Source organism: Somniosus microcephalus, chromosome 1, assembly GCF_052327205.1.
Source record: "Somniosus microcephalus isolate GS21.2 chromosome 1, FLI_Smic_1.0, whole genome shotgun sequence".
Classification (NCBI taxonomy): Eukaryota; Metazoa; Chordata; class Chondrichthyes; order Squaliformes; family Somniosidae; genus Somniosus; species Somniosus microcephalus.
In genome coordinates this window covers 316,395,978-316,452,191 of record NC_140987.1, presented here as the reverse complement: position 1 = coordinate 316,452,191, position 56,214 = coordinate 316,395,978, and the positions used below count along the sequence as shown (strand labels likewise).

General features: G+C 50.5%; 1 protein-coding gene across 1 annotated transcript; it reads right to left on the bottom strand.

Annotated features, from left to right (window-relative positions):
• Nucleotides 1-10,080: 10,080 nt before the first annotated feature.
• LOC147124866 (uncharacterized) lies at nucleotides 10,081-45,194 on the bottom strand. Its single transcript, XM_085994095.1, has 3 exons — nucleotides 42,441-45,194; nucleotides 37,952-38,018; nucleotides 10,081-11,723 (listed from the first exon to the last, which is right to left on the bottom strand). The coding sequence occupies exons 1-3, from the start codon at nucleotides 42,525-42,527 to the stop codon at nucleotides 11,560-11,562; spliced, it is 318 nt and encodes a 105-aa protein (XP_085850221.1). The 5' UTR covers nucleotides 42,528-45,194; the 3' UTR covers nucleotides 10,081-11,559.
• Nucleotides 45,195-56,214: the final 11,020 nt, after the last annotated feature.

The following is a 56,214-nucleotide window of genomic DNA, read 5'->3' as shown; positions in this document are numbered from 1 at the left end:
TCTCTCACTCTCCTTCCCTCTCCCTCTCTCTCTCTCTCTCCCTCTCTCTCTCCTCCCCCTCTCTCCTTCCCTCTCTCTCTCTCTCCTTCCTCTCTCTCTTCCTTCCCTCTCTCTCTCTCTCCTTCCTCTCTCTCTCTTCCCTTCCCTCTCTCTCTCTCTCACTCCTCTCTCTCTCTTCCTCTCACTCTCCATCCTCTCTCTCTCTCTCCAACCCTCTCACAACCATCCCTCACACACCTCCAACCCTCTCAATCTCCTTCACCACACTCTCCTCCTCCTCTCTCTCTCCCTTCCCTCTCTCCTCACCACTCCCACCTCACCTCTCTCCTCTCCCTCTCTCTCTCTCCCTCACACACACTTCCCTCACTCACTCCAACCAACACACAACAAACCCAACAACACAACCCCAACACACAACCCACACAACCCACACCAACAACAACCCACACACCAACCCACACACCACACCAACCAACAACCCACACAACACCACACACACAACCAAACACACAACTCAACAACACACACACCACACACCAAACCAACCCCACAACACAACCCACACACACACACCAACCACACAACACCAACCACACAACCCAACACACCACACACCACAACCCACACAACACAACCCACCACCCACACCAAAACAACACACACCACACACCACCAACCACACACAACACCAACCCACACACACAACCACACACACACACACCAACCACACAACCACACAACCACACACACACAACAACCCACACAACACAACACACTACACACACCAACACACACACCAACCCACAACACACACACAACCAACCCACACACACACCAACCCAACCACACACCAACCCACACAACACCAACCCAACACACACACACACCACCCACACACACACAACACCACACACACACACACCAACCACACACACACCAACCCCAACACCAACCAACCCACACACAACCACCCACCCACAACACAACCCACCACACACACACCACAACCCACACACACACCAACCCACACACACACCAACCACACACTCAACCAACACACTCACCAACCACACACACTCAACCACCAACCCCACACACCAACCCCACACCCACACACACACCACACACACACAACCCACACACACACACCAACCCACACACACACACCTTCCCCCACTACACCAACCCACACTCCAACCACACACACAACCCACACACACCAACCAACCCACACACACTCCAACCCACACACACCAACCACACACACACACACCTCTCTCACTCACTCTCTCCTCCTCACCCTCCTCCTCTCCTTCCCTCCCTCTCCTTCCCCCTCTCTCTCTCTCTCCTTCCCCCTCTCTCCTTCCCTCTCTCTCTCCTTCCCTCGCTCTCTCTCTCCTTCCCTCTCTCTCTCTCCTTCCCTCTCTCTCTCTCCTTCCCTCTCTCTCTCCTTCCCTCTCTCTCTCGCTCCTTCCCTCTCTCTCGCTCTCCTTCCCTCTCTCTCTCTCTCTCCTTCCCTTTCTCTCTCTCTCTCCTTCCCCCTCTCTCTTTCCCTCTCTCTCTCACCTTCCCCCTCTCACTCTCTCCTTCCCCCTCTCTCTCTCCTTCCCTCTCTCTCCTTCCCTCTCTCTCCTTCCTTCCTCTCTCTCTCTCCTTCCCTCCCTCTCTCTCTCTCATTCCCTCTCTCTCACTCTCTCTCTCCTTCCCTCTCTCTCTCTCCTTCCCTCTCTCTCTCTCCCTCTCCTTCCCTCTCTCTCTCTCTCTCTCTCCGTCTCTCTCTCTCCTTCCCTCTCTCTCTCCTTCCTTCCCTCTCTCTTTCCCTCTCTCTCTCCTTCCCCCTCTCACTCTCTCCTTCCCTCTCTCTCTACTTCTCTCTCCCTCTCTCCTTCCCTCTCTCTCCTTCCCTCTCTCTCCTTCCCTCTCTCTCCTTCCTTCCCTCTCTCTCTCCTTCCCTCTCTCTCTCTCCTTCCCGGCCTCTCTCTCTCTCTCCTTCCCTCTCTCTCTCCTACCCTCTCTCTCTCTCCCCCCCTCTCTCTCTCTCTCCTTCCCTCTCTCTCCTTCCTTCCCCCCTCTCTCTCCTTCCCTCTCTCTCTCCTTCCATCTCTCTCTCCTTCCCTCTCTCTCTCCTTCCCTCCCTCTCTCTCCTTTCCTCTCTCTCTCTCCTTCCCTCTCTCTCTCCTTCCCTCTCTCTCTCTCTCTCCTTCCCTCTCTCTCTCTCTCCTTCCCTCTCTCTCCCTCTCTCCTTCCCTCTCTCTTTCCCTCTCTCTCTCTTTCCCTCTCTCTCCTTCCTTCCCTCTCTCTTTCCCTCTCTCTCCTTCTCTCTCTCTCTCCCTCTCCTTCCCTCTCTCTCTTTCCCTCTCTCTCCTTCCTTCTCACTCCCTCCTTCCCTCTCTCTCTCCTTCCCTCTCTCTCTCCTTCCCTCTCTCTCTCCTTCCCCCTCTCTCTCTCTCCTTCCCCCTCTCTCTCTCTCTCCTTCCCCCTCTCCTTCCCTCTCTATCGTTCCCTCGCTCTCTCTCCTTCCCTCTCTCTCTCTCTCCTTCCCTCTCTCTCTTTCCCCCTCTCTCTCTCTCCTTCCCCCTCTCGCTCTCCTTCCCTCTCTCTCTCTCCTTCCCTCTCTCTCTCTCTCCTTCCCTGTCTCTCTCTTTCCCTCTCTCTCTCTCCTTCCCTCTCTCTCTCTCTCCTTCCCTCTCTCTCTCAATTCAATTCAGTTCAAATCGCTTTATTGGCATGATGACAAGTTAAATCTTATGTTGCCAAAGCATCGAAAAACATTCATGTTTGTACACAAAAATACAGATCTATCCATACAGTGTACAAACAGATATATCCCTGAGTGTATAAATATACTTTCATATAATTTATATGTACTCTTTTCTTATATTTAGTGGTTGTCCCTCTGTTTATGGCAAGCTGTAACATAGTGTGCCGCTAGTGTTACACAATTTCTCTCTTCCCCTAGTAGGTATGGGAGTTTTTGGTCGTCCTTCAAATTTATGAATTCCGGGCATATTTTCGTGAATTTTGGGTAGAAATTCTCCCTTATGCCCTGATATTTTCTACAAGCTGTGAGGAAGTGCATCTCTGCCTCCACCACTCCCTGACTGCAGTGAGAGCATATCCTGTCCTCTCTTGGTAGCCGGGTCTGCCTGTGTCTACCTTTTTCGATCGCCAGGCTATGTTCACTAAGTCTGTACATTGTCAAGGTTTTTCTCAGTTTGCTATCCTTTACCATGGTCAGGTAATCAGCCATGTTGTGTTGTCTGTTTAGGGCCAAGTAGCAATTGAGTTTGCTTTGGGTTTTTGTTGTTTCTGCCCAATAGGACAGATATTTTTCCTTTTGCTTAGCGATGATTGTGTTGGGTCGAATTCTTTGTGTTACGCTGTCACTGTCCTGGGGCTGGTTATTGTTAGTAGTATTAGTAGTGACTTCACTGAGTCCCAGGACTAGTTGACTGAGGGTATTCTTCTTTATGGTCCTCTCTTGGCATTTCAGGGCTTCGTAATGATAGCATTGGGGGTTGCTCATTTCTAGGTGTTTCCAAAATTTGGTGGCTCTTTTTTGGATAGTGATTATTAATGGATATTGGCCTAGTTCTGCCCTGCATGCATTGTTTACGGTTTTCCTTTGAGTCCGGAGGATACTTTTACAGAATTCTGCATGTAGGATCTCAATTGGGTGTTTGTCCCATTTTGCAAATGCTTGTTGTGTTAGCGCTCCCCACACCTCACTGCCATAGAGCGCAATTGGTTCAATTACTGATTTGAAAATTTTGAGCCAAATGCTAATTGGGATTTCTATTTGGATTGATTTTTTAATGGCATTGAAAGCCCTTCTTGCTTTCTCTTTCAGTTCATTCACAGCCAGTTTGAAATTTCCCGCAGAACTGATTTTTAAGCCCAAGTATGTGTAGTTAGTGGTTTGTTCAATTTTGGTTGTTCCTAGTGTGAAATTTATTTTGGGCTCTCCTTCCCCCTCTCTCTCTCCTTCCCCCTCTCACTCTCTCTCTTTCCCTCTACCTCTCTCCTTCCCTCTCTCTCTCTCCTTCCCTCTCTCTCCTTCCTTCCCTCTCTCCTTCCTTCCCTCTCTCTCCTTCCCCCTCTCTCTCTCCTTCCCTCTCTCTCTCTCCTTCCCTCTCTCTCTCTCTCCTTCCCTCTCTCCATCTCCTTCCCTCTCTCTCTCCTTCCCTCTCTCTCTCCTTCTCTCTCTCTCTCCTTCCCACTCTCTCTCTCTCTCCTTCCCTCTCTCTCTCTCCATCCCTCGCTCTCTCTCTCTCCTTCCCTCTCTCTCTCCTTCCCTCTCTCTCTCCTTCCCTCTCTCTCTCCTTCCCTCTCTCTCTCTCTCTCCTTCCCTCTCTCTTTCCCTCCCTCTCTTTCCCTCTCTCTCTCTCTCTCCTTCCTTCCCTCTCTCTCTCTTTCCCTCTCTCTCTCCTTCCCTCTCTCTGTCTCTCCTTCCTTCTCTCTCCTTCCTCTCTCTTCCTCTCTCTCTCCTTCCCTCTCTCTCTCTCCTTCCCTCTCTCTCTCCTTCCCTCTCTCTCTCCTTCCCTCTCTCCTCCTTCTCTCTCTCTCCTTCCCTCTCTCTCTCTCTCCTTCTCTCTCTCCTTCCTTCCCCCCTCTCTCTCTCTCCTTCCCTCTCCCTCTCCTTCCCTCTCTCCCTCTCCTTCCTTCCTTCCCGCTCTCTCCTTCCCTCTCTCTCTCCTTCTCTCTGTCTCTCTCTCCTTCCCTCTCTCTCCCTCTCTCCTTCCCTCTCTCTCTCTCTCCTTCCTTCCGTCTCTCTCTCTCCCTCCTTCCCTCTCTCCCTCCTTCCCTCTCTCCCTCCTTCCCTCTCTCTCCCCCTCCTTCCCTCTCTCTCTCCTTCCCTCTTTCTCCTTCCCTCTCTCTCTTTCCTTCTCTCTCTCTCCCTCCTTCCCTCTCTCTCTCCTTCCTTCCTCTCTCTCTCTCTCCTTCCTTCCCTCTCTCTCCTTCTTTCCCTCTCTCTCTCCTTCCTTCTCTCTCTCTCTCCTTCCTTCCCTCTCTCTCTCCTTCCCTCTCTCTCTCTCCTTCTCTCTCTCTCTCCTTCCCACTCTCTCTCTCTCTCCTTCCCTCTCTCTCTCTCCATCCCTCGCTCTCTCTCTCTCCTTCCCTCTCTCTCTCCTTCCCTCTCTCTCTCTCCTTCCCTCTCTCTCTCCTTCCCTCTCTCTTTCCCTCCCTCTCTTTCCCTCTCTCTCTCTTTCTCTCTCTCTCCTTCCTTCCCTCTCTCTCTCTTTCCCTCTCTCTCCTTCCCTCTCTCTGTCTCTCCTTCCTTCTCTCTCCTTCCCTCTCTCTCCTTCCTTCTCTCTCTCTCCTTCCCTCTCTCTCTCCTTCCCTCTCTCTCTCCTTCCCTCTCTCTCTCCTTCTCTCTCTCCTTCCTTCTCTCTCTCTCCTTCCCTCTCTCTCTCTCTCCTTCTCTCTCTCCTTCCTTCCCCCCTCTCTCTCTCTCCTTCCCTCTCCCTCTCCCTCCCTCTCTCCCTCTCCTTCCTTCCTTCCCGCTCTCTCCTTCCCTCTCTCTCCTTCCCTCTCTCTCTCCTTCTCTCTGTCTCTCTCTCCTTCCCTCTCTCTCCCTCTCTCCTTCCCTCTCTCTCTCTCTCCTTCCTTCCGTCTCTCTCTCTCCCTCCTTCCCTCTCTCCCTCCTTCCCTCTCTCCCTCCTTCCCTCTCTCTCCCCCTCCTTCCCTCTCTCCTTCCCTCTTTCTCCTTCCCTCTCTTTCCTTCTCTCTCTCTCCCTCCTTCCCTCTCTCCTTCCTTCCCTTTCTCTCTCCCTCCTTCCCTCTCTCTCTCCTTCCTTCCCTCTCTCTCTCTCTCCTTCCTTCCCTCTCCTTCCTTCCCTCTCTCTCCTTCCTTCCCTCTCTCTCTCCTTCCTTCTCTCTCTCTCCTTCCTTCCCTCTCTCTCTCCTTCCTTCCCTCTCTCTCTCCTTCCTTCTCTCTCTCTCTCCTTCCTTCCCTCTCTCTCTCCTTCCTTCTCTCTCTCCCTCCCCCTCTCTCTTTCCCTCTCTCTCTCTCTCTCCTTCCCACACAGACAGACTTATTTATATATATATATAATAAAAATTATTTTTTCTTTTTTCATAACAGCATGCCCTCAAGAAAACGTTGCAGACTTGGACGCACCACTTCTGACTGGCGATCTCCATTAACAAAAAACGAAGTTAAAGAACCACCTCCTGGGTGCTTAGGAAGAATTCTTCAATCCCAACAGTCTCATAAACAGTTTTATAAAAATGGCACAGGGTTCTTGAGTTCCCTCGGCACCGCCGGGCACTCCAGCTAGTACATTCATATAGGTGTAAGTGTCTACTCATAACATGTGTGCACAGAAATGTTCACCTGTTATACACAGATGTGTAGATTGCCACATGTAATGTAGGCTTCTTCAGCAGCACGTCCCAAACCCGCAACCTCTTCCACCTAGAAGGACAAGGGCAGCAGGCGCATGGGAACACCACCACCTCCAAGTTCCCCTCTAAGTCACACACCATCCTTACTTGGAAATATATCGCCGATCCTGCAACGTCGCTGGGTCAAAATCCTGGAACTCCCTCCCTAACAGCACTGTGGAAGTGCCTTCACCACACGGACTGCAGTGGTTCAAGAAGGCGGCTCACCAGTACCTTCTCAAGGGCAATTAGGGATGGGCAATAAATGTTGGCTTTGTCAGCGACGCCCACATCCCATGAACGAATAATTAAAAAAAAGATATCCACCTGTGACACTCATCCTCTGTTTGATATTGACCATTGAAAAATGGCATTGTGTCAGGAAAGCACAGGGGTAATAGTTTCTCTGTGATGTCACAGTAACTGCTCTGATGTCACACCAACTTCCTCATTAATATAATAAAACTTTGCACCAGTGAAATAAAAAATCAGACAAAGCAAATCTTGACTAGTTCTACTTTTTAGAGTCATAGACTCGCACCACTCACTGGAAGGTAAGAACTTTCTTAGAACCATGGATTAATGCAGTTCAGTGTTTACTATTCAAGTCGACTTTATGTTATGAAACCACTTCTGTACTGTGCTGGGGCGATGGAACCTGACTGAAAGTCCAGGACCCATAGTGCAGGTGGAAACAAGGGAGAAGACAAGGTAAATCAGCCAGTAGGGATTAGGTGCTACCATGCATATCTTTAAATGCCGGATATTGAAGTTGTATCTGGTCTTGTTGCAAAGGATACTGTGCTATGTTTTGGACTCAATATTACAGGAAAGATGTAGAATTTTGGAAGGAGCCCAGAGGTGGGCTATGAGGCTGATTCCTGAACTTTGTGGCCTCAACAAGGCCAGACCCAATTCCAACATCTTTCCTTCCCTCTTCCTGAAGACGCTGACTTAAGTTGAGTATGGGTTCCACACACATTCACAATTCTCCATGTGAGAGTGGCAGCAACCTACCCAGCCACGTGTCAAGTCACATCTAAGCCCAATAGTGATCAGAAGTGGGAATGTTGGCTGATCTGTTCTCGCTCTGGCCAACTGTGCTGCCCTCACCACTCTAGCTGAGATCAGCTAACTCAGCACAGGGCCTGCCAGGTTCTTGTTGGAAATCAAGGACAGAGAGGCAGTCAGTGCCCGCTGGAAGGAGCACTTCGAAGATCTCCTTAACCAAGACGCTGTCTTTGATGCGAGTGTCCTCAACTCCATCCCGCAGTATGCTACCCGCCACCATCTCAGCACAACCCCAGCCCGGCATGAGGCCATCTGACAACTGAAGAACAAGGCTTCAGGAGCAGCTGGAATCCCTGCCGAGACACTAAAGCATAGCGGAGAAGCACTACCGGCGCAAATTCATGAACTCATTTCTCTTATCTGGAAGGAGGAGAGCATGCCAGGGGATCTCAGAGATGCCGTAATTGTGACCATCTTCAAGAAAGGTGATAAGTCCAAATGTGGTAATTACAGAGGAGTTTCCCTGTTGTCTGCCACAGGGAAAGTCATCACAAGGATCCTCCTCAATTGCCTTCTCCCAGTGGCTGAAGAGCTCCTCCCAGAGTCGCAATGCAGATTCCGCCCACTAAGGGGCACAATGGATATGATCTTCACCGCGCGTCAATTACAAGAGAAATGCAGGGAACAGCACCAACTGCTGTAAATGGCCTTCTTTGATCTCACAAAGGCCTTCGACACTGTCAACCATGAGGGATTATGGACAACATGGACCACTTTCCATACCTCGGAAGCCTACTGTCAACAAGGACAGGTATCGATGATGAAGTCTAACACTGCCTTCAGTGTGCCAGTGCAGCCTTCGATCGCCTGAGGAAGAGAGTGTTTGAAGACCAGGACCTCAAACCCGGCACTAAGCTTATGGTCTACAGAGCAGCAGTGATACCCGCTCTGCTGTATGCCTTGGAAACATGGACCATGTACAGCAGGCACCTCAAAGCACGGCAGAGGTACCTCCGCAAGATCCTGCAAATCCATTGGCGGGATAGGTGCACCAACGTCAGTGTTCTCGCTCAGGCCAACATCCCTAGCATCGAAGCTTTGACCACGCTTGATCAGCTCCGATGGATGGGTCACATCGTCCGCATGCCCGATACAAGACTCCCAAAACAAGCGCTCTACTCGGACTCAGACACGACAAGAGAGCCTCAGGTGGGCAGATGAAACACTTCAAGGACACCCTCAAAGCCTCCTTGAAAAAGTGCAACATCCCCACCGACACCTGGGAATCCCTGGCCCAAGACCGCACAAAGTGGAGAAGCATCCAGGAAGGCGCCGAACACCTCGAGTCTCTTCGCCGGGAGCAAGCGGAACTCAAGCGCAAGCAGCGCACGTCAAACCAAGCACCCCACCCACCCGCCCCTTCAACCACTGTCTGCCCCACCTGTGACAGAGACTGTAGGTCCCGCATTGGACTCATCAGTCACCTGCGAACTCATTTTTAATGTGGAAGCAAGTCATCCTCGGTTCCGAGGGACTGCCTAAAAGAGTTGGTCCACACTACTACCAGCTCGAACTAGAACGTTATAGCTACAAGAATAAGAGCGCAGTGTAAAAAAGTGGTTCTGTGTTTAAAGGTAAAGCTGCAATACCTCAGCATATAGGGGGTGTGATTAGTCTTGGGTAATAGTGCAGTGGAAGTCAATGGGAAAGTAATTCGGGTGGCAGATTTATTATGGCTCAAGATCACTTTCACCCCCATAGTCTCCTCAATCTGTTTAGCACTTCACGCCCCGATGTATAATTAGTATTACTGATCCAGAAATAAAATATCATCAGATTTGATTAGTCAAGTAGAATATTTTTTCCAAAATTTGGTAGGATTTTCTAAAATAAAAATATATAAATTATGCGGGTCGCTGCACTCTATACATGTTCCTCTGCTGTCATGTGTACAACAGGACCAGCTATCTTGTGACTCGGAACAACACGAGTTTGGGTTGGGCTCCATTTGTAATCCATCAGATTGAAAATTGTGAAAAAGAACAAATTATGCACATTCCAGACTTTCTTCATCCTTCTCAACAAACGCGAGTTAAAAGGAGTGTCCTGCACTATAGCAAATGTCTCTTCGCGTCGTGCCTTTCTATTTTTGGTTGGTAAATATCAAATGTTCTTGTTATTAACAATAACCCATTATTATGTGCTATGTTGTTTCAAGATGGTGGCGGCAGTGAAAAGGATGAGAAAGAAATTGGGGAGGATGGTGACGTTTGTTAACAAAATAAAACAGACAGTGCCTCTGGGCAAGGAAACAGGCAATCTGCTGATCTGCATGCTCAAGAAAAGACCGAGGCGGATGGCACTATTTGTCGGCATAAGGGGATCCCGAGGCATGGCGGTGTTTGTGGGTACGAGGAGGCTGAGGAGGACAAAAAAGTTTATGGACAAGAGGAGGCAGTGGAGGATAGCAACAATTGTGGGCACGAAGAGGCAGCGGAGGACAGCTTTTATGGTGAAGAACAAAAATGCAATTGCAGCTTGTATGTGGAAGTGTGGATCAGGTAGGACATAGGCAGAATAAACAGCAGACATGGACTGTGTCTTTTTAGATTTGAAAGATATCACAAACTCTTAGACGAGTTCAATATATTTACAGCAAATATCAGACTTGGCAGTCACTAAAATAATGTACTGTAGGAGTACTCAACTCCTAACGAAAGTACTGAGATTGAAACTAGCAGTTAACCAAACGTGGTTTAATGCAGTAGTAAAAGTTACAAACAAAAATGCAGGAGAAACTAAACAGGTCTGTACAATACTTGGTTCCACGAGGACTGAAAGGACACGCCTCTCCCCTCTGATGTCATCACGTTTCCCGCCGTTGGGTACGTCACATGACCTGCTTGATGACGTCATCGCGCTGGATCGACATTTTACCGAACCCGCGCTATTTGTACAGAACAAACATTTAAAGGTAACAAACCCCTGTTAAAGGCAATTATATACATTACTGCAAGAGTCTCTTGGTGGCTTTGCCACATACGCCCCCCCAGAATTGTCTTTAATAAGAAAAGTCAATCGCCGAGGAGGTCGGACGAGCCTGTTGGAACGACTCCTAAATTCCCGGAGAGGAAAACGCTGAGCAGGTGGTGAGCTGGCGGGTGGAGCGGCTCGGTCAGGAGCGGCAACAGCCGGTGGTCGGCCCCGGCGCGGCGGTTGAGCAGGCTCGACTGGCTGTTCTAGGTCCAGGTGCGCGGGCTTGAGGCGATCGACGGAGATGTGGTCCGGCCGGCCCCCCGAGGTCGACCAAAAAACTCTTAGCCCCCGTCTGTAAAACCCGGAAGGGACCCGTATACGGAGGCCTGAGCGGGCTGCAGTGGGCGTCGTGACGAACAAACACGAATTTGGCCTTCATCAACTCCACTGGAATGTGGGAGGCAGGAAAACCGTGCTGCGACGTCGGAACCGGCCTGAAGCACTGGGCCGCTTCCCGGTGGGCTTCCCGCTGACTGGCCGCAGACCACGGCTGTGTAGGGGAGGGCAGGAATTCGCCTGGAACCCGGAGTGGCTGGCCGTAAACCATCTCCGCGGCAGATGACTGCAGGTCCTCCTTCGGCGCCGTGCGCAACCCCAGCATAACCCAAGGTAGTTTATCGACCCATGCCGCGTCCAGGAGGCTGGCTCTGAGCGACGCCTTCAACGAACGGTGAAAACGCTCACACAACCCATTCGCCTGCGGGTGGTAGGCCGTGGTGCGATGGAGTGTGGTGCCTAAGGCCGAGGCCACCGCATTCCAAAGCTCAGATGAGAATTGCGGACCGCGGTCGGATGAAATATCCGTCGGAACTCCAAAGCGTGCTACCCATGACGAGATAAAGGCTCGAGCGACATCCGTCAGGGGAACCGCCTCGGGCCATCTCGTGGTGCGATCGACCATCGTCAGAAGGTGCGTGAAACCCTGCGATGGCGGGAGTGGCCCCACAAGGTCGACGTGGACGTGGTTGAAGCGGCGTTCTGGCACCTCGAAGGTGGCCAAGGGGGCCCTGACGTGTCCTTGGACTTTGGCTCATTGACAAACCACACAAGTGTTCGCCCAGTCGCGGACGTCATTGCGCATCCCTCTCCATACGAATTTAGATGCCATCAACTTCTGCGACGCCCTCACACCAGGATGCGAAAGCCCGTGTATGACGTCGAAAACCGCCAGGCAGACGAAACAATCGGACGGGGGTCCCCCAAGGAGACGTCGCAGAGTAAAGCGGTGCCAGCCGAATGGAATGGCACATCACTCGGCTGAAGGCTGGCGGAGTCGGAACGAAAGGTTCCTAGAGAGCAAATAATAGAAATGACAACAGAGAAGGTCATAGACTTAGGTAGCAGTGGGGAAATTAAAAACCAGAGCGTGTCAGGAAGGGGCAGAAGGTGTGGAGTAAAAGGTAAAGTAATAAAAAGGGCAAAAGCAGGAACTAAGTGTCACAAAACACATTTGAAAGTTCTCTATCTGAATGCACGTCGTAACAAAATAGACGAGTTAATGGCACAAATAGCTACATATGGGTATGATCTTGTGGCCATTACAGAAACATGGCTGCAGGGTGACAATGCCTGGGAATTAAACAAACCAGGTTATTTAACGATCAGGAAGGACAGGCAGGAAGGAAGGGGAGGTGGGGTGGCTATGTTAATAAAGGAAGGAATCACTGTAATACAGAGAAATGATATTGGGTCAAAAGATCAGGATAATTAAACAGTTTGGGTGGAGGTAAGGAATAATAAGGGGAAAAAAACTAGTGGGCGTAGTCTATAGGCCTCCGAACAGTTGCAACTCTGTTGGACGGAGTATCAATCAGGAAATAGTTGAGGCTTGTAATAAGGGAACATCTATAATTATGGGGGATTTTAACTATCATATTAATTGGACAAATCAAATTGGGCAGGGCTGCCTTGAGGATGAGTTCATTGAGTGTATTAGGGATGGGTTTCTTGAGCAGTATGTAACTGAACCGACCAGGGGGCAAGCAACCTTAGATCTGGTCCTGTGTAACGAGACAGGATTAATTAAAAATGTCCTAGTAAAGGATCCCCTTGGAATGAGTGACCATAACATGGTTGAATTCCATATTCAATTCGAGGGTGAGGAGGTTGGATCTCAAACAAGCGTGCTAAGCTTGAATAAAGGAGACTATGAAGGTATGAGAGCGGAATTGAGTAAAGTGGATTGGGAAAATAGATTAAAGGGTAAGACGATACATGATCAGTGGTGTACATTTAAGGAGTTATTTTACAACTTCCAAAAAATATATATTCCACTGAGAAGAAAAGGGTGTAAAAGAAAAGACAGTCATCCGTGGCTAAGTAAAGAAATTAAGGACAGTATTCGACTAAAAACAAGGGGATATAAGGTAGCCAAATCTAGTGGGAGGATAGAGGATTGGGAAAACTTAAAAAGACAGCAAAAAATAACAAAAAGATTGATTAAGAAAGGGAAGATAGATTATGAAAGTAAATTAGCAAAAAATATAAAAACAGATAGTAAGAGTTTTTATAGTTCTATAAAAAGAAAAAGGGTGGCTAAAGTAAATGTTGGTCCCTTAGAGGATGAGACCGGGAAATTAATGGTGGGAAATATGGAGATGGCAAAAACACTGAATGAATATTTTGTATCTGTCTTTACAGTAGAGGACACTAAGAATATCCCAACACTGGACAAGCAGGTGGCTAAAGGGGGGGAGGAGATAAACACGATCAAAATCAATAAGGAAGTGGTACTCGGTAAAATAATGGGACTCAAGGCGGATAAATCACCTGGACCTGATGGCTTACATCCTAGGGTCTTGAGGGAAGTGGCGGTAGGGGTTGTGGATGCATTGGTAATAATCTTCCAAAACTCCCTGGACTCAGCAAAGATCCCGGCAGACTGGAAAACTGCTAATGTAACACCCTTATTTAAAAAGGGCAGCAGACAGAAGGCTGGAAACTATAGACCGGTTAGCCTAACATCTGTGGTAGGTAAAATTTTGGAGTCCATTATTAAGGAGACAGTAACAGGACATTTGGATAATCACAATTTAATAAGACAAAGTCAGCATGGTTTTATGAAGGGGAAGTCATGTTTGACAAATTTGCTGGAGTTCTTTGAGGAAAGATGTGCGGGTTAGGTTGATTGGCTATGATAAATTGACCCTTAGTGTTAGGGGGATTAAATACGTGGGGTTACGGGGATAGGGTGGGATATGTGTTGGTGTAGGGGTTACGGGGATCGGGTGGGATATGTGTCGGTGCAGGCTCGATGGGCTGAAATGGCCTCTATCTGCATTGTGGGGTTTCTGTGATTCTGTGAAGTAACATATAGGGTGGATAAAGGTGAACCAGTGGACGTAGTGTAGTTAGACTTCCAAAAGGCATTTGACAAGGTGCCACACAAAAGATTATTGCTTAAGATAAAAAATCACGGGATTGGGGGTAATATTCTGGCATGGATAGAGGATTGGCTATCTAACAGAAGGCAGAGAGTTGGGATAAATGGTTCATTCTCAGACTTGCAATCAGTAACCAGTGGTGTTCCGCAGGGGTCAGTGCTGGGTCCCCAACTCTTTACAATCTATATTAACTATTTGGAGGAGGGGACCGAGTGTAACATATCAAAGTTTGCAGATGATACTAAGATGGGAGGGAAAGTAGTGAGTGAGGAGGACATAAAAAACCTGCAAAGGGACATAGACAGGCTAAGTAAGTGGGCAGAGATTTGGCAGATGGAATACAATACTGGAAAGTGTGAGGTTATGCACTTTGGCAGGAAAAATCGTAGAGCAAGTTATTATCTTAATGGCAAGAAACTGGAAAGTACTGAAGTACAAAGGGATCTGGGGGTCCTGGTGCACGAAACTCAAAAGGTTAGTATGCAGGTGCAACAAGTGATTAAGAAGGCCAATGGAATGTTGGCTTTCATTGCTAGGGGGATAGAAAATAAAAATAGGGAGGTATTGCTTCAGTTGTACAAGGTATTGGTGAGACAGCACCTGGGATACTGCATACAGTTTTGGTGTCCATACTTAAAAGACATACTTGCTCTCGAGTCAGTACAAAGAAGGTTCACTCGGTTAATCCCGGGATGAGGGGATGGACATATGAGGAGAGGTTGAGTAGATTGGGACTCTACTCATTAGAGTTCAGAAGAATGAGAGGCGATCTTATTGAAACATATAAGATTGTGAAGGGGTTGGATCGGGTGGATGCGGGGAGGATGTTCCCGATGATGGGTGAAACTAGAACTAGGGGGCATAGTCTTAGAATAAGGGGCTGCTCTTTCAAAACTGAGATGAGGAGGAACTACTTCACTCAGAGGGTGGTAGGTCCATGGAATATGCTGCCCCAAAAAGCTGTCGAAGCTACATCATTACATAAATTTAAAACAGAAATAGACAGTTTCCTAGAAGAAAAGGGAATTAAAGGTTACGGGGAGCGGGCAGGAATTTGTACATGAGTCTAGGTTCGGATTGGTCATGGCCCTGTGGGTAGCGGAGCGGGCCCAGGGGCCGTGTAGCCTGATCCTGCTCCTGTTTCGTGTGTCTAATTCTGTCAGATTCAGGAGATAGTCCTGTGATAGTGGATTGGCGGTTAGGATCAGATCAGCCATGATCTTATTGAATGGCGGAGCAGGCTCGAGGGGCCGATTGGCCTACTCCTGCTCCTATTTCTTATGTTCTTATGTTCTTATGTTCTCCGGGTCGGCAGATTGGTCGGCCGCCATGCGCGCATAATCAATTCCCAATTGAACGGCCTGGATGGTGGCACGGGACAGGCAATCCGCTACCACGTTGTCCTTCCCGGCCACGTGCCGGATGTCGATGGTAAATTCGGAAATATATGTAAGCTGTCGTTGCCGACGAGCCGAACACGGTTCAGCAGTCTTGGCCATCGCGAACGTGAGCGGTTTGTGGTCGACAAACGCAGTAAAGTGGCGGCCCTCGAGCAGAAAACGAAAATGGCGAATGGCCAAAAACAACGCCAACAGCTCCCTGTCAAATGTACTGTACTGGCGTTCGTGCCGTCGCAGCTGTCGGCTAAAAAACGCCAGTGGTTGCCACGTGCCGTCGACCCATTGCTCTTGGACGGCTCCAACGGCGTAGTCCAACGCGTCAGTTGTGAGGGCGATGGTGGCTCCTGGCAGGGGGTGTGCCAACATCGTCGCGTTCGCAAGGGCGGTCTTCGTGTCTCCGAAGGCGCGGTCCATCTCCGGCATCGAAACCACGGGCTCCTTACCCGGCTTCCCTCTGAGGACCTCGTAGAGCGGCCGCATTAGTTGCGTGGCCCTGGGAACAAAACGATGGTAAAAATTTACCATACCCAGGAAGTCCTGGAGCGCCCTCACGGACCGCGGCCGCAGGAAAGCCGCGATCACCTCCACCTTGGCCCGAAGCGGCATAGCCCCCTCTGAAGTGATGCGGTGGCCTAGGAAGTCGAGCTGCTGCAGGCCGAATTGGCATTTGGCCGGGTTGACAATGAGGCCGTGCTGTTGAAGGCGATGAAAGAGGATGCGCAGGTGCTGGAGATGTTCCTCCTTTGTGGCGCTGGCGATCAGTATGTCATCCAGATAGACGAACAAAATGTTGAGATCCCGTAGCACTGAATCCATCAGGCGCTGGAACGCCTGCGCCGCGTTTTTAAGTCCAAACGGCATGCGGAGGAACTCAAACAGGCCAAAAGGAGTGATGACCGCTGTCTTTTGGACGTCCTGGGGATGCACCGGTACCTGATGGTACCCACGGACGAGGTCGACCTTGGAGAAAACCGAAGTCCCCGCCAGATGTGCGGAGAAATCTTGTATGTGCGGTATGGGATACCGGTCGGGAGTCGTGACATCATTGAGGTGACGGTAGTCACCGCAGGGCCGCCATCCACCCCTGGGCTTGGGGACGATGTGGAGAGGTGAAGACCAGGGACTATTCGACCGGCGGATAATCCCCAACCTCTCCATCGTGGCGAACTCTGCCTTAGCAGCCGCGAGCTTACCGGGCTCGAGCAGCCGTGCCCTGGCGTAGACGGGAGAGCCGGTCATCGTTATATGGTGCTCCACCCCATGTTTGGTGGTCGAAGCCGAGAAGGTGGGCTTGGTCAGCTCGGGAAAGTCCCCGAGGAGGCGGGAGAATTCGTCGGGAGGTGGCCGAGCGCAGGAGACCGAGTGCGGCGCGACCGTGCCGCGTACACATGGAATACAGTCGAACATGGCGGCGTGAACGAGCCGACGATTTTTAAAATCAACTAGCAGGCCGTTGGCGCATAAAAAATCGGCTCCTAGGAGTGCCTGTGAGATGCTGGCGGTGACAAAATCCCATATAAAACGTTGGCCACCGAAGCAGACCTGGACCCGGCGGGTCCCGAAAGTACGAATCGCACCCCCGTTGGCAGCTTGGAGGGGAGAACCCCGCCTGCCGGACCGAAGGTCGAGGACCGACGCGGGAAGGATGCTGCATTGCGCCCGTGTCGCATAAAAAACGACGGCCCGAGATGGAGTCGGTTAAATAAAGTAATTTCCCGGAATCGCCGATCGCCATCGTGGCTGCGGGGCACGCCCCGGATCCGGTGCTCTTGACGCGCAGGGGTCTGTTCGTTGCTTTGGGCGCAAAACTGCAAGGCGGACGGCAGCATCTGGCCTTCACGCCAAACCGAGCGTGGCAATAGCAGAAACCGGTTGGAGGAGGCGTCGAGGCAGGGCCCTTTGGGACGGGGCGTCCCGCGATGGTGTCGGACCGCATATATTTTATCCGCCTGTTCAGCGAGCGCTATACAATCCCCGGCGTCTGATCTGGCGAGGGCCGCCTGCACCTGTTCGGGCAGTTGAATGAGGAACAGTTCGCGGAACAGGAAACATTGCGGCTCCGACCCCAAGAGAGTGAGCATCTGGCTCATCAACTCCGAAGGTTTGGAGTCACCCAACCCGGGCAGCGTGAGTAGGCAGCGTGCACGCTCTGCCTTCGTAAAGCCGAATACCTGCATGATCCGAGCCTTAATGGCGACGTACTTGTCGGTAGCCGGGTTTTTTTTCCAGTAGGCTGGTGATCCTCGACGCCGTCGAGCTGTCGAGTGCGGAGACCACGTAAAGATAACGGGTCTGATCCTGCACGACGTTGCGGAGCTCGAACTGCCCTTCCGCTTGCACGAACCAGGAGGCCGCCTGTTGTTCCCAAAATTGGGGGAGCTTCAAAACTACTGCGTTGGCTTCCATCATGGCTTGCGTTCCGTTTCCGCCGCGAAAAACGTCCACGAGGATTCGGGGTCACCAATGTAGGAGTTCTCAACTCCTAACGAAAGTACTGAGATTGAAACTAGCAGTTAACCAAATGTGGTTTAATGCACTGGTAAAAGTTACAAACAAAAACGCAGGAGAAACTCTAAACAGGTCTGTATAATACTTGGTTCCACGAGGACTGAAAGGACACGCCTCTCCCCTCTGACTTCATCACGTCACCCGCTGTTGGGTACGTCACGTGACCTGCGTGATGACATCATCGCGCTGGATCGACATTTTACCGAACCCGCGCTATTTATACAGAGCAAACATTTAAAGGTAACAAACCCGTTAAAGGCAATTATATACATTACGGGCAGCACGGTGGCATAGTGGTTAGCACTGTTGCTTCACAGCGCCAGGGACCCGGGTTCGAATCCGGCCTCGGGTGACTGTGTGGAGTTTGCACATTCTCCCCGTGTTTGCGTGGGTTTTCTCCGGGTGCTCCGGTTTCCTCCCACAGTCCAAAGATGTGCGGGTTAGGTTGATTGGCTATGATAAATTGACCCTTAGTGTTAGGGGGATTAAATACGTGGGGTTACGGGGATAGGGTGGGATATGTGTTGGTGTAGGGGTTACAGGGATCAGGTGGGATATGTGTCGGTGCAGGCTCGATGGGCCGAAATGGCCTCTATCTGCACTGTGGGGTTTCTGTGATTCTGTGATTACTGCAAGAGTCTCTTGGTGGCTTTGCCACAGTACAACAGATCTCACTCTATATAACCTCCATCTGTGCTATACTATTCTACTAAAGGCTGTTCAAGCCCTTCTGCAGGACTTGCGCATGGAATCTATGCTGACACTTCTTTTATAGTACAAAAGCTAAATACTGCAGATGATGGAAGTCTGAAATAAAAACCGAAAATGCTGGAAATACTCAGCAGGTCAGGCAGCATCTGTGGAGTGGGATACAGAGTTAACATTTCAGCTCAATGACCTCTTTTATAGTCCTCCTCTGACTATTGTGCCATCAGGAAATTTTAGCATTGTGCTCCTTTGCCTAACTTCAAATCATCTGTTGTCGGGAAATTACTAGAGTTTATAATTAAGGAGAGTTATTTTTAAATTAATTCACATGATGTGGGCGTCACCGGCAAGGCCAGCATTCATTACCCATCCCTAATTTCCCTCAAAGGTGGTGAGCCTCCTTCTTGAATAAGTGGCTTGCTAGGCCATTTCAGAGGGCAGTTAAGAGTCATCACTCCACATTGCTGTGGAGTCACATATAGGCCAGGCCAGATAAGGACAGCAGATTTCCTACCCTAAAGGACATTAAAAAAGACTTGCATTTATACAGCGCCTTCCACGACCACCGGACATCTCAAAGCGCTTTACAGCCAATGAAGTACTTTTGGAGTGTAGCCACTGTTGTAATGTGGGAAACGCGACAGCCAATTTGCGAACCAGATGGGTTTTTAATGACAGTTTCATGGTTACCATTACTGATACTAGCTTTTTATTCCAGATTTATTTAATTAACTGAATTTAAATTCAGTTTTAGTCCAGGCCTCTGGATTAGTAGTCCAGTAACATAACCACTGTGCTACCGTACCCCAAGGAAACTTGAAAATGTTCAGCTGATCAGAGAGAGCCAGCATGGATTTGTGAAAGGTAGGTCGTGCCTGACGAACCTGATTGAATTTTTTGAAGAGGTGACAAAAGTAGTGGACAGGGGAATGTCTATGGATGTTATTTATATGGACTTCCAAAAGGCATTTGATAAAGTCCCTTAGCTGTATACTACTGTACCGCCCCCTCTGGTGGGTCTGTCCTGCTGGTGGGATAGGACATACCCAGGGATAGTGATGGAGAAGTCTGGGACGTTAGCTGAAAGTTATGATTCTGAGAGCATGTCAGGCTGTTGCTTGACTAGTCTGTGGGACAACTCTCCCAATTTTGGCACAAGTCCCCAGATGTTAGTGAGGAGGACTTTACAGGGTCAACTGGGCTGGGTGTGCCTTTGTCGTGTCCAAATCTGGTGCCCAGGTCTCCGCTGAGTGGTCCGTCCAGTTTTATTCTCATTATAGTTTTCATAGCGGTTTGATACAACAGAGTGGCTTGCTAGGCCATTTCAGAGGGCAGTTAAAAGTCAACCACATTGCTGTGGAGTCACATATAGCCCAGAGACTGGGCAAGGATGGCAGATTTCCTTCCCTAAAGAACATTAGTAAACCAGATGGGTTTTTACGGCAATCCTGTAGTTTCATTACTGATTCTAGCTTCTTATTCCATATTTATTTAATTAACTAATTAACTGCCGTGGTGGGATTTGAACTCATGTCTCCGGATTATTAGTCCAGGTCTCTGGATTACTAGTCCAGTAATTTAACCACTTTGCTACCGTACCTAGCTTCCACGCTCTTTCAGGGGGCATTCTATATCTCAACAACTCGCTGTGTAAAAAAAAGGTCTCCTTATCTCGCCTCTAGTTCTTTTTCCAATCACCTTAAATCTGTGTCATAGATACATAGATACATAGAAGATAGGAGCAGGAGTAGGCCATTCGGCCCTTCGTGCCTGCTCCGCCATTCAATGAGATCATGGCTGATCCTTTAATTCAGTATCCCGTCCCCGCCTTCTCTCCGTAACCCTTAACCCCTTTTGCCCGTAGAAATATATCTAATTCCCTCTTAAATATATTTAATGAGCTGGCGTACACTGCCCTCTGTGGCAATGAGTTCCACAGGTTCACCACTCTCTGAGTGAAGAAATTCCCCCTCATCTCTGTCCTAAATGGTCTAGCCCTTATCCTTAAATTATGTCCTCTAGTTCTGTTCTCACCCGCCAAGGGAAACATTCCTTCTGCATCCAGTCTGTCTAGACCTGTCAGAATTTTATACACTTCTATGAGGTCCCCTCTCAATCTTCTAAACTCCAGTGTGTACATCCCTAAACTACATAGTCTCTCCTCATAGGTCTCCTCTGGTTACCGGTCCTACTGTCACTGGAAACAATTTCTCCTTATTTACTCTATCAAAATTATTCACGATTTTGAACACCTCTATAAAATCTCCTCTTAAGCTTCTCTGTTATAAGAACAACCCCAGCTCCTCCAGTCTCTCCACATAACTGAAGTCCCTCATCCCTGGTACTATTCTAGTAAATCTCCTCTGCATCCTCTCCAAGGCCTCGACATCATTCCTAAAGTGCAGCGCCCACAATTGAACACAATACTCCAGCTGAGGCTGAACTAGTGTTTTATAAAGGTTTAGCATAACTCTCTTGTTTTTGTACACTATACCTCTGTTATTAAAGCCAAGGGTCTCGTATGTTTTTTAACAGCCTTCTGAACTTGTCCTGCTACCTTCAATGATTTGTGTACACACTTTTAAAATGGCACCATTCAGTTAATATTGCCTCTCATTTTTCCGACCAAAATGTATCACTTTGTGGCTGATGGGCCTTCAATAACCACAAAACTAGAAGTTATAGACTTAAACAAGTTGGCTTTTAATCCCTAAGATCAGAGCTAACATCTCAACACGCCGACTGGTTCACAGGAATGAGTCATACAGATCCTGGGATCTTTATGTAAGAGAAGTCAGGGGCGGAGCCAAGAGCCAAGACCTGGAACCTTCCAGGTTAGTCGGGAAAGAGGAAGTGAAACTATACACAGTGGGGGAGGGTAATATACATGAGTGTAAAACGAATACAGGATCAAGACAAACAGATTTCATTACATTCACCCCTTCGATAGATTTAGTCCATCGGGGTGATGTTTCTTAAAAGTTGGTATAAGTGAGTCTGTCAGGAGGTTTTGCAGTTCTCAGTGATCGGCGCAAAGCCGGTTGGGGTGCCTCCAGGGGAGTGGATTCTGGTTCCTCCGCTGTCCGGGCCTCCGCAGTGTCTTCCAGGTTATCTGCAGTGTCCTCCAGGTTAAAGTTGGGTATTGATACCTCTGGGCGTCCTGTCTCTTTGTAGTGTAGGTCTTCATCGGGTAGTCTCCCATCGTTCTCTCCGCTCCCCGAGGGAGCGAGGTCTTTTATGGAAACAGTGTCCTCTCGCCCGTCAGAGTATTCGATATAGGCGCACTGAGGGTTTGCATGGAGGAGCTGTACCTTTTCCACAAGGGGGTCCGTTTTATGGCTTCTCACGTGCTTCCGCAATAGTACTGTCCCCGGAGACGTCAGCCACATGGGTAGAGATATGCCCGAGGTGGATTTCCGGGGGAAAACAAACATCTTTTCGTGAGGGGTAGCGTTAGTGGCAGTACATAACAGAGACCTTATGGAGTGGAGCACGTCTGGGAGGACTTCCTGCCAGCGGGAGGTCGGAAGGCCTTTTGAATTTAAGGCTAACGTGACAGCCTTCCAAACAGTAGCATTCTCCCTTTCCACTTGCCCATTACCCCGGGGGTTGTAGCTAGTGGTTCTGCTAGTGGCTATCCCCTTCGAGAGCAAGAACTGGCGCAGCTCGTCACTCATGAATGACGTCCCCCTATCGCTGTGTACGTAGTTCGGCATGCCAAACAGGCAGAATAGATTACAGAGACACTTGATGACCGTGGCACTGGTCATGTCTGGGCAGGGAATGGCGAAGGGGAAGCGGGAATATTCATCAATGATATTGAGGAAGTATACGTTACGGTCGGCAGAGGGAAGGGGTCCCTTGAAGTCCAGACTTAGGCGCTCGAATGGCCGTGTGGCTTTGATAAGGTGTGCACGGTCAGGCCTGTAGAAACGAGGCTTGCATTCCGCACAGATGCGGCAGGCTCTGGTCATTGCCCTGACCTCCTCGATGGAGTGGGGCAGATTGCGGGACTTTATAAAATGGTATAGTCAGGTGACCCCTAGGTGACAGAGGTCGTTGTGGAGACCCTGTAATTTGTCCGTATGAATGCTGGCACACATTCCCCGCGATAGGGCATCTGGGGGTTCATTAAGGGCTCCCGGCCTGTACATAATATCATAGTCGAACGTGGATAGTTCGATCCTCCACCTGAGTATTTTGTCATTCTTGATTTTCCCCCTTTGTTTGTTATTAAACATGAAAGCCACCGACCGCTGGTCGGTGAGCAGGGTGAAACGTTTGCCGGCTAGGTAGTGTCTCCAGTGCCGCACTGCCTCCACTATAGCCTGTGCCTCCTTCTCGACAGAAGAGTGCCTGATTTCAGGTCCCTGAAGGGTTCGGGAGAAGAAGGCCACAGGTCTCCCAGCCTGATTGAGGGTCGCAGCTAAGGCAAAGTCTGACGCATCGCTTTCGACTTGAAAGGGAATGCATTCGTCCACTGCACACACTGCAGCCCTTTCAATGTCCTGTTTAATACTGGTGAAAGCCTCCCGAGCTTCAGCTGATAGTGGGAAGGACGTCGATTTAATGAGGGGTCGGGCCTTATCAGAGTAATTGGGCATAATACGAAAAAAATCCCAGGCACCTTTTTAAAGCTTTGGGATTGTGTGGCAGGGGCAGTTCCTTTAGGGGGCGTAATCGGTCAGGGTCCGGTCCAATTACCCCATCTTCCACCACACAGCCGAGGATACAGAGACGGGTTGTGTTGAAGACACATTTGTCTTCATTGTAGGTTAGATTCAGCTTTAGGGCAGTTTTTAAAAATCTCGCAAGATTTAGATCGTGGTCTTGCTGGTTGTGCCCGCAGATAGTGACATTGTCCAGATAGGGGTAGGTAGCTTGTAGTTTATTCTCGTCAACCATGCGGTCCATCTCACGTTGGAAGACCGAGACCCCATTTGTTACCCCGAAGGGCACTCTGAGAAAATGGTAGCGGCGCCCGTTCGCCTCGAAGGCGGTGTATGGGCGGTCCTCCGTTCTAATGGGGAGCTGGTGATACGCGGATTTGAGGTCGATAGTCGAGAAGACTCGGTATTGCGCAATCTGGTTGACCATTTCTGATATGCGGGGTAAAGGGTAGGCGTCCAGCTGGGTATAAATATTAACAGTCTGGCTGTAGTCAATTACCATCCGTTTCTTTTTGCTATTTTTAACTATGACTACTTGGGCACGCCACGGGCTGGTACTGCATTCAATAATGCCTTCCCGCAGGAGTCTGTCCACTTCCACCTTGATAAAGTGTCTGTCTTCCAGACTGTACCGTCTACCTTTGGTCGCTATGGGCCTACAGTTCGGAGCGAGATTAGCGAATAAAGAGGGCGGGCTGATTTTTAAGGTTGATAGGCCACAGACTGTGAGTGGCGGCTGGGACCCGCCATATGCTAGCGTGACACTTTCGTGGTGGCACTGGAAGTCCAGGCCCAAGATTACATTAACACAGAGTTCTGGCATCACGAGGAGTTTAAAATCCTTGTAGTCCGTACCTTTTACAGTCAGTGTTACCACACAGTAGCCCAAAATGTCCGAAGTGTGGGGCTTAGCAGCCGTAGCAATTCTGCTCCGTGTAGGGGTTACCGTTAATGAGTGCCGCCGTACCAGGCTAGGGTGGATAAAACTCTCGGTACTCCCACAGTCAATTAAACATTTCGTTAAATTACCGTTTACCTGTATGTCCATCATGGATTTCGTCAACGGGTGTGGCCTGGATTGATCCACCGTGATCGAAGCCACTGTTGGGCCCTGGGCGGCCGTTGAGTCGGGAAAAGATGGCGGATCCCAAGATGGTGGCCCGCACGAGGCGGTGACGGAGTTGGAAATCGGATTCCCCCTGCAGACTTTGCTAAAATGCCCCTTTTTCTTACATTTGAAGCATGTAGCGTCCTTCGCTGGGCATCGTTGTCTGGGGTGCTTGGCCTGGCCGCAGAAGTAGCATTTCGGGCCTCGAGACATTGCCGCTGTAGTAGGACTCCTGGGTGAACTTCTGTGTGGGGACTCCGGCGGCGTAGAGCTGGTCTGAGACCTGGATGGGGAAGATGGCTGATCCCCCTCGGCGCACATGAGGCGGTGAGGGCCGCATGGCCGGAAGAATAAGAGTCAGAGTTTTTCTGTGCCACGTCCAGCGATCGCGCAGTGGCCACCGCCTTTTTTAAGTCCAGGACCTCTTTCTCCAGCAGTCTCTGCCGGATATAATTCGATTTGAGGCCCGCGATGAAGGAATCGCGGACCAATTCGTCAGAGTACGCGTTGGCCGTCACGGCCTTGCAGTTACAGTCCTGGACCAGGTCCTTTAGGCCCTGTAAGAAATCGTCCATTGATTCCTCTGGTCGCTGCCTGCGTGTAGCCAGCAGATGTCTGGCGTACACTTCGTTTACCGGCCTCTGGTATTGGGCCTTCAGGATAGTGATGGCCTCCGTGTAAGAGGTGGCGTCCCGGATGAACGAATAAATCCGATGACTTAGGCGAGTAGTCAGTAGACTCAGTTTATCTACCTCGCTAGCGGATGAGGCCCCCGCGAAGAGTTCGAAGCATTTGAGCCAGTATCCAAATTGATTTGATGCTTCAGCAGAATGTGGATCCAAGTCCAGATGCTCTGGTTTTAGGAGTCGAATCATCCTAGTATTCTTTAGTGATTAAAATTGATGGGCCTTCAATAACCACAAAACTAGAAGTTATAGACTTAAACAAGTTGGCTTTTAATCACTAAGATCAGAGCTAACATCTCAACACGCCGACTGGTTCACAGGAATGAGTCATACAGATCCTGGGATCTTTATGTAAGAGAAGTCAGGGGCGGAGCCAAGAGCCAAGACCTGGAACCTCCCAGGTTAGTCGGGAAAGAGGAAGTGAAACTATACACAGTGGGGGAGGGTAATATACATGAGTGCAAAACGAATACAGGATCAAGACAAACAGATTTCATTACAGTGGCGGAGCCACCAAGGGTCTCAGAACAATTAGTAATAATCCCTTTAACTACAGTGTGGTGCAGCCGCGGACTGCACCTTTAAACTGCCTGTTAACTGTACTGTATTGTGCTGTCCTGCACTCCACGTGATGACGTGATGACGCCAATCACGTGATCGCCAGTGGCGCGAAGAACGCGATGACGTCAGCTTCCAGAATCTTCCAGCAGTCGTCGAGTGCCCAGCAAGCTGATTAGACCTGTGTACTGTTTCTCCTGTAGTTTTCCTGTTAACTTCGTTGTTCATTAAAACCTGTTGATTTGATTCATCGAGTCGAATACCTTTATTCAGATAGGAACCTCCGTTCCTACATTGGTGACCCCGATCTCGTCGGACAACTTTCGTCGAGGATGAACACGAACGCCGTCGCCCTTAAACTGCCGCAGTTCTGGGAACAGCAGCCAGCAGCATGGTTTTTCCAGGCAGAAGCACAGTTCGCTCTCCGGGAGGTCACAGCGGATTCGACCCGTTATTATTATGTGGTTTCCGTTCTCGACAGTGCCACGGCCTCACGGGTCTTCAGCCTCCTTGGCAGCCCACCGGAGGAGGGCAAGTACGAAGCGCTTAAAGCCCGTTTGCTACAGGTATTTGATCTTAATAAGTCGGAGCGTGCACGCAAGTTTATTTCCATGCCCGGCCTCGGGGACTCAAAACTGTCAGAACTGATGAGTCAAATGCTCACGCTGTTGGGTGTGGAACCCCAATGCTTTTTATTCCGTGAGCTTTTCCTCTGCCAGCTACCCGAACCGGTTCAGGCAGCCTTGGCCAACACTGCCATCACAGACGGTGCTGAACTCGCTGCAGAGGCAGACAAGATATTTACTGTAACTCAGCAATGTTGTGCAGCCACGTGGCACCTTTCCCCCACACAAGTGAAGCCCAGCCCTCCCCCAGCAGGATGGTGCGCATACCACGCCCGTTTCGGCGCCAAAGCTCGATGCTGCCGGCCTCCTTGCAGCTTCCCTCAAGAAAAAAAACAAACTCCAACAAGCCCGCGCCCTCCCGGACGGACGACAAGGTCTGAAAAGCACGGCATGTTAGCTATGGCGGTGGGCTCAGCGGGCAAACTCATTTACGTTACAGATTCCGTTACGGGCCGACGATTCCTGTACGACACTGGTTCCCAGTGCAGCATCCTGCCAGCTTCAAAGCTGGACCTACTATCCGGCAGCCATGGGCCTTCCCTCGTGGCAATAAACGGCGCTGCCATGCGTACGTTCGGTAAACGGACAGTAAAACCTTCGCCGGTCAACGTTTTGTCTGCGACTTTATTACAGCTAAGGTCTCAGGCCATCCTGGGAGCTGATTTTTTCTGTGCCAACGGTGTGCTGGTCGACGTCCAACACTCATTAATGCGTCCACTTTCCACGCAGTGCCCTGCCACCGCAGCACCGCCGTGTCCTGGTCGGTGGCCTGTGCGGTTCCGTCGCAAGACGGGTTTACGCGCTTGCTTGGCGAATTCCCGGAGCTCACCAGGCCTACCTTTTCGGCTGCAGTCACACGGCACGGGGTGGCGCACCATATCTCCACGACCGGAGCACCCGTTTACGCTCAGGCGCGGCGATTAAAAGCCGGCAGCCGCAAAGGCTGCGTTCCAGACCATGGAGCACCTCGGGATCATCCGTCGCTCGGACAGCCCTTGGTCCTCCCCACTGCATATAGTACCCAAACCAGGCGGCGGATGGCGACCTTGCGGGGATTACAGACGCTTAAACGACGCCACGACACCGGACAGGTATCCTATTCCCCACATCCAAGATTTTTTGGCACATCTGGCTGGCAACTCTATATTTTCTAAAGTGGATCTCGTTCGTGGATACCACCAAGTTCCGGTGCACCCTCCAGACGTCCCCAAAACGGCAGTCATCACTCCGTTCGGCCTGTTTGAGTTCCTCCGCATGCCGTTCGGTCTGAAAAACGCAGCTCAAGCATTCCAGCGGTTGATGGACTCTGTCTTACGGGATCTGCCCTTCATTTTTGTGTATTTGGACGACATCCTAATAGCCAGCAAGGATACGACAGACCACATGGCCCATTCACGCACACTTTTCGCCCGGCTCAGCCAACACGGCCTTATTGTCAATCCCGCCAAATGCACGTTTGGAGTATCCAGTATTGATTTCCTGGGACACAGGATTACCCCGGAAGGCGCCGTCCCGCTAGCCACCAAGGTAGAGGCAGTTACCGCATTCCCACGGCCTCACACAGTCAAAGCCCTGCAAGAGTTCTTGGGGATGGTAAATTTTTATCATCGTTTCGTCCCCAAGGCGGCCCGGTTAATGCAACCTCTGTACGAAGCACTAAAAGGAAAGTCGGGCAAGGATGTTCTCACTTGGACACCGCAAATGGACCAGGTGTTCCGCCATACCAAGGCGGCATTGGCAGATGCAACTATGCTCGCACACCCACTCCCGGGCGCGACTGTTGCCCTCACTACGGATGCCTCCGACTACGCCATCGGAGCAGTTCAAGAGCAGTGGGTCGACGGGAGTTGGCAGCCATTAGCCTTTTTCAGCCGCCAACTGCGCAAGAACGAGCGAAAGTATAGCACTTTTGACAGAGTTGCTAGCCCTGTTTTTGGCCATCCGGCATTTCCGTTTCCTTCTAGAAGGCCGTCCGTTCACTGCATTCGTGGACCACAAGCCGCTCATCTTCGCCATGGCCAAAACGGCGGAACCTTGGTCAGCTCGGCAGCAGCGCCACCTCACGTTTATATCCGAATTCACAACGGATTTGCGGCACGTGTCAGGCAAGGATAATCTCGTGGCAGATTGCCTTTCCCGGGCTCCAGTCCAGGCAGTCCACCTGGGCATCGATTTTGTCGGACTGGCAGAGGATCAACTGGCAGACCCAGAGGTACAAGCGTTTAGGACCACGCCTTCCAGTTGGCAGGTTGCAGACGTGCCGTTTCAAGCGACAGGAACCACGCTCTTGTGCGACACATCCATGGGAGTGCCCCGGCCCATTGTGCCGGTCGAATGGCGCAAGAAAGTATTCCAGGCAATCCACGGGTTATCTCACCCAGGGATGCGGTCTTCTCAACGGCTCATGTCCCGCAAATTTGTTTGGAAAGGCATGCATTTGGACGTCCGGGACCGGACAAACAATTGCGTCGAATGTCAAAAATCCAAAGTCCACCGTCACGTCAAGGCTCCGGTGGCCAACTTCCTGGTGCCTGAGCGCCGCTTCGACCACATTCACGTGGACTTAGTAGGTCCCCTTCCCGGGTCACGAGGATTCACACACCTCCTGATGGTGGTAGACCGGACCACCAAGTGGCCAGAGGCGATTCCCTTGGCCGCTACCAGTGCAGCAGACGTCGCCAGGGCGTTTCTTTCGTCGTGGGTGGCTCGGTTCGGGGTGCCATCTGACATCTCCTCGGACCGTGGTCCACAATTCACATCAGAGCTGTGGAACGTAGTGGCACAAGGCCTGGGTACCAAGCTGCACCGTACCACCGCGTACCATCCGCAGGCGAATGGTCTGTGTGAAAGGTTCCATCGGTCTCTCAAAGCATCCCTCCGTGCCAGCTTGAGGGGACCCAACTCGGTGGACAGGCTCCCATGGGTGATGCTAGGCCTCCGGACAGCCCCAAAGGAGGATCTCCAGTCTTCATCGGCTGAGCTGGTTTATGGTCGGACACTCAAGAGTGCCAGGTGACTTTCTCCCTCCACACAACGAACCATGGTCTGCAGCTCAACAGCTCCTACTTCATCAGGAGGCGGCCAGGAATTTTCTGCCTATCCCAACCTCGCATCATGACCTGCAGAGGCCTCATGTCCCGACAGAACTCATGAGTTCGGACTATGTCTTTATTAGACAGGATGGGCACAGAGACCCGCTCAAGCCGCCGTATACCGGACCGTTTCGTGTCATCTCATCAGGGGAAAAGTTTTTCAGTCAAAGTCGGTGGCAAGTCCGACACCATCTCTATCGACCGGCTTAAACCAGCCCACCTAGATCGGAGTGAGCCTGTCGTGGCTGCCCAGCCGCCTCGCTGCGGCCAACCGCCGTTGACCGCCAGACCAGCCGTGCACCAGCCCACCGTCGAACAGCCTGGTTCGGCCTCAGCCGCGCCTGCACCTCTGACTACCGTTTCTGCCCCCCCCCAAGACGCCGCTTCTGCCGCAACCCAGCACTGGTTCGTCTACCAACGCTCCGTTTCCGCTGCCTGAGTTTCGTCGCCGTTCGGCCAGGATCATTAAACCTCCTGCTCGGTTGACAATGTCCGTTAAAGTGGATTCTGGGGGGGGGCCTGTGACGGAGCCACCAAGGGTCTCAGAACAATTAGTAATAATCCCTTTAACTACAGTGTAGTGCAGCCGCGGACTGCACCTTTAAACTGCCTGTTAACTGTACTGTATTGTACTGTCCTGCACTCCACGTGATGACGTCATGACGCCGATCACGTGACCGCCAGTGGTGCGAAGAACGCGATGACGTCAGCTTCCAGAATCTTCCAGCAGTCGTCGAGTGCCCAGCAAGCTGATTAGACCTGTGTACTGTTTCTCCTGTAGTTTTCCTGTTAACTTCGTTGTTCATTAAAACCTGTTGATTTGATTCATCGAGTCGAATACCTTATTCAGATAGGAACCTCCGTTCCTACAACTTCACACTTCTCTGTGTTAAATTTCATCTGCCATGTGTCTGCCCATTTCACCAGTCTGTGTCTTCCTGAATTCTGTTACTATCCTCTTCATTGTTTACTACATTTTCGAGTTTCGTATCATCTGCAGACTTTGAAATTATGCCCTGTATACCCAAGTCCAGGTCATTATATCAAAAAGAGCAGTGGTCTTAATACCGAACCCTGGGGAACACCACTGTACACTTCCCTCCGGTCTGAACAACCATTCACCACTACTCTCTGCTTTCTACCCTTAGACAATTTTGTGTCTATGCTGCCATGTCCCTTTAATCCCATGGGCTTCAATTTTTCTAACAAGTCTATTATGCAGTACTTTGTCAAATGCCTTTTGAAAGTCCATCTACACATAAACCACATTACCCTCATCAACCCTCCCCATTACTTCATCAAAGAACTCAATCAAGTTAGTCAAACACGATTTGCCTTTAACAAATCCGTGCTATTAACCCATACTTTTCCAAGTGACAATTAATTTTGTCCCGAATTATTGTCTCCAAAAGTTTCCCCACCACTGAATGGCCTGAAATTGCTGGGTTTATTCCTCTCCCCATTTTTAAACAGGGGTATAACATTTGCAATGTTCCAGTCCTCTGGCACCACCCTCATATCCAAGGAGGATTGGAAGATTTTGGCCAGAGGATCCGCAATTTCTACCCTTATTTTCCTCAGTAACCTCGGATGCATCCCATCCGGACCGGGTGACTAGTCTACTTTGAGGACTGCCAACCTTTAAAGTACCTCCTCTTTATCTATTTTTATCCTATCCAATATTGCGACTGCCTCCTCCTTTACTGCAACATTGGCAGCATCCTCTTCTCCGGTGAAGACAGATGTAAAGCACTCATTCAGTACTTCAGAGGAGAGAAAATCACGAGGAGAGAAAATAAGACAGAAACAAAACAGGAGAGGTAGAAACATAAATAGAGATGTGTAGAAAATCAGACATGCTGTGCTGCGTAATACAAAGACAGAACCCCCTCCCGCCCCCAGCCGAGTCATCACTGGCAAGGGCACTGGTGTTGGAGTCGATAGAAATCAACAGGCTGAGACTTTTCTTTAAGCAAAAACAAAACGTGTCTTACTTTAATCAACCTCCACGAGGTCTGAAGGCTCAGCCCCGTGCAGGGGCTATGATGTCATCACGCAACCGACGTCATCACGTTCCCGACGCTCTTAAAGGGACCCTGCACCAATAACCCAACCCAGCATGTACATATCACAACATTGCTATACAAAGTGAATTGTGTTTAGGTACACATAACAGCACTGGCTATACATTGGCCAAGTAATTCCTCTCTGAACGCGTGAGTACGGTCGGGGTACTCACGCGTCTGGCCGGAGGAAACGCCCGTGTTCAGCATGCACAGCGCATGCGGGGAAAACCGGCATTTCCAGTCCTCTGAACGAAGGGGTTCAGAGGCACAGCGCGTGCGACTGCACAGGCAGCGCTTGCGCAGTGAACTTCGTCGATTTCATTCATGGATTCAGTGAGGGTAAGTCCTTACAAGTTACACTTGAAAAAAGCATGTGTAAAGTTGCTCCAAGGCTGCAGAGGAAGATATATTTTATCGTGGAGCTTCTGAAAGGCAGTATTTTTGTTTGGGAAAGGGAGGAAAGTTATTTTAAGAAATGCTGAGGTAAGTTTTAAAGTTTAAATTTTTTTTTTTAAACGGGTTTTCAGTACGGTAGGTAGAAGGAGCAATTGTGGCTGTGTGAATTGAATGTGAGAATGAGTGTTCTAAAATGAGTAATGTAACATTTCCAACACTTTTAAGAAAGAAACTTTTCATCAGTAATAAGTAATTATGTATGTGTGTCCGCATATATTCCTTTACGTATATGTATGTATGTTTTATATTCCTTTACTTATGTGTATGAATGTATGTTTTTAATTATGATTTTCCAATAAGATACTTTCTCTGAAAGTCATAATTAAATACATACATTCATACACATAAGTAAAGGAATATATACATACACGCAAAGGAATATATACAGACATACATACATAATTACTTAAAAGAATATATTACTGATGAAAAGTTTCTTTCTTAAAAATGTTGGAGTCATTTTCACATTTAATAAACACAGCAAATTCAATTCACATAGCCACAATTGATCCTTCTACCTACAGTACTGAAAACCCGTTTTAAAAAACAAAAATAAACTTTAAAACTTACCTCAGCATTTCTTAAAATAACTTTCCTCCCTTTCCCAAACAAAAATATTGCCTTTCAGAAGCTCCACGATAAGAAATATCTTCCTCCGCAGCCTCTGGAGCAACTGTACTCATGCTTTTTTCATGTGTAAGTTGTAAGGACTTGACCTCACTGAAAGCATGAATGAAAGCGGCGAATTTTACTGCGCACGCGCTGCCTGTACAGTCGCACGCGTTCTGCCTCTGAACCCCTTCGTTCAGAGGACAGGAAATGCCGGTTTTCCCCGCATACGCTGTGCATGCTGAAAACCGGCATTTCCTCCGGCCAGACGCGTAAGTACCCCGACCGTACTCGCGCGTTTGGATGGGAATTACTGGGCCAACATTTTACATGTCAATAAAATGAAAAATTTAACAATTGCACGATTTGCCCCCTCGCATCTGCGACTGAGGGTCCAAGGAGGTGCATTGCGCAAGAGGTCATCGTCGTACGTATCCTCACACTGTTCCCTTTCGGGAACTGTATGAAGTGGTGGAAGGATTTCTGGCCACGTTAACACTCCTTCCGTGACCATAACCATCTTCATACCAGCCATTAGGGTGGTTAGTCCTATGGCGTGAGGGTTTTACAGGCTCCCACAACCCATCTGAGGGGGGGGGGGGCCACCCACACCCGCGGACGCAAGTATCCCGCTGGATGTCCACCCAGAATTTATAGTTGGAGCTCCGACTCCACTTGCCGGGACTGTCTGGAGCGGGGTTCGAAACCCTACTCCTTCTGGCCCAGCGGCGGGGATGCTTACCGCTACGCAAAAGGCCCACTCCGCGCAAAAGGTGACGCCCATACGTTTCCTGCGCCTTTTCCCTCCCCGTGACTGGAGCCCTATGCTGCCACTTGAAAGACCAAGCTATCATTGTTAAGTCTGTGAGTTGTTCAAGTAATTAATACTCAGACTTAATCAGTAACAATAAAACAGGTCTTTACTGGTTGGAGGTAGGGACTATTCTGAATACAAGATTACTGCACAGTGCTTATATACCGGTGTGTTCACCCCCGGTATTACGTCTACAGCAGCCTGAGAAAGTAGTACATCTCTTAAGGTGGAACAGGCTTAAGCTCTCTTAAGGTGGAACAGGTTACATACACAACACTCCTCCCTTCTTAGCTTTATAGTCATCCCCCCATTTAACATAACGTAATAACATACATACATATATAACTTCATGTTTAACGTAACATATCACAGATTCAGTCTCTGCGGAAAACAGTTCACAGATTCAATCTCTGTGGTGTAGTTGGTTCACGTTACTCATTCAATAGTCCTTTCATGGATTTAACAGCTTGAACTTCCGAACTGATTTGGCTCCGTTCGGAGGGACCACGTGTGTGATCTGGTAGAGGTGATAATGGTTCAGATGGGTCATCTTCTGTTTTTCCTTTTCCTTTTCTGCTTCTTGGAGACTCTCTGGGCTCCATTGTCAGCTGCCACAGCTGCCAGCTGCATGCGCAGTTCCTCCTTCTCTTCCTCCTGTTTCCGTCGTAGAGCCAGCTTCTCCCGATGTTCCGTAGACTTTTGGTGCTCCTCCATGATTTCTGCACTTTGGGAGTCGAAGTTACAAGCTGGGCAGGACAGGACATCGTAATATTCGGTGTCGTCCACCAGGTCATGGTAATATTCGGTGTCGTCCTGAGCTAGACCAGTGAGAGGGTCGTCTATTTCCTCCATACCCAGCTGGACGTTAGCCAGCTCTTGTTCCAAATCCAGACATCTTTCCTGAAGAGACTTCTTCATGTGTACCTCTGCATCCAGCTTTTTCTGGGCTTTCAGCAAGTCGTTTACTAGTGACCTCATTTGTGATTTTAATACTTCAACTTCCTTTGGAGATTGATTGATCGGACTATGCAATCCCTCTACTGGAGCACCTGTTTCAGCGGTCTGTTGTTCTACATTGACGTGAGTCAGCGTACTTTTGGCATCCAATGGCTGCTCTGTTGCAGTCATTTCAGTCTGTGTCGTCACATCAGCCATCTCAATGACTTTTGAGAGCTCCGAACCCTTTTCCTTTGAAGATCGCAGCTCGTGTTCAAGTTTTTCCCATTTCAGAGTCTTGTCCCTCAGCATATGAAGGAGTTGGCTGACCGTTAACTCTTCTGACACCAGATTATGGCACGTACCTTCAGAACCTGAATCAGCTTTGATTCGTTCGGCCTCCTCGCGCAGATGGTTGGTGTGCTCCTGCTCCATTTTCTCCATCAGTTGCTTCTGTTGCCTTTCCAGATTCTCCCACTCTGTAACAAAGAACTTTTTTATTTCATTCATCTCTTGCTCAAAACGGCGAATCATTTGTTCTAATTGCTGTTGTAGTTTGAAATGGAGTTGAGTTCGAGCCCAGTGTCCCTCAAAAATGTGCATATCAGTAGACTTGACAGACTCAGAATTCTCTGTTAAACTATGTTGTTGTTGCTCAGTGGAATTCTGTGCTGAAACTTTATCTTTTGCACATGGGTTGGTCTTACCATCATCAGTTCTAGAGTCTGGGCTGATTATCTGCACCGAGTTCTCACTCTTTATGGCTTTTAGCGAATGCCAGTCCATATTTATGTTTCTAAACCACTCCCGGCCTAGTAGTGGTGGACCTCCCTCCAGTAGCACATATAAGTCCATTATTTGACTTCCTTCGCCCTTGTTGGCCACTGCAACCTTTATTGTCCCGATGGGGTACACTCTCTGCCCCGTGTAGGTTGTCAATATAATCTCCGTATCCTGTAGGGGAATATGTTGGAATAACCTTCTGTAATCTTTCTTATTCATGACCGACAATGCCGATCCAGTGTCCAATTCCATTTTTACTTGGACTCCTTCTATCTGAAGAGTAACCCAAATTGTCTGGAGGTCTGCACCCTTACCATCGTTGAGTACCCTTAAGCTAGCCAGTTCAATACTGCTTAAGCCAGCCAGTTCATTACTGCTAGCGTCTGAATCGGACTCCTGTTCGGCCACCTTGTGTACTTTTGCGTATTTTCCTTGCGGTGACTTCTTGTTGCTGGTCTTCTTCCCTGACCTGCATACTCTAGCTATATGTCCAAGCCTACCACAAGTTCTACATTCTCGGTTTTTAAACCAACACTGGCTCTGATCATGCGTTGTCTTTCCACAACGATAACATTTGCCAGAACTCACACCCAATTTGTGTGCACTGAGCTCCGGTGACCGTAGCTGCATTACTGCCGTGCCTCTCGCTGCGGCTTCGTGTGCTGCTGCCATAGTGACCGCCTTCTCAAGCGTCAGCTCATTCTCCTCGAGCAGTCGCTTTTGTGTATCTTGTTTAAATAAACCACACACAAATTTGTCTCGTAGTGCATCTGTCAGTCCCGTTCCAAACTGGCAATATTTCGCTAATTTACGCAATTCCAGCAAATATTCAGCATTGCTTTCATGCTGTAGCTGCCTTCTGTCGTAAAATTTAAATCGTTCCGCTAGCATCAGCGGCGTGGGGTTTAGATGATCTTTCAGGACAGTAACAATCTCATCGAACGTCTTATCCGCCGGTTCATCTGGTGATAACAGGTGTTTCAATTGCCCGTATGTCTTCGCACCCATTAAATTTAATAATGTTAGTGCTTTATCAGCCTCACGAATTTTATTGGCCTTACAATAATTTTTAACTCGTTCAACATATATGGCCCAATCTTCGATGTCACTATCAAAGTTGCTAATATTCCCGTGTTTAGGCATTGTAGTACTTTATCAGATTTGCAATTTCTCAGATTTTTTTTTTTTTACTGCTATCCAAGATGGCGGCTTCCTGCTCTTGCCGTCGTCCTCCGCCCACAAAATGGCGGTTTTCCCGCGCTTGGCGGTCTTCACCCGTCCCCCCGACGCCGTCTCCCTTCAGCCCCCGAGTGCGGCCCTTATCTTCGCCGCGATCGCCCGAGTGCGGCCCTTATCAGCGGATGCGATCGCTGGATCGCAAAGTGGCTCCCGACCGAAGCGGCTCTCGGCCCTTATCTGGAGATGCGATCGCTCTCGCGGCTCTCGGCCCTTATCAGGAGATGCGATCGCTCTGTTGAAACGCCTCCCGCTCGAAGCGGCTCTCGCGCCCTATTCCTCCGGCTCCCCCAGCCCCGTTCGTGCGGCCAACGCGGTCGACTGCCTGTCGCGTCGCTGCCCGGCTCAGACAACGGCTTACCCACCACCAAGCTGGAGAAGAAGCTGACGGTCGCCGATGGAGGCTCCGAGGTCAGGATGTCTTCCAGTGGGGTGGAGAGGGTGGAAACCTCTCTGCAACGTCCTGGCTGTGGACGAAGCTGCCGTGGAGTGACTGCCGCAGGGTCCAAATCAGACTCGTCGCCAGTGTTAAGTCTGTGAGTTGTTCAAGTAATTAATACTCAGACTTAATCAGTAACAATAAAACAGGTCTTTACTGGTTGGAGGTAGGGACTATTCTGAATACAAGATTACTGCACCGTACTTATATACCGGTGTGTTCACCCCCGGTATTACGTCTACAGCAGCCTGAGAAAGTAGTACATCTCTTAAGGTGGAACAGGCTTAAGCTCTCTTAAGGTGGAACAGGTTACATACACAACAATCATCTGTCCTTTTTGCGGCGCCTTTGACTTCTCATTACCAATGATGAGCAGGCGCTGCGCCTCCACCTCGTTGAGGAGATTGCTGAGGTCATCATCAGTTCAATTGTGAGTTCTTTTAATGCCGTGAATTGTGCTCATTCCAGCCATTTCACGTTGCTAATCGGATTGGGCCTTTGGCGTAGCGGTAGGATCCCCGCCGCTGGGCCAGACGGGGTAGGGTTTCGAACCCCGCTCCAGACAGTCCCGGCAAGTGGAGTCGGAGCTCCGGCTCTAAATTCTGGGTTGATATCCAGTGGGATATTTGCGTCTGTGGGTGTGGGTGGCCCCCCCCTCCTTGTATAGCTTGTGGGAGCCCGTAAAACCCTCCCGCCATAGGACTAACCACCCTAATGGCTGGTTCAAAGATGGTTACGGTCACGGAATGAGCGTTAATCATGGCCATAAATCCTTCCACCACTTCATACAGTTCCCCAAAGGGAACAGTGTGAAGACACATATGACGACGACATTGCTAAATAAATAAATGGAATAAAAAAAATTCTTTTAGGGCTTTTAAAAGTCTTTAAATTGCTTTAATTCTGTTTAAAACTACTTCAGATTCTTCAAAATAATGTAAACGTTTTAAAAGTTTATAAAAGTTACCAAAAGCTTCATAAAAATACCAAAAACCTATTTAAAATGCTGCTTTGCATGTAAAAATGCTTAGCAGCTTGTGAGAAACATTGGGGGCGTGTCCTATTAAACTGAGACCTCAAGGGGCGTGTCTCACTTGCACAGCGCGCTACAGGCTTCGCGCTGGCTGCACTCCTGGGCGGCGTGATGTCAGACGCTGCCCGGGAGTCAACATTTTAAAACAGCAATTCCAGGCGTCCCCGAAGCTCAACGGCCGGCGCGTCGGGTAAGTGCATATCGGGGGCTTACACGCGCGGCAAGCCCCCGACCCGAATTTCTGGGCCATTGTGTTATTGTCCCTATGTGGTCTCCGCCACACTGGTTCTAAAACATCACCTTCTCCATTGCACCATGTGCTCACAACACTTGAGCAATGCTAACCTGGCTAATCAAATCCAGATTTTGGGTGTTAACGTTTACGACTACCTGTTGGGTTCTTTACCTGTGGCGTTTGATCCTTTCGGTGGCCCAATATGCCCAGGCTCCAGGGCACAGGCTCCACGGGCAGGCTGTAAACAGACACAGTAGATGGTCATTATATATCATCAATAGTCAGCTCATTCGCTGAGACCTTTCAATATGGCTGGACAAAAATTGGAAATGCACATCACTGTTATTCCTCTATACTTTTTACAATGCACATCAATATCCTCTACTCTGTACACCCTCCCTACTTCATCCCATGGATTATTTCTGGGCAGGGAGGGCAGCAGACCTGCACGGTCTCTACAAAATCACTGACTGGCTGCCAGGAGGTGGAATTAATGGGTATGGTAGCATAGTGGTTATCTTATTGGACTAATAATCCAGGCCTGGACTAATGATCCAGAGACATAAGTTCGAATCCCACCGCAGCAGCTGGTGAATTTTAATTCAGTTAAATAAATCTGGAATAAAAAGCTAGCATCAGTAATGGTAAACATGAAACTATCGGATTGTCGTAAAAACCCATCTGGTTCACTAATGTCCTTTAGGGAAGGAAATCTGCCGTCCTTACCTGGTCTGGTCTATATGTGACTCCAGACCCACAGCAATGTGGTTGACTCTTAACTGCCCTCTGAAATGCCCCAGCAAGCCACTCAGTTGTATGCAAAAAGGCGGCTCACCACCACATTCGAGGGTAATTAGGGATAGGCAATGAATGCTGGCTGTGAATGAATTAAAAAAAGATTTTCCCCCCAATCTTATCGCTTCCATTCCTGAAGGTGCTGACTCTCCCCCCACTCCCCTGAAGGTGCTGACTCTCTCCCCCTCCCCTGAAGGTGCTGACTCTCCCACTCCCCTGAAGGTGCTGACTCTCTCCCCCTCCCCTGAAGGTGCTGACTCTCTCCCCCTCCCCTGAAGGTGCTGACTCTCTCCCCCTCCCCTGAAGGTGCTGACTCTCCCACTCCCCTGAAGGTGCTGACTCTCTCCCCCTCCCCTGAAGGTGCTGACTCTCTCCCCCTCCCCTGAAGGTGCTGACTCTCTCCCCCTCCCCTGAAGGTGCTGACTCTCTCCCCCTCCCCTGAAGGTGCTGACTCTCTCCCCCCTCCCCTGAAGGTGCTGACTCTCTCCCCCTCCCCTGAAGGTGCTGACTCTCCCCCTCCCCTGAAGGTGATGACTCTCTCCCCCTCCCCTGAAGGTGATGACTCTCCTCCTCCCCTGAAGGTGCTGACTCTCTCCCCCTCCCCTGAAGGTGCTGACTCTCCCCCTCCCCTGAAGGTGCTGACTCTCTCCCCCTCCCCTGAAGGTGCTGACTCTCTCCCCCTCCCCTGAAGGTGCTGACTCTCTCCCCCTCCCCTGAAGGTGATGACTCTCCCCCTCCCCTGAAGGTGCTGACTCTCTCCCCCTCCCCTGAAGGTGCTGACTCTCTCCCCCTCCCCCGAAGGTGCTGACTCTCTGCCCCTCCCCTGAAGGTGCTGACTCTCTCCCCCTCCCCTGAAGGTGCTGACTCTCTCCCCCTCCCCTGAAGGTGATGACTCTCCCCCTCCCCTGAAGGTGCTGACTCTCTCCCCCTCCCCTGAAGGTGCTGACTCTCTCCCCCTCCCCTGAAGGTGCTGACTCTCTCCCCCTCCCCTGAAGGTGATGACTCTCCCCCTCCCCTGAAGGTGCTGACTCTCTCCCCCTCCCCCGAAGGTGCTGACTCTCTGCCCCTCCCCTGAAGGTGCTGACTCTCTCCCCCTCCCCTGAAGGTGATGACTCTCCCCTTCCCCTGAAGGTGCTGACTCTCTCCCCCCCTCCCCTGAAGGTGCTGACTCTCTCCCCCTCCCCTGAAGGTGATGACTCGCCCCCTCCCCTGAAGGTGCTGACTCTCTCCCCCTCCCCTGAAGGTGCTGACTCTCTCCTCCCTCCCCTGAAGGTGCTGACTCTCCCCCTCCCCTGTAGGTGCGGACTCTCTCCCCCCTCCCCTGTAGGTGCGGACTCTCTCCCCCTCCCCTGAAGGTGCTGACTCTCTCCCCCCTCCCTTGAAGGTGCTGACTCTCTCCCCCTCCACTGAAGGTGCTGACTCTCTCCCCCCTCCCCTGAAGGTGCTGACTCTCTCCCCACTCCCCTGAAGGCACTGACTCTCTCCCCCCTCCCCTGAATGTGCTGACTCTCTCCCCCCTCCCCTGAAGGCACTGACTCTCTCCCCCTCCCCTGAAGGTGCTGACTCTCTCCCCACTCCCCTGAAGGCACTGACTCTCTCCCCCCTCCCCTGAATGTGCTGACTCTCTCCCCACTCCCCTGAAGGTGATAAATCTCTCCCCCCCCTCCCCTGAAGGTGCTGACTCTCCCCCCTCCCTTGAAGGTGCTGACTCTCTCCCCCCTCTCTTGAAGGTGCTGACTCTTTCCCCCCCTCCCTTGAAGGTGCCGACACTCTCCCCCCTCCCCTGAAGGTGCGGACTCTCTCCCCCCTCCCCTGAAGGTGCGGACTCTCTCCCCCCTCCCCTGAAGGTGCGGACTCTCTCCCCCCTCCCCTGAAGGTGCGGACTCTCTCCCCCCTCCCCTGAAGGTGCGGACTCTCTCCCCCCTCCCCTGAAGGTGCGGACTCTCTCCCACCTCCCCTGAAGGTGCGGACTCTCTCCCCCCTCTCCTGAAGATGCTCTGTCCTCCCCTCCCCTGAAGGTGCTGACTCTCTCAACAAGTTGCATTGATATAGCGCCTTTAACATTATAAAACGTCCCAAGGTGCTTCAAAGGAGCTTTATCAAACAAAATTTGACACCGAGCTACAGAGATCGATAGATTTTTGGATATTAAGGGATATGGGGATAGTGCGGGATGGTGGAGGGTGGAGTAGAGGTAGAAGAATCAGCCATGATCTTATTGAATGGTGGAGCAGGCTCAAAGGGCCGAATGGCCTACTCCAGCTCCTATTTCTTACGTTCTTATATGGGGATATCAGGGCTGGTGATCAGAAGCTTGGTCAAAGAGGTAGGTTTTAAGGAGCGTCTTAAATGGAGGAAAGAGAGGCGGAGCGGTTTTGGGAGGGAATTCCAGAGCTTAGGGCCTTGGCAGCTGAAAGCACGGCTGCCAGTGGTGGAGCGATTAAAATCGGGATGCTCAAGAGGCCAGAATTGGAGGCTCGCAGAGGTCTCGGAGGGTTGTAAGGCTGGAGGAGATAACAGAGATATGGAGGGGCGAGGCCATGGAGGGATTTAAAAACAAGGATGAGAATTTTAAAATCGAGGCGTTGCTTAACCGGGAGCAAATGTAGGTCATCGAGCACAGGGGTGATGGGCGAACGGGACTTGGAATAGCCAAGTCTGGAGGTAACAAAGGCATGGATGAGGGTTTCATCATATGAGCTGAGGCAGGGGCGAAGTTGGGCGATGTTACAGAGGTGGAAATAGTGATGGCGCAGATATGTGGTCGGAAACTCATCTCAGGGTCAAATATGACACCAAGGTTGTGAACAGTCTCCCCTCCCCTGAAGATGCTGTATTGACCCCAGCTGAGTACAACCAGCCAAGCCCAAACTGGGAGTTCAACCTGCAGTCACTGGATTGCATGGCCTGATTCTGCACCATCTGGCGCCTTCAGACACCAGGTCAAGCCCAATGAGATTCTCTACTTTTCCTTGCCATATGTATAGACTCTACTCAGCACTCTCCCAGAAAACAGTAAGCAAAACAAACTCCTGTCTGCTTGGCAAAAGTGGGTATGGATTATGATGGGATTTCACACTCTCAAGGCCTTTAGACGGTGCCAAAGCTTTGGAGCTTTAATATAGGTATAGTCCCACCTTGTAGGCCAGGCTACAAAGGGTCCAAAAACAGGGAAGCCAAGGTAATATTAGGGGGATAAGAAGGTAAGTCAGGTGGAACCTTTTGCATCCAAAGAATAATGGGAGCTGTGGCCTAGGTTCCCAGGGAAAGACACTAAAGTGTCTCTGGGTCAGAAGGTTGTGGGTTCAAGCCTCACTTTTGGCCTTGAGCAGAGGCTAGGCTGACACTCCAATACCATCAAGAGATCGGTCTTTCAGATGGGGTTAAACTGAGGTGCTCTCTGCCTGTAATTCATTGTACATGAGGTGTTATGTAAAGGTAAGCCTCTCAGTGTGTGTTTCTGGAGAGGAGACTGAGTGGCATGGCAAAAAGGGAGGTGAGCTAAATAAGACAGGTTTGTGGGGCTGTGACTTTCTCCTGTCTCTAAAAGTTTTCATGTTTTTGAGAAACTAAGTAAGTTATGCAATTGGGAATTTCGATTTACAAAAAAATAATGGGAGACAAATTGGTATTTTACACTTTCAGACAATTTATAGTCAGTTATAAATTTCAGTGGGAGGTTCTATAAACTGTGAGCTATTGATTCCCATCCTGTAATTTCAATGTAAAGTCTGTCAAACACTTGAGAAATGTCACTGGTCCTTTGAGAGGTGGAACCAAAGGTTCAAAGTCTAAATAAAATCCACTGACCCCTGATGCCCTGTCTAGCAACCCTGTCAGAGGTTCTGGTAATGTTTAGAATTACCTGCTCTTCCAGCTCATCCTCCTCTTGCTCTGTGGGTGTCAGCAGGTTTGACAAAGCTTGCAGTTGGCTAAAAGAGGTGGAATCCATCCCGTTACCTCATCAGTCCTGTACAAATGTCCCTGTTTGGAGCAGAAAGGATCTTCATAGAATCACAGAAACTTACAGCGCAGGAGGCCATTCAGCCCATCGTGCCTGTGCCGGGTCTTTGAAAGAGCTATCGGGTTTTATTCCATGTCCCCGCTTTTTGTCCGTATCCCTGTAAGTTCCTCATCCTCAAGTACCTGTCCAATTCCCTTTTAAAATTATTGTTGGAATCCGCTTGCACCACCTTTTCAGGACGAGCGTTCCAGCTTCTGAAAACTCTCAGTGAAAACATTTCTCATCTCCCCTCTTGATCTTTTCCCAATGATTTTGAATCTATGACCTCGAGTTATTGATCCACTCACCAGAGGGAATAATTCTTCCCTATTTACTCTATCAAAGCCTCTCATCACCTTGAAAACCTCGATTAGGTCACCTCTTAACATTCTCTGTTCCAAGGGGAACCTCTCCTCATAACTGAAGTCCCTCATACCTGGTAACATCCTAGTAAACCTCCTCTGTACCCATTCTAATGCCCTTACATCTTTCCTGAAGTCTGGTGCCCAGAAGTGTCCACAATACCCAGCTGAGGCCTAACTAGAGATTTATAAAGTTCTAGGATGATTTCTTTGCTTTTATATTCTATTCCTCTATTTATAAAACCAAGTAACCCATATGCTTTTTTAACCACCTTATCAACTTGCCCTGCCACCTAGTACACTATCTTTCCATATTAGTCCTCCCAAAGGTCATCACTTCACAATTCTTCGCATCGACCTTCATTTGCCATGCTTCTGCCCATTTCACCATCCTGAAGCCTATAACTATCCTCATCATGATCTACTACTTTGCCAAGTTTCGTATCATCTGCAAACTTTATAATGCTGCTCCCTACACCCGTGTCTAGATCGTTTATAAAAACTGCAGAGTAATGGACTCAAAACTGACCCTTGCGGAACACCACTGCAAACCACATCCCAGTCTGAAAAACATCCATCCACCACCACCCTCTGCCTCCTGTCACTGAGCCAATTTCATCTTACCACCACTTTCCCCTTAATTCCATGGGCTTCCATCTTCTTAAAAAGCCTGTGTGGCACTTTGTCGAATGCCTTTCGAAAGCCCATATATTTAGCACCTACTACACTAGCTTCTCTGTTAACTCAAAGTATTCAATCAAGTTAGTCAGACACAATTTACCTTTAAAAAATCCATGCCGGCTCTTCCTTTTTCTGTTTTTCTCCCCCCATCTCTCTCAAGCTCACACTCATTCTCTCTCACACACTCTCTCTCTCACACACTCTCTCTCTCACACTCATTCTCTCTCACACACTCTCTCTCTCTCTCACCCCCACTTGCTTCCTGTCCCCCACTTCATAGAATCATAGAAATTTACAGCACAGAAGGAGGCCATTCAGCCCATCTTGTCCATGCCGGTCGACAAAGAGCTATCCAGCCTAATCCCACTTTCCAGCACTTGGCCCGTATCCCTGTAGATTACGGCACTTCAAGTGCATATCCAAGTACTTTTTAAATGCGATGAGGGTTTCTGCCTCTACCACCCTTTCAGGCAATGAGTTCCAGGCCCCCACCACCCTCTGGGAGAAAAAAATTCTCCTCAAATCTCCACTAAACCTCCTCCCAATTACTTTAAATCTATGCCCCCTGGTTATTAGCCCTTCTGTTAAGGGAAATAGGTCCTTCCTATCCACTCTATCTAGGCCCCTCATAATTTTATACACCTCAATTAGGTCTCCCCTCTGCCTCCTCTGTTCCAAAGAAAACAACCCCAACCTATCCAAGCTTTGCTCATAGCTAAAATTCCCCAGTCCAAGCAACACCCTCTCTAGTGCAAACAAATCCTTCCTATAACGTGATGACCAGAACTGCACGCAGTATTCTAGCTGCGGCCTAACTAGTGTTTTATACAGTTCAAGCATAACCTCCCTGCTCTTATATTCTATGCCTCGGCTAATAAAGGCAAGTATCCCGTGTGCCTTCTTAACCACCTTATCTACCTGTCCTGCTACCTTCAGGGATCTGTGGACAGGCACTCCAAGGTCCCACTGATCCTCAACTTCTGTGTCCTACCATTTATTGTGTATTCCCTTGCCTTGTTAGCCCTCCCCAAATGCATTACCTCACACTTCTCCGGATTGAATTCCATTAGCCACCGTTCTGCCCACCTGACCAGTCCACTTGCTCACTCTCAGTATCTCCCTCTCACTTTCTGTCTGTCTGCCTCTCACTCACTCTCTGTCTGTATCTCCCTCTCTCTCTATCTCTGTCTGTATCTCCCTCTCTATCTATCTCTGTCTGTATCTCCCTCTCTATCTCTGTCTGTATCTCCCTCTCTCTCTATCTCTGTCTGTATCTCCCTCTCTATCTCTGTCTGTATCTCCCTCTCTCTCTATCTCTGTCTGTATCTCCCTCTCTCTCTATCTCTGTCTGTATCTCTGTCTGTATCTCCCTCTCTCTCTATCTCTGTCTGTATCTCCCTCTCTATCTCTGTCTGTATCTCCCTCTCTCTCTATCTCTGTCTGTATCTCTGTCTGTATCTCCCTCTCTCTCTATCTCTGTCTGTATCTCCCTCTCTATCTCCGTCTGTATCTCCCTCTCTCTCTATCTGTCTGTGTCTTCCTCTCTCTCTATCTCTGTCTGTATCTCCTTCTCTCTCTCTCTCCCTCTCTCACTCTGTATCTCTCAGTCTTTATCTCCCCCCCACCCCCATCTCTCACTGTGTCTCTCCCCCGATCTCACACTCCATCTCTCCCCCGATCTCACACTCCATCTCTCCCCCGATCTCACACTCCATCTCGGACACACACGCACGCGCACACACTCTCTCACACATACACTCTCTCTCTCTCACACACACACCCCCTCTCACACACACCCCCTCTCATACACACCCCCTCTCACACACACCCCCTCTCACACACACCCCTTCTCACACACACCCCTTCTCACACACACCCCTTCTCACACACACACCCTCTCCCTCTCTTTCTTTCTCTCTCTCACACACACTGGCCGGAATTTTCTGAGGTCCGTGTGGACGCAATCGGAAGCAGGTCAGATGGGAAATTTGAAAAAAGTCAGCGCGGATCAGGAACCTGCGTCATTCCGCCCCATGCGCCTTTCCCTTGGGCATGTTTGCTGGTGCGGCAGTGACCTGACCAGCAGAGGTGGGCGACCTAATTGAAATCATTATAAACTTGTTGTCAGACACTTAAGAGCCTTTTTTCCCCTATATTTCAAATTTCCCTGCATGGCCATAGGATTCACGCAGCTCGGGAACCACGTCTGTCAACCTGAGGCGGGAGTTCAGTGGCCATTGCTCCAGCTGATTACTTGACAGCATCAAATGTAATATAAAAGCTCCCATCTCATAGCTGATCACTTTCCTCAGGCAGAAGCTGTTGCTGACTACATTGCCAGCTCAGATTTAACTTTCTGCAGGCTGCAAGTGTTTCCAGCAAAGTCTCCATCCAGTGTCACCTCATTGGAAGAACCTCTCTCACCATTGACTGCTTCTGTCAACGCTACTTAACCTGACATCTATTCCATCAACATGGGTGCCAGTTATACTGTCTCACCTTGATCCTCAGAATCTGACCACGATGAGCCCCAACACCAGCAGTGCCAGGCACACCAGCAGCACCAACAACACCACCACCAACCTTCTCCGCAACCACCTGATGCTGCACAGGATAGCGGGCATCAGCACCCGAGCACATTGCTGCCCGGCTGGCCAGGGATGGCCTCATCATGGCCAGATTTACTTAACTTTACAATGTACACCCATTAGGCTGCCACATGCTGCGCCAGGTTGGCACCACCCACAGCAGCACCATAAACCATCCCCACAATGACCAAGCCATTCACCATTGCGGGGGGGGGGTACCGTTATGTCTCACCATTCAATGCAACTCACTAAGCTACTTCCAAAGGTGCACACAAATTTCTCCAAGACCGGAAAGTAGTGAAAATAAAGATTTTTATGGTTGCTATCACATTATCAGAAACTTGACATTAACATTGAATAAAACACTCAAGTGGCTGCCCTTGTGAATCTACTTAGAATCATAGAATGGTTACAGCACAGAAGGAGGCCATTCGGCCCATGTCGGCTCTCTGCAAGAGCACTTCAGCTAGTCCCACTCCCTCGTCCTTTCCCCGTAGCCTTGCAAATTTCTTTCCTTCAGATACTTATTCAACTACCTTTTGAAAGCCGTGATTGAATCTGCCTCCACCAGTGCATTCCAGATCTTAACCACTCGCTGCGTAAACAAGTTTTTTCTTACATCGCCTTTGGTTCTTTTGCCAATCACCTTAAATCTGTGTCCTCTGGTTCTAGACCCTTCTGCCAATGGGAACAGTTTCTCTCTATCTACTCTGTCCAGACCCCTCATGATTTTGAACGCCTCTATCAAATCTCCTCTGAATCTTCTCTGCTCCAAGGAGAACAACCCCAGCTTCTCCAGTCTATCAACGTAACTGAAGTCCCTCATTCCTGGAATCATTCTCATAAATCTTTTCTGCACCCTCTCTAAGATCCTTCCTAAAATGTGTCATCTTTTTCTTACGCTTGCTTCTATGAGGTGCTGTGAGGGAATACGCCATATTTCAAAACAATACACCATAATATGAACAGAATACTGATATTATTAATACATGATATACTGGGTTTAAAAATCTAAAGCCTTGGAGACACAGGCTGCAAACAGAAATACAGGCTTCTGAGATAAAGATCAGTTGTTTAACAAAGTTGTAAAAATCAAACAAGCTTTGAAATGGGAATTAGTTAAATATACTAAAACAATTACCCTATTGAAATGGCAGTTTGGCGCTTCTGAAAGGTCTAGAGTTTGGAGGGAACACAATGAAAATGCCCAGTTTAAGGTGTTACCAGCTAACACATTGAACAGAAACACAAACATTAAAAGAGGCATGTGCCTTTGAACAGATGACATCAAGTAAAAGAAACACCTGCTGGTCAAATAGTTTTTATGTTAAACTTGGAAGACAGGAAACACAATTAAATATGCAACCAATTGAGATAGCTGGAAATGCATGAAACACTCTGGTCAAAGTGTCTTTAATATATACATATTAAATATGATACCAACAAGAACACTTTGAAGATATGACTTCAATAGATGCACCAAGCAATTACATTGTGTTTGTATTGAACTTGGAGCAGTTAGGACACTCGTCATCTGCTAAAAACCAGTAAAGCCAATATTAAGAATTGAATGAAAGAATTTTGTAAGAAAGGCATCAAACAGAAACCATATTGTTTTTATGATGGTTTTTGAAACACCTAAAGGTAGAGACATAATTATGCATGCATTAGTTAAATTGACAGTAAGATAGAAAGCATTCAAACAGAGAATGAATAAGACAATTAGCTGACATCAGCAGAGAACTTCAAAGAATAAACCACTGCAAAAAGGGTATAAAAATAAGAGCTTTTCAAACAGAAAGTCAGAACTCACTGAACGGGCAAGTGTTTCTCAACTTCACAGGCACACGTAAGTCTTTAACTATGAGTCTCGGGAAATCAAAAGTAATTGATTTTGGTGGATAATCTGGATTTAGAAATAAGTAAGAAATAAGAAATGCAACGAAGTAAAGATTTGAGAATAAGGATCTCTGAGAAATAAGAAATGTAAGATTTTGAATTGTTAATGTTGCGACTGATTCAACAGCTGTTAACTGAAAGTCGGCTCTTACATAAAACTACTAGCTGGGGAGCCCCGCGTTGCGAGGGCAATTTTGGGGTGCTTGGTCTCCCTGCCCCTGTGTGTCCCCCCCTCTCCCTGTCATGTCCTCTCCCTGTCCTATCCCTCCCTCCCCTCCCCTCCTCTCCCTCCCCTCCCCTGTCTCCCGTCTCCCTCCCTCCCTCCCCTCGCCCACCCCCACCCGCTCCCCCACTCCCCTCTGTCCCTCTCTCCGGCCCCTCCCCCTGCCTAGCGCCTGAGGTCCGGAGCTGAGGTCCCCCGCGTATCGGGCGGCTGATGGACGGCCGCTGTGGGTGGGCGGGCGGCGCATGCGCGGTCAGTGCGGGCGGCGCATGCGCGGTCAGTGCGGGCGGCGCGAGCCCCCTGCGATTTCCCGAGGCTCGCCCCCCCCCGCGATTTCCCGAGGCTCTCCCCCCCCCGCGATTTCCCGAGGCTCTCCCCCCCCGCGATTTCCCGAGGCTCTCCCCCCCCGCGATTTCCCGAGGCTCTCCCCCCCCCGCGATTTCCCGAGGCTCTCCCCCCCCCCGCGATTTCCCGAGGCTCTCCCCCCCCACGATTTCCCGAGGCTCTCCCCCCCCCATTAAATTGTTATTTAATTCCCTAACACATCATTAAAATATTTACCTTAGTTCCCTAACACACAGAAAGTGTGGGGGAAAAAATTGTGGAAAATCAAGATGGCGGCCACTCACCTCGGTTCAGAAGGATAAGGCCCGCCCACACACGCACCGATTGGTCGACCGGTCAGGTCACCGAAGCGTAGGATTGGTCAATCGTCGAGTCACTCGACACTCAACTGTAGGAAGGAACCCGCCGTCCGATTGGTGGACCTCGATGTCACACGGTCGCTAATGAGATGCTAATGAGCGGAACGCTGAACGTTTTTGGGATACCGCGGGCGGGATTTTTGTCCGGCCGAAACGTAAATACGCCTATGACCGGTCCGGAATCGCAAGCTTTCTTTTGAGGCGACGCGCGCGTCGGTACGCTCTATAACTTTCAAACGTATAGAGAACAGACAGACAGACAGACATCGGGACAGACAGACAGAAGAGCCGCTTTATATATTGATATACCTATCAATTCCTCCAATAAAAGGCGAAGAGTTACGAAGGTGACTAAAGGTTTTTATTGACTAAATAACAGAGCCCACTCTCGTGGGTGATCCGATCCAAGCAGGAGGAATACCAGCCAGTCGCTCACCTTTATACCTGGCCTGGTGGGTGGAGCCAAGGCGGAGTCGGCAGTGGTCATCCCAGGTATAGCAGTGTGGCAAGAGGCGACCTCGTACCGTGATACAATAGTGGTCAGTGATACAGTTATAACGAACAGTGCTAACTACTAACAGTGATACGATAGTGAACGTGGTTTACCACATTCACCCCTTGTTTAGAATTAAGTCCGGCGGGGTGAAGTGTACTACCAATTCTGGTAGGTCAGTCTGTCCGGAGGCTTCGTAAGCCTCTCCGATCGCCGCAGCGGTGGTGTTGCCTTATCCGGTGCTGGTGCCTTATCCGGTGTTGATGCTGGTGTTTGCGTGGTCGGCGAGGGCTCGTGGGGTTCCGGCATGCCGTCTACCTGGGCTGAGGTTGGGGGGGGTGGTGGCGGTGTTTCCGGATCGGCTGAGGGTGCGAGGTCTCGTAGGGAGACAGTGTCCTCCCGCCCGTCTGGGTACGCCACGTAGGCGTACTGGGGGTTGGCGTGCAGGAGGTTCACCCTCTCGACCAGGGGGTCCGTTTTATGGGCCCTCACGTGTTTCCGCAGCCAGACCGGCCCCGGGGCGGTCAGCCAGGTTGGTAGAGTGGTTCCCGTAGTCGACTTCCTGGGGAAAACGAACATTCGTTCATGGGGGGTGGTGTTAGTGGCCGTGCAAAGTAATGACCGGATGGAGTGCAGCGCTGTCGGGAGGACTTCTTGCCAGCGGGAGGTTGGGAGGCCCTTAGACTTTAAGGCTAAGAGGACGGCCTTCCATACCGTCGCGTTCTCTCTTTCCACCTGACCGTTACCTCTGGGGTTGTAGCTGGTGGTCCTGCTTGCTGCAATACCTCTCTCTAGGAGGAATTGCCGGAGTTCCTCGCTCATGAAGGAGGAGCCCCGGTCGCTGTGTATATAGTTCGGGAACCCGAACAAGGCGAAGAGGGCATTCAGGCACTTAATGACCGAGCTACTGGTCATGTCGGGGCAGGGGAAGGCAAAGGGGAAACGGGAGTACTCATCAACGATGTTGAGGAAGTACACATTACGGTCAGATGACGGGAGGGGCCCCTTAAAGTCGATGCTCAGGCGCTCGAAGGGGCGGGTGGCCTTGATCAGGCTTGCTCGGTCCGGCCTATAGAAGTGCGGTTTGCACTCCGCACAGGTCTGGCAGTTCCTGGTCATGGTCCTGACCTCCTCGATGGAGTAGGTCAGGTTGCGGGCCTTAATGAAATGGTAGAGTCTGGTGACTCCGGGGTGGCAGAGCTGGTCGTGGAGGGTCTGAAGCCTATCGATATGCGTGCTGGCGCATGTCATTCGTGAAAGGGCATCAGGGGATTCGTTCAGCTTGCCTGGCCGGTACAAGATCTCATAATCGTAGGTGGAGAGCTCGATTCTCCATCTCAAAATCTTGTCATTCTTGATTTTGCCCTTCAGCTTGTTATTAAACATGAAAGCCACCGAACGCTGGTCGGTGAGGAGGGTAAATCGTTTGCCTGCCAGGTAGTGCCTCCAGCGCCGTACTGCCTCCACGATCGCCTGGGCCTCTTTCTCGACCGACGAATGTCGGATCTCGGGGCCCTGTAGGGTCCTTGAGAAGAAGGCCACTGGCCTCCCCTCCTGGTTTAGGGTGGCGGCTAAGGCGAAGTCGGATGCGTCGCTCTCCACCTGGAAGGGGATGGACTCGTCCACTGCGTGCATCGTGGCCTTGGCTATGTCTCCCTTAATGAGGGAGAAGGCCGCGCACGCCTCCTCCGTGAGGGGGAAGGAAGTGGCTTTCAGGAGGGGTCTGGCTTTGTCCGCGTAATTGGGTACCCATTGGGCATAGTAGGCGAAAAGCCCCAGGGTTCTCCTAAGTGCTTTAGGGCAGTGGGGGAGGGGTAGCTCCATGAGGGGGCGCATTCTTTCTGGGTCGGGGCCGATGATTCCGTTCTCCACTACGCAGCCGAGGATGGCAAGGTGCGTGGTGTTAAACACGCATTTCTCCTTATTGTAGGTGAGGTTCAGCCGTTGGGCCGTACGGAGGAATTTCTCCAGATTCGCGTCATGTTCCTGCCGGTCGCGGCCGCAGATAGTGACGTTATCTAGGTAGGGGAATGTAGCCTGCAGTTCGTTCTGGTCAACCATCTGGTCCATCTCCCTTTGGAAGACCGAGACCCCATTAGTGACACCGAAGGGGACCCTAAGGAAGTGGTATAGGCGCCCATTCGCCTCGAAGGCGGTATACTGGCGGTCCTCAGGGTGGATAGGGAGTTGGTGGTAGGCCGACTTCAGGTCGATGGTCGAGAATACTTTATACTGTGCAATCTGATTGACCATGTCAGATATGCGGGGGAGGGGGTATGCGTCCAGCTGGGTATATCTGTTTATGGTCTGGCTGTAGTCGATGACCAGGCGGTTTTTATCGCCGGTCTTTACGACTACGACCTGGGCACGCCAGGGGCTGCTGCTCCCCTCGATAATGCCCTCTTTCAGGAGGCGCCGCACCTCAGAGCTAATGAAGGTTCTGTCCCCGGCGCTATACCGCCTGCTCTTGGTAGCGACGGGTTTGCAGTCAGGGGTAAGGTTAGCAAACAGAGAGGGTGGCGGGACCTTGAGGGTGGAGAGGCTGCAGGTGTTACGCGGTGGGCGGTTTAACGTTTGCTGGTTGTTGACTGTGAGTGGGGGGAGGGGTCCACCGTATGCTAAGGTTACGCTTTGGAGGTGGGATTGGAAGTCCAGCCCTAGTAGGACGGCAGCGCAGAGATGGGGGAGGACGAGGAGTTTAAAGTTTTTATACTCCGTGCCCTTAACCGACAGGGTCACGACACAGTAGCCGCTGATGTCCGTGGCGTGGGACCTCGATGCCATCGAGATTCGGCTGCGCGTTGGTAGGACAGAGAGGGAGTAGTGGCTCACCGTGTCTGGGTGGATGAAGCTCTCCGTGCTTCCGCTGTCGAACAGGCAGGTCGTGGCGTGGCCGTTCACTTTGATGTCCATCATTGACTTGGACAGATGGTGCGGGCGGGCTTGGTCCAGGGTGACGGAAGCTAGTGTGTAGCTGAGCGAGTCGTTGTCATCTGCGGGCGAGGCGGTCGGGCGTGGTGAGTAAAATGGCGTCTCCCACGAGGTAGGGCAAAATGACGGAGAAGATGGCTGCCCCCGTAGCTCACATGAGGCACTATTGGGGTCGGTTGCCTTAATCAAAGATGGCCGCCCCCATGACTCATGTGTGGGGATGCTGGCCTCAGTTGCCCTAAACAAAGATGGCCGCCCCCATGACTCATGTGTGGGGATGCTGGCCTCAGTTGCCCTAAACGAAGATGGCCGCCCCCATAGTTCGCATGCAGCACTGCTGGCCTCTGAGGATCCGCTCCTGCAGGCCTTGGAGAAGTGGCCTTTCTTCAGGCAGGTTTTGCATATGGAGTTCTTGGCTGGGCAGCGCGACCTCGGGTGCTTCTCCTGGCCACAAAAAAAACAGCCGGCGGCCCGATCGCGGATGCCCGATGTCGGGGCCGGTGCCGGGGGTGGCGGGGCCGGTCGGGTCCGGGACGCCGACGCAGAGGTAGGTCCCGGGGGCGGCGCTGGGAAGGGTGCTGTGGTAGGGGTCGGGCCCGAGTCCCAGGGTCGCGAGCAGTACCTGGTGAATGCTTCCTGATCTTGGTGGGCCACTTCCAGGGAGATAGCGAGGGCTTCAGCTTTTTCCATGCTGAGGTCTTTAGCTTCCAGCAGTCTTTGCCGTGAGTACTCGGACCGTAGGCCTTTCAGGAATGCGTCGCGGATATTATCTTCAGTATTTTCGGCTGCCGACACCGATTTAAAGTCACAGTTCCTGGCGAGTGCATATAGCGCCTGTGAGAATTCGGCTACTGATTCTCCTGGCTGTTGCGGCCGTGATCTTAGGAGGTGCCTAGCGTACATGTAGTTTACCGGGGTCCGGTACTTCTGTTTCAGCAGGTTGATGGCGGTCTCGTAGGTAGTCATGTCCTCGATGAGAGTGTATACTCTCGGGCTCAGTTGTGCCTGCAGGACACTTAGTTTGGATGCCTGAGGGACGCTGGATTCTCTCAGGTATGATTCGAAGCAGACCAGCCAGTGTTTAAAGTCTGCGGCTGAGTTTGCTGCTCGTGGGTTCAGGTCCAGGTACGGCGGTCTGAGGGCTCGCAGCCAAGCTGGCTGGTGTGGCTGTGCTCCTGGGAGCTGCGCTGGTGGCTCCTCCGCCGGTTGTGACTCGTTGTCGGACATCATTAAATTTAGTCAATAAAATTGATATACCTATCAATTCCTCCAATAAAAGGCGAAGAGTTACGAAGGTGACTAAAGGTTTTTATTGACTAAATAACAGAGCCCACTCTCGTGGGTGATCCGATCCAAGCAGGAGGAATACCAGCCAGTCGCTCACCTTTATACCTGGCCTGGTGGGTGGAGCCAAGGCGGAGTCGGCAGTGGTCATCCCAGGTATAGCAGTGTGGCAAGAGGCGACCTCGTACCGTGATACAATAGTGGTCAGTGATACAGTTATAACGAACAGTGGTGAACAGTGCTAACTACTAACAGTGATACGATAGTGAACGTGGTTTACCACATATATATAGACATATATATAGATATTTTTAGAAATAACAACAGAAAATGCTGGAAATACTCAGCAGGCCAGGCAGCATCCGTGGAGAGAGAAACAGAGTTAACGTTTCAGGTCTGGGACCCTTCATCAGAACTGGAAGAAGCTGGAGATGTAACAGATATTAAGCAGGTGCAGAAACGGGGGGGGGGGGGGCGCGGTTAGGAGGGGAGGAAGCAGTAGAAAGAACATCCTGTACTTTTGTAAGAGGCAGGAAAGATAAAATGTTGCAAATGGGAATGGCAAAAATCATACTGCATGAAAAATGGGGGCAGGGATTATTATCTGAAATTGTTGAACTCAATGTTGAGTCCGGCAGGCTGCAAAGGGCCCAATCGAAAGATGAGGTGCTGTTCCTCGAGCTTACGTTGAGCTTCATTGGAACAATGTAATAGCCCGAGGACAGAGAGATCAGAGTGGGAGTGAAGCGGTGAATTAAAGTGACAAGCGACCGGAAGCTCAGGGTCACCCGTACGGACTGAACGGAGGTGTTCTGCAAAGCGGTCGCCCAATCTGCGTTTGGTCTCCCCAATGTAGAGGAGACTGCATCATGAGCAGCGAATACAGTATATTAAATTGCAAGAAGTACAAGTAAATCGCTGTTTCACCTGGAAGGGGTGTTTGGGGCCCTGGACAGTGGGAAGGGAGGAGGTAAAAGGGCATGTGTTGCATCTCCTGCGCTTGCACGGGAAGGTGCCAGGTGAAGGAGCAGGGCTGTTGGGGGTGATTGAGGAGTGGACCAGGGTGTCGCGGAGGGAGCGGTCCTTTCAGCATTCCGAAGGGACCACTCCCTCCGCGACACCCTGGTCCACTCCTCATTCACTGAACATTTGCTGACATTGCGGTTGCAAAAGCTGTCAGAGCCTCCTGCTCTCTTCCTGTACCTCCAGGATCGCTCTCTTTCTAGATGCCCCCCCAAGGGGATGTGATAATGTAGACAGAGAGAAAGGGATGGGGACGTGCAAGGTACGTTCGTGTAAGTAATGATGAGCAGGAGTAGGGTTGGGAAGGCAGAGTGATGGGGATGTGATGAGAGGCACAGCAGGTTGAATTTGAGCTCCCTCCCTCCTCGCTCTCCCCCTCCCTCCTCTCTACCCCCCTCTCTCCTCTCTCTACCCCCCTCCCTCCTCTCTCTCCCTCCTCCTCTCTGTCCCCCTCCTCCTCCTCTCACTCCCCCTCCTCTCTCCCCACCCCTCCTCCTCTCACTCCCCCTTCCTCTCCTCTCACTCCCCCCTCCTCCTCCTCTCCCTCTCCCCCTCCCCCTCCTCTCTCTCCCCCTCCCCCCCTCTCTCCACCCCCTCCCCCTCTCTCTCCCCCCTCCCCCCCTCTCTCTACCCCTCCCCCCACTCCACCCCTCTCTCTCCCCCCCTCCTCCTCTCCTCTCCCCTCCTCCTCCTCTCTCTCCCCCCTTCTCCTCCTCCTACTCTCTCTCCCCCTCCTCCTCCTCTCTCTCCCCCCCCTTCCTCCTCCTCCTCTCCCCTCCTCCTCTCTCTCCCCCACTCCTCCTCCCCTCCTCTCTCCCCCTCCTCCTCTCTCTCCCCCCTCCTCTCCTCCTCTCCCCTCCTCTCCTCCTCTCTCTCCCCCCCTCCTCCTCCTCCTCCTCTCCCCTCCGTCTCCCTCTCTCCCCCTCCTCCTCCTCTCTCCTCCTCCCTCTCTCCCCACTCCTGCTCCCTCTCTCCCCACTCCTGCTCCTCTCTCCCTCTCTGCTCCCTCTCTCCCCCCTCCTCCTCCTCCTCCTCTCTCCCGCACCTCCTCCTCCTCTCTCTCCCCCCCATCCTCCTCCTGTCTCTCCCACCTCCTCCTCCTCCTCTCTCCTCCCTCCTCCTCCTTTCTCTCCGCTCTCCTCATACTCCTCCTCTCTCTCCACCCTCCTCCTCCTCCTCTCTCTCCCCCCTCCTCCTCCTCTCTCCCCCCTCCTCCTCTCTCTCCCTCCCTCCTCCTGACTCTCCCCTCCTCCTCCTCTCTCCCCCTCCTCCTCCTCTCTCTCCCCCCTCCTCCTCTCCACTCTCTCCCTCTCCTCCTCCTCCACTCTCTCCCCTCTCCTCCTCTCTCCCCCCCTCATCCTCTCTCCCCCCCTCCTCCTCCTCTCTCTCCCCACCTCCTCCTCTCTCCTCCCCCCTCCTCCTCTCTCCCCTCCTCCTCCCTCCCCCCT

What these genes read in the sequence shown, in the direction of transcription:
- LOC147124866 (XM_085994095.1), bottom strand. Translation starts at nt 42,527, where the DNA reads ATGGATTCCACCTCTTTTAGCCAACTGCAAGCTTTGTCAAACCTGCTG. An exon ending in AGGATGAGCTGGAAGAGCAG is followed by an intron (nt 38,019 to 42,440) that starts GTAATTCTAAAC and finishes GTCTGTTTACAG; the next exon opens with CCTGCCCGTGGAGCCTGTGC. An exon ending in GAAAGGATCAAACGCCACAG is followed by an intron (nt 11,724 to 37,951) that starts GTAAAGAACCCA and finishes TTTGCTCTCTAG; the next exon opens with GAACCTTTCGTTCCGACTCC.